The 72089-nt window shown below is 41.6% G+C and overlaps 2 protein-coding genes across 6 annotated transcripts; both read left to right on the top strand.

The window, feature by feature from the left end:
- Positions 1–14677: 14677 nt before the first annotated feature.
- On the top strand, positions 14678–15936 carry LOC133768032 (poly(A) RNA polymerase, mitochondrial-like). Its single transcript, XM_062202459.1, has one exon. The coding sequence runs from the start codon at positions 14678–14680 to the stop codon at positions 15545–15547; it is 870 nt and encodes a 289-aa protein (XP_062058443.1). The 3' UTR covers positions 15548–15936.
- Positions 15937–35992: 20056 nt separating this feature from the next.
- On the top strand, positions 35993–70359 carry CPSF6 (cleavage and polyadenylation specific factor 6). 5 transcript variants are annotated; one of them, XM_062203259.1, is made up of 11 exons: positions 35993–36115; positions 44636–44845; positions 47982–48085; positions 52380–52525; positions 53417–53590; positions 53720–53830; positions 54292–54796; positions 54987–55102; positions 55912–56065; positions 58702–58891; positions 65500–70359. In XM_062203259.1, the coding sequence occupies exons 1-10, from the start codon at positions 36056–36058 to the stop codon at positions 58886–58888; spliced, it is 1767 nt and encodes a 588-aa protein (XP_062059243.1). In that variant the 5' UTR covers positions 35993–36055; the 3' UTR covers positions 58889–58891; positions 65500–70359. The 5 variants fall into 5 exon arrangements, with proteins under 5 accessions (XP_062059243.1, XP_062059241.1, XP_062059242.1 ...); XM_062203257.1 differs by having other exon boundaries at positions 58699–58891; XM_062203258.1 differs by lacking the exon at positions 65500–70359 and adding an exon at positions 58973–59275 and having other exon boundaries at positions 58699–58891.
- The last annotated feature ends 1730 nt before the right edge of the window (positions 70360–72089 follow it).

Below are 72089 nucleotides of genomic sequence, written 5' to 3'. Positions count from 1 at the left end.
CTACTGTCTCTGTTGGATAATGGGACCCATGGCATATACCTCATACTTCACCGTGCCAGAATTTCTTAGGGGAGAATCTTCTCACCAACAGATGAGAAAGACCCTGACACAAGGCTAGTGTTCCATCAGTGTGTACCACAGTGCTCAGTGCAATGCTGATCATACACACACATTCACATTTTTGGTCGTGGACTCACACAACACTAGCACCTCCACATGGATTTAATAAAACCTGGAAAATCCATTCTTTTGTTGGAGCCACAACGCACATCAGAAGTCAAGTGTTAAAATCTTTCTTAGAATTCAATGATCAAATCACAGAAACACCATTTTTAAGCACTGTAAGTGTCCGACAGAGTCATCTAAACATAAAGTCATCCACCTCCTTTATATCGCAGTTGAGAAAATAGAAACACAGAGATTAAATGATTTTTAACCAACCAGTTCATATGAGATCCAAAAGGGAGGCTTGGGTTTCTGCTTTCCAGGGTTGATGTGAGCATAAGAAATACCAAGACTTCCTAGCACGGAGACATACACACAATCATATGAGTGCTCAACAGTTGGTGGGGGGAGGGAGGGTTGTTGGCTTTTTTCACAGTCCTATAGAGAATTGGCACCTGACTTATGCATCCCAATACCCTGAAATCATGCCGCTGTGCTTATTAATATATCTGAAAGTAATAAGCCATGTAGGTTCTTGCCACATATTCAGAGAAGAATTCTGAATACTGGCACAAGTAAACCAGGCAGCATGGTAAGTTTTTTAAGCTTTTTATTCAGTGAGAGAAATGCATAGGAGAGTGAGGGCTCTATCTAAACGAGAGAGGGAAATCTGGATTCGTACTGAGCATCAGGAGCCAGCCATTTGGAGGAGCACGCAGGCTGAAAAGCATGAGCAGGTGGCCTGAAGGCCATGCGCCCCTAGGTATGGGGCAGCAACAGGACCAAGGACCAAGGAGGAAAAAAAGGGCATAGGGAAAAAAGGGCCAGGCCCACCATGCTCCAGGCCTTTAATCCACCTCCAAAGGGGAGTGGTTAATTAGTCTGATTGGCAGGTGGGCACACAGGTGTGGTCAGGCAGGGGCATGAGATCACACCAGGGTCATGGTGGAGGGTGTGGTCTCCAGCTTACAGACCTGATAGATTTTGTTCTAACTGCCTGCCTATATCAAAGTCTGATTCCGTCTTACCATGTGCTCTCCCGGGAGCCTAGGAGTCTGAGCCCGTCCCTGTAAAACAGCTAACGAACATGGAACTTGACCCCCACACCCTGCTTGGCACAAGGCCTCAGCCAGCCTCCACAAAGAGGACATGATGGCGCTTTCACGCATGCAAATTCTTATTAAGGTGTTGTCAGCTTTCCTGATCACTTTGCCAATGTCACAGGAGGGCCACACTCAACTGCAGTAGCTCCACAGGCCAGCATCTATAGCAGACAACTTAAAAAACATTGGATACTTCACTGAGGAAGGATTTCATAGAATAAATGTGGTTGCTTCGAATTATGCAACAATTGGTGTCCTTTAATTCTTAATAAATATCAGATGTGTGGGGCTAAAAGCTATATACTGGTAGCTTGCTTGCTCCATCTGTTTTCTTCTAGCTGGAACACCCTGAAACCACTTAGTATCTTAAAATTAATAAATAAATGAGAATTCAGAGCTTCTTGCCTACAGTAGAATTCTTTTATCCAGGGAGCAAAGTATTTAGAAATATTTGGGATATTTGATTAACCGCATAGGTAAGCTTTTAGAAAGGCTGACAGTAAGTCTTCTGCAAGGGTGTGTTATTTTCAAAGGATATTTCTGTCGCAATTGTTTTTGATCCAGTTGATGATACCTTAGGACATTTCCAAATGGTTAAATTTTTTTAGGAAAAAGATATGATGGGAGGATTTCAAAGTCAAACAACTCGTTTGTCGAATCCCAAGAATACTGAGGGTCACAGCGCCGTATTGGCCTAATGAGGGTCTATAACTTGGTGAACGCAGCCCAGGGAGAGAGCCCCAGGTTGAAGTCAGGATTCTTGGAAGGGTGGGTTAAGATCACCAGCATCTGCAGGTTCTAATAGTTGATAGCTTCCCAACTGTAGACAATCCAGACTTGGCTGGAGTATTTATCTGCTGTCAGTAATTACCAAGGAGTTAGGAATTCCATGCATCACGTGGCAGGAAAGAGGTCCACTGCACGAGAAATGGGGGAATGGACCCTGACCTGGGAAGAAGAACACGTGACTCTCAAGTCTGGCTACAAATTAGAATTGCCTGGGAGATTTTTGCAATCATGATATCGGGTCCTCAAAGACTGGTTTATTAACTGTGTGTGTGTGTTACTATGTTTTAAAGTTTCCTAGGTTTCTTACTGTGTAGCATGGTCCCTTTTCTAGACCAATCTCGTTTCTTGACACTTAATCTAAGTCAGTCAGTCAATATACAGGTGCTGTTGATTCCACTCGGACCTAAGGTTAAGTTCCACCCTAAAACCTGGGCAGTCAGGGCCCTAAAGCTGGGCCCCACATTTCTTCTGTCTTGGCAGCATCTTCCTCAGAATTCTTTAGTTCCTGTTTGGTGCTTCGTATCCAAGTCTGGATCAGGATCTGCATGGGCCTGACCCCTGTTCTTTCTCGTCTTTGGGGGTACTGTCCAATACTGTGCCAGCCCTCTCCCCACCACCACCGACTCAACTGGTAGGAGTCAGCCAGATGCCCCAGAAAGCTCTGCACCTTGCAGCTCTGAAGGCATTGTCATGGATAGCTCCAGTTCCACAGGGGGAGAACAGTGAGCAGTTGGCTTCACTGGTCGCAGGCGCTTTTTCCTCTCATGGGATCCTGTGAGACTGAGCTAACAGAATGTTCCTGGCACACAGATTTGGGATGACTCATTTATATGGACAAGTGCCATAAACCCAAGGAGTGGTCTTCCCCAGGCAAAATTACTCTTAAGATACAATCTTGTTGGCCAGCACCGCAGCTCACTTGGCTAATCCTCCACCTGCAGCACCGGCACCCTGGGTTCTAGCCCCAGTCGGAGCGCCGGATTCTGTCCTGGTTGCTCCTCTTCCAGTCCAGCTCTCTGCTGTGGCCCGGGAGTGCAGTGGAGGATGGCCCAAGTCCTTGGGCCCTGCACCTGCATGGAAGATCAGGAGAGGCACCTGGCTCCTGGCTTCGGATTGGCACAGCGCTGGCTGTAGCAGCCATTTGGGGAGTGAACCAACGGAAGGAAGACCTTTCTCTCTCTCTCTTTCTCTCTCTCTCTCTCTCTCACTAACTCTGCCTGTCCCAAAAAAAGAAAAAAAAAAAATACACTCTTGCATTTCCCAAATTCCCCTTTAGTTTCTCCTTTCCCTGACTTCCTCCAAACCAAATTCCTTCTGGAACCTCCCTTTCTGCAGTCTGGATTTCTCATCTCTAAATCCCAGCTCCTCATGGTTGAGCACTGATGACTGTCTGGAATGTTAGGTGCGTGCAAAAACGCCTTCCATTTAAGTTACTTAAGTCGCATTGATTGCCTATCTTGAGTCCTAACTACTCAGATACAGCGTAAACATTTGGATAACGCCATTTCCATAGTTTTCCTTCCTTTCCCTTCCCTTCAACTTCCTTCTCCCATGTAAACTTATATCCCAGATTCAGGTTTAAATACATATCCCTGCCCTTGTTTCCATGTCCAGACCTGCAGGTTTAATCATGAATCCGCTTATGTTCTGCCTTCTCCAGTCTGCACTGTCTGTCCCCATTAAAGACAGTTAATTATGACAGGTGCTATAAAACTCTTGCTATGGCAAGAACAAGCACCAGAATGTGAATAGTCCTGGGTTTGAAGATGCAGGCAAGAAGAAGAGCTATAGCTGGCTGAACATGAAATAGCTGATATTTGTTGAAGATATGGCCCCATATGAAGACCATGGCAGCTAACATTTACTAGGTATTTTCTCAAAAATTATTTCTAACACTTTAAAAATCAATTAGTACACACCAAGTGCTTACCAAAATCCGAGTAAAAGCACATTATGAATTGTGCATTTAATTGTAATGTAGTAGATTTCCCCCTAACTGCAGGGGACATGTTCCAAGAGCCCCAGCGGATTCGTGACTCATCAGGTAGTACAGAATCCTGTGTATGTTGTGGTCATATATCTTAATTTTTATTACAAGTTCTTGTCCCCACAGAGACATAAATACAGTGCATGTGTGAGAGCAGGATTTATTCGAGAGCGAGTGAGAGAGTGTGGGCAACCCCATACAAAGAGACACCCATCACGAGGGGGCCAGAGTTGCCTAGGAGGAGAGGGAGTGGAACGAGGCCAGAGAAGGACCCAAAAGCAAGGTCCAGAAGCCAAAAAGCAAAAGGGATACTCCCACGTGCATTAGCCCCTTTTATGAGGTAGGGGGTTATACCCTAATTGAATATACCAAGAAGGTGGACTTTGGGTGGCGTTTAGTGTGCCTGAAGCTTGTCGGGAGTTTCATGGCCCCTCCACGTGGAGTTTGACTTCCACGTTGTCATCAAGGCATTTCTGCCTTCCTGGTCCCAGATGAGACACAGGTGCATTATGGGAAAGTAGATGTAGTGAATTGACAGGGAGTGCAGTTACAATACAATGCTACATAGAAATTATGAAAAAATTCTTCCAGCTTCATTTCTTCTTACCTATCTCCCTACTTAGCTCTCTCATATACACTACAGTTTTTTTCTCATAATACATATATATGATTGAGTTTAGCTTATAAATCAGGCACAGTAAGATATTAACAAGAACTAATGATAAAACAGAGCAATTATTTAAAATACTGTAGTACAGCATCACTACTCTTGTGTTTGGGTCCATTATTAAGTAAGCTGAGCGTTACTTGTATACAAGCATTGTGTTACCATGACAACTAATCTGCTCATCAGACCAACAGGCAGCTAGTATTTACAGCACAGATACGCTGGACAGAGGGTGATTCACTTCTCAGGCTCATGGAACGAAATAGCACAAGATTTAACCACCCTACCTAGAAAGGGATACCATTTAAAACTTACGAACAGTTTACTTCTAGAATTTTCCATGTAATATTTTGGTTAATGGTGAGTTTGAAATTGTGGAAAGCAAAACCATAGATAAGGGAGGACTACCATATCCATTCTTCAGATGAGGTAACTAAGGTACAGAGAGGCCAAAAAGCTTGTCCACAAACACACAGCTAGTCAGTAGTAGAGCTGAAGATGGAGACTAGGGCTGTCCAGCACAGAGCCCTGGGTGTTAATCATCTTTCAATAAAACACTGCCTCCTGGGGCAGATGGTTACCCTAGGGATTAAGACTCCAAAGTCCCACATCAGAGTGTCTGGGTTTGATTCCTGGCTCTAGCTCCTTATTCCACCTTCCAGCTAATGCAGACCCTAGAAAGCAGCAGTCATGGCTCAAGTAGTTGGGTTCCTGCCACTCATTTGGGAGATCTGGATGGAGTGTTCAGCTCCTGGCTTTGGCATCTGGAGAGATACAGCTGGTGGGAGCACTCTGTCTCTCTGCCACTCAAATAAATAAATAGAGGGATTTTTAAAAAAAATTATTTGTGAATTTTGCCTAAAATAGAAACTTGTCCCCCATCCCTCCAGTAATTTTACCAAGAAGGTCCAGAATTGTGTTCTGGTATATTCCTACCTTCCCCTTTTCTTTACATCACACCCCCAACATTACCCATTTATCTGAACCTGGAATTAATCAAAATTTTATCTAAATTCTTTTTTTTTTAATTTTTTTTTTGACAGGCAGAGTGGACAGTGAGAGAGAAAGATAGAGAGAAAGGTCTTCCTTTGCCGTTAGTTCACCCTCCAATGGCTGCTGCGGCCAGCGCACCGCGCTGATCTGAGGCCAGGAGCCAGGTGCTTCTCCTGGTCTCCCATGCGGGTGCAGGGCCCAAGCACTTGGGCCATCCTCCACTGCCTTCCCGGGCCACAGCAGAGAGCTGGACTGGAAGAGGGGCAACCGGGACAGAATCCGGCGCCCCAACGGGGACTAGAACCTGGTGTGCCGGCGCTGCAAGGTGGAGGATTAGCCTGTTGAGCCACGGCGCCGGCCAAAATTTTATCTAAATTCTAAAATCAAGTAGTAATGGTAAAAGTGATTATTCCAAATCTGAAAACCCGGCACCTATCTTTTGACCTGTGGTAGCACATCCAGTCTAGGGCAGGCTCCCTCCGTAGAATCTAAGGATTCATGGAGATTGCCATTATTGAGTACTTAGAAGTTTCTCCTATTTTTTTTTTCTGTCTAAAAAATTCCATGATGGAACATTTAATCAGGAGTTTCCCTAAAGAACACTTGATGATAGATTTTTAGATGGTGTCACTCGTTTAGTAATATGAATCAGCACAAGAATCGATTTGGGCATTGTACAGAGAACACAAAAACGAGTTATACAGGAATGCTGTGCTCATGGCTGACCCCTGATGGTTGAGCAAAGTATCTCTAGGACAGCCTGATTATTTCTAAGTTAATTTGGAATTTATATTATTTTGTGCCAAAGAATCTCGTGGATTTTTTTAAAAGTTGCATTGAGTTGATCTATCATTTGAAGACAATTTTTATACATTTCTGGGCTTCCTGCCAATATTTTGATAAGCTTACAACAACTCGAATTTCCCTTTGGCATAGTTACTGAGCAAGATTTCCCTCGCTCTAAAAAGTGAATGCACTCTGTGTCTCTCACTGCCCTCTATTGGTTGGTGCAAGAAGTGCTGGCTCCTGTGAAATTGCCTAAGGGAGGTCACCTAAGATCTGTTTCTAGGAACAGATGTTCAAGATGCTCCACTTCATACAGGTTACCCTCCAGTATAGGTTGACCTAAGTAACAATTTTAATCTCCATACAGAAGATTAATTGGTACTCATCATACAGTGTGGCGGTGTGTGAAGACTATAGACTTTGTAGACCTACATTCTGCTACTCTATGACCTTGGGCAAGTTTTAAAACAGCCCTCACTCTTCCCTATCTCACTGGTCTGGGTTATTGCAGAGAGAAATACAATGGTGTTTACAAAGCACCTAACACAGTTTCTAGAAGAGAAAAAGTGCTAATAAATGTGCCAATAAAGTATTTCATACATCTTCTTCTCTTGTTTCTCCATGCAAGCCTGCAAATATTTCTAGGGATGAACTTACAGCAAAACCCTCCCAGATGCATTATTTCTTCTGACATGAATCTCCTAACCTTGCAGCTAAGCTAAACTCCACACAAATTTGATTCCAAATTCTGTTACTCCCACATCCCGCTGTTTCTCTTTCATACAATTATGAAGTGTGATTTCCTTCTACCACCACCTTTATTACCCTGCTAATACTCTTCCTCACTTTCCTAGGTGCAAGTGAGTGAATACTTTTTTCTCCCTCCAAAAATTCGCGCATTGAGATCCTGTCCCCCAGTGCAATAGCATTGGGGGTGGGGCCTTTGGAGATAATTGATTCATGGAATTGGAGCATTCACAAATGGAACCAGTGCGTTTACGACAGGGTCCCAAGACTCATCTTTCACCCTCTGCCCACCATGTGAGGACACAGGAAAAAAATGACCACCTACGAACCATCACCAGACAATAAATGAATCTTCCAGCACCTTGGTTCTGGACTTCCCATCTCAAGATCCATGAAAAACAGGTGTTTATTGTTTAAACCACCTAGTATGACATTCTTACAGTTCTCAGGGTGAGCTAAGACACTAGGTTAAAATCTTTAGTATCTGGGGTGAGCATTGTGGCGTAGCAGATTAAGCCACCGCCTGTGACACCAGCATCCCATATGAGCACCACTTCAAGTCCTGCTGCTCCACTTCCAATCCAGCTCCCTGCTAATAGCCTGGGAAAAGCAGCAGAGGATGGCCCAGGTGTTTGGGCCCCTGCCATCCACAGTGGAGATCCAGATGAAACTCCTGCCTTTGACCTAGTCTATTGCCAGCTGTTGTGGCCATCTGGAAAGAGAACCAGCAAATGGAAGATCGATCTCTTTCTGGTTCTCTCCTTCTCTCTATGTAACTCTGACTTTCAGAATAAATAAATAAACAATAAATAAAATATGTATGTAAATAAAAATAAATAAATCTTTAAAATCTGTTTTTTAAAATCTATTTGAACTGGCATCCATATTAGATGCTGACACTGAAGGCACTGGCTTAACCTGCTGCACCACAGAACTGAATTTCTATACCCATAAGACACTAATTCTTCCTCCCCCAATCACCACCCCCTGCTTCTTACAGACCTTGGTAACCACCTTTCCACTTTTTTTTCCAAGATTTATTTAATATTTATTTGAAAGACAGAATGAGAGAGAGAGAGAGGTTGAAGGAGAGACAACAGACAGAGAGATTGCATCCCAAATGACCACAATGTCTGGGGCTAGTCCAGGGCAAAGCCTGGAGCCTGGAACTCAAGGACTTGAGCCATCTTCCACTTCCTTCCCAGGCACATTAGCAGGAAGCTGAATCAGAAGCAGAGCAGCAGGAACTCGAACTGGTGCTGTAATAGGGATGCCAGGTCACAAACAGAAGCTTAACTTGCTGCACCACTACACTAATCCTGTTTATATGCTTTTAACTGCCTTCAGTATTTTGTATGAATGAAGTCATGTAGTACTTTTTAAAAAATATTTACTTGAAACTCAGAGTTACACAGAGAGAGAAGGAGAGGCAGAGAAAGAGAGAGGTCTTCCATCTGCTGGTTCACTCCCCAGTTGGCTGCAACAGCTGGAGCTGCGCCGATCAAAAGCCAGGAGCCAAGAGCTTCCTCCGTGTCTTCCCACGCAGGTGCAAGGGCCCAAGGACTTGGGCCATCTTCTATTGCTTTCCCAGGTCATAGCAGAGAACTGAATCGGAAGTGGGGCAGCCAGGACTTGAACTGGCACCTATATGGGATGCCAGTGCTGCAGGCGGCAGCGTTATCTGTTACACCACAGCACCGGCCCCTCATGTAGTACTTTTGTGATCAGCTTATTTTCCTTAGCCTAATGTCCTTGAGGTCCACCCGTGTTCCTATACTCTCTTTTTTTGTTTTTTGTTTTGTTGTTGTTGTTGTTTTTAGTTTTTAATTTGTTCATTTGAGAGATAGAGACAGAGAGAGGGAGAAACAGAGAGAAATGTCTTCCATCCTCTGGTTCACTCCCCAAATGGCTGCAGCAGCCAGAGCTGTGCCAATCCAAAGCCAGGAGCCAGGAGCTTCTTCCAAGTCTCCCACGTGGGTTCAGAAACCCAAGCACTTGGGGCGTCCTGAACTGCTTTCCCAAGCCATAGCAGAGAGCTGGATTGGAAGAGGAGCAGCCAGGACACGAACCGGTGCCCATATGGGATGCCAGCACCACAGGGGGAAGCTTAGCCTATTATGCCCACCCCATACTTTCTTTTTAACCACTGTTTAAATGGAAGAAAACCATTGGATGACCTAGGTACATTCCCCTGTGCCAGAGCCTTGAAGTAGGAATGGCTTTAATGCTGCTCAATCGACTTTTCTTGGGAGCATTACGTGGCGTTTTCAATGGCTGTTTAAGTGATTGGTAAAATCACCTTTGAAAATCTTTTATGTTAAGTCATCTTGTCCTTGCTCCAGATAGACTAACCTTGGGGGACTTGTATTTGTTAAGTTATCAAAGGCCCAGAATAGGCCCTTGGGAACTATTCTTTTGGGTCTGGCACTTGGTGCAGTGGTTAAAACATACTTTGGACATGCAAGTGCCTGCTCTAACAGTTTCCTGCTAATATGTGACCTGGGAGATAGCAGGTAATGGCTCACATACTTGGGTCCCTGCCACCTAAGTGGGAGATCCTGATCAAGTTCCTGTCTTTTGGCTTTAGCCTGATGCAGGCAGCCCTGGCTGTTGCAGGCATTTGGGGAGTGAACCACTAGATGCGACATCTCTGTCTCTCCTCTATGTCACTGCCTTTCAAGTAAATAAAAATAAATAAAACTTTAAAAAGAACCATCTTGCTTTAATTATAGATATTCCCTCTGTGTACTTTTGAAATGAAGATGTGGCAGATGATATGTTACAATATTCCTGATCCCACATACTCTTCCAAATTGTCACTTCCCCATCACCATCTAGAGTTTATATCTCCTCCCCTTGAACTGAGCAAACTTCAGTGCATGCCTCAATGAATAGAATGTAGTAGAATTGACAATGAATGCCTTCCTGGGATAAGTAATAAAAAATAATGACTTCCATCTGGCCATCTCTCTCACTCTCTGTCTCTCCCAAGACATGTGCCTTTAGAGTCCTGAGCCACCTTGTTAGAAGCCTAGCTGTCCTGAGGCTAGGCTGTTGGACAGATGATATGCAAACACTACATAGAGAAACAAAATTATTCCAGCCCTACCTGCATGCCCACCCCAACCCCAGCTTGCTGAGTCTTCCCAGCATGGCAGCAGACACGTGAGGGAACAAATTTCCTGATAATTTCAGCTCTAGCCACTGTCTGATTAACTGCATAAGGAAAACTGAGCAAGAACTGCCTAGGTGAGCTCAGTGAATCCCCCATAACCTTTTTTAAAAATTATGTACTTATTTGACAGAGAGAGAAAGAGAGAGCACTCCCATCTGCTAGTTCACTCCCTAAATGTCCACAATGGTTAGGGCTGGCCTGAGGCCAAAGATGAGAGCCAGGAACTCAATCCAGGTCTCCCACGTGGGTGACAGGAGCCCAATTACTTGAGTGGTCACCATGGCAGTTCATAGTCTATGTTAACAGGAAGGTGGAGTCAAGAGTTGAAGCTGGGTGTTGAACCCAAGGACTCCAATAAGGGATGTGGGCTTCTAACTCAGCATCTTAACTGTTAGACCAAAACATCCTCCCACCATGTTACTTTAAGCCACAGATTTTGGGATCGGTTTATTAAGCAGCAATAGATAATATGAACAGAGGGCTGCTCGTTCATCTTAAAGTAGGTTTTGCGTCATAAAAGCTTGGAAAAAAATCTCATTTGGTAACTAAGGCCACGTGGCCACATAAAGCAACAAAATAGAACAATCACCCTCTAGGCTTTGGCAGAGACTGTAATCTCCAGTGGGCTGCTGTCTGGCTCAGAGTGGTAATCTCATTGGAGAACGGTTTGAAGACCTGGATTCCTCTGGATTTTTTTTAGATGCATTATTGGTTAAGTTAAACTTCTAGGAAGTTGTTCTCAAATCTTATTTCTTTGGTCTCTAATAAAATTGCTTTCAATGAGTTGTGCCATAGTTCATGTTGTAAGTTTCGTGCTAGAAACACACCTCTAGGATGCTCAGTTTTATTTATTGTAAGAGTGGTGTTGAGAAAACTGTTTATCACCTCTCTGAATGTCCCAGATATAAGGCCCCATATCAGAGATTTTTTTTTTAGAGTGAAGACAACTAAGATGTCAATTTGGACACCCATGTCCCATTTCCCAGTTTCTGGATTCAAATTCTACCTTGGCTCCCGACCCCAGCTTTTGGCTGATGCAGACCCTGGGATGCAGCAGTGACGGCTCAAATTATTGGGATCCTGCCACTCACATGGAACACCTGGATTGGGTTTCCAGCTTCTGGCCCCAGCTATTATAGATATTTGGGGAGTGAACCAGTAAAGGGGAACATTCCCTAGTTCTCTCTTCCTCTCTCTTTTCCTCCTTCTCAAATGAATAAATAGTTTAAAAAGGGGGGGGGGGGGCTAAAAAACTAGAAAAGTTTGCCTTAGTAGTCAAGATAATCAGGGGCCAGCAGTGGCGTAGCAGGTAAAGCCACCAACTGCAGTGCCAGCATCCTATGTGGGCACCGGTTTGAGTCTCAGCTGCTCCACTTTCAATCTAGCTCTCTGCTATGCCCTGGAAAGCAGTGGAAGATGGTCCAAGTCCTTGGGTCCCTTCACCCACATGGGAGACCAAAGGAAGCTCCTGGCTTCAGATTGGTGCAGCTCCAGCAGTTGCAGCCATCTGGGCAGTGAACCAGCAGATGGAAGACCTCTCTCTCTCTCTCTCTCTCTGTCTCTCTGTCTCTGTCTCTCTCTCTCTCTCTCTGCCTCTCTGTAACTCTGCCTTCCAAGTAAATAAATAAATCTTTAAACAAAGAAAAAGTAATCATAGTTGGCCTTCATTTTTCTTTTAGCAGAAAACTCAATTCAAATCTGTGCCTCAGCTTAGCTAATTAGTTGGAGCCCTATTGTGTTATTTCTCACTCCACTCCGCTGACTTGTTTTTTGCTAACATGTTTCTTATGATGCTGAGTTGATTTATTATTTATACTTTCTGTCTGATTGTCTGTATCAGTGTAAGCTTTTTCAAATTTCCTGTAGAAGAGGACATTATAATAATTATAAAGGAGAGGTAGATGAATATGTAAATAAATTACCCTTCTAAGACCTCACCAAATTATAGACCTTCTACATAGGTCTGGTTTAATGATTCATTCAGTTACTCCCAAATATGGATTAAGCATCTACTTTGAGCCAAGCATTGTATTTGAAAGGGTCAGAACAGCAAAATGTTTTTTACAACCCACAGGGAAACAGAATTCCTGAGCAGGAGGTGATTTTTTAAAAATATTTATTTATTTGAGAGGCAGAGTTAGAGACAGAGAGGGAGAAAGAGAGGTTTTCCATCCACTGGTTCACTCCCCAGATGGCAACAGCAGCTGGAGCTGGGGTGAGGGTGATCTGGAGCCAGGAGCCAGGAGCTTCTTCGGGATCTCCCATGTGGGTGCAGGGGCCCAAGGACTTGGGTATTTTCCATTGCTTTCCCAGGCCATTATCAGGGAGCTGGATTGGAAGAGGAGCAGCTGGGACTTGAACCTAACTGGCATCCCACACCCACAGGAGAAGGCTTAACCTAATATGCCACAGCGCCAGCCCCCATGTGATGATCTTTGATAGTGACATCTTTGAGGCTCCATAATTGTCACAAATCTATATCTCTTGATCTTTCTCATAAATAAGCCAGAGGGGCTAGATACTAGATAAATACGGTCTTTAGGTTCCTGGCTAGAAAGTTCTACAGCCTACCATCTCAAAAATGTCCTCCGGTTCTGGAGGAAATGTATAAAATTGCTCCTGACACTTGGATTGCCACTTCTATGCTGAGCAATTCATTTATCTTCTGCAAGAGACTCGGCTGCTAGTTCTGTTTCCATGTTGATTCTTTGACTCCTACTGGAGTCTCCCACAGTCTTCATTTGTACCAGTTGGCTAAGCTTTTACATCCATCTCTCAGGACAGCTCAAGGTCTTGCAACTCTGAAAACTCAGCTTCTCCTTCTGCCAAGGAGGAAGATCAATCTAATCTGCCTTGTCAGCCTTAAACCTTCGCGATCTAACCCAACCCGTTGTATCTGGCAGCTTTTCTGTGGGTGTTTCTTTGTCCTTCTTTGCTAGTCTTTGCCAGCAGGGGGCTCTGCACTCTTGCTTCCAAGAGTTCCGCCTTGGGTCTCTACTAAGTACCACTTGGATAGTTTGCTGTCTTTTTCCAAAAAGGCTTCCCCTCCTCGCCCTTGACTTTCCTCTCAAATGTGTTACTAATCCTATTACCCTAGAATCTGGATTCGGCAAGACAGGCTTGATTTGCTAATGCAAGTGTTCATAAATACTTTGTAATTAAATAATAAATGCCCTCTGGCTTTCCTAAGTACTTATAACAAAAATGCAAATAAGCCTAGGCCCATGTCTATGGGGTTTTAACAAACTGCTGTACTTAGAGCTAAATTTGCACAGGTGTAAATTGCTTTTTTGAAATATTTGTATGCTGTCTTCCATTTACCTAATTAGAGATAGGTGACCTCAACTAATTTCCCTGGCAAATCACTTGTCAAAAAGTGTGGAAAATGATCCTCCAGGCTGCCTCTTTTCTAAATGGAATGTAAAAGGAGAAAGAGATTCCCTTTTTTGTGTATAGAAAAACCATTAAGGGGTGGCTTTAGTAAGCATCTTTGGACAGACCATGTCACTATCCTGATTGCTCCAAGTGTCAGAGCTGCAGAATGAAACCACATACAGGTGATTATAGCCCTATGACCTCAGCACAACCCTGAAGGTTGAGGTCATCCTGTTCCAGTATGGACCCTTTCTTCTATCCTAGGTCTCTATTTTTTTTAAAAAAAGATTTTATTTATTTGATAGGTAGAGTTATAGACAGTGAGAGAGAGACAGAGAGAAAGGTCTTCCTTCCATTGGTTCAATCCCCAAATGGCCACTACGGCCGGCGCTGCGCCAATCCAAAGCCAGGAGCAGGGTGTTTCCTCCCAGTCTCCCATGTGGGTGCAGAGGCCCAAGCACTTGGCCATCCTCCACTGCCTTCCCGGGCCACAGCAGAGAGCTGGACTGGAAGAGGAGCAACCGGGACTAGAACTGGCGCCCATAGGGGATGCCGACACCGCAGGCGGAGGATTAACCTAGTGCACCATGGCGTCGACCCCTCTAGGTCTCTATTAACACCTTTCATCCTCCTGACTCCCAACATTTTATAAAAGAAATATTCAGGGCCGACACTGTGGCACAGCAGGTTAAAGCCCCAGCCTGAAGTGCCAGCATCCTGTAGGGGCGCTGGTTCTAGTCCCAGCTGCTCCATTTCCAATCTAGCTCTCTGCTATGGCCTGGGAAAGCAACAGAAGATGGCCCAAATGCTTGGGCCACTGCACCTGCATGGGAGACCCGGAAGAAGCTCCTGGCGCCTGACTTTGAATAGGCTCATCTCTGACCTTTTTCATGTATATCCCCTTCTGCGTGGGGGTGCAGAAGATCCTCAATGCTCGCTGCCCACTCGTGCGCTTCTCCCACCAGGCGTCTGGCTTCCAGTGTGACCTGACCACCAATAACAGGATTGCCTTGAAAAGTTCGGAGCTCCTCTATCTGTATGGCGCCCTGGACTCCCGGGTGAGAGCCCTGGTGTTCAGCGTGCGGTGCTGGGCTCGCGCACACTCCCTGACGAGCAGCATTCCTGGCGCCTGGATCACGAATTTCTCCCTCACCATGATGGTCATCTTCTTTCTCCAGAGGAGGTCGCCTCCTATTCTGCCGACGCTGGAGTCCCTGAAAGCCCTAGCCAGTGCAGAAGACAAATGTGTAATAGAAGGCAACAACTGTACGTTCGTGCGTGACTTGAACAAGATTCAGCCGTCAAGAAACACAGAACCACTAGAATTACTGCTGAAGGAATTTTTTGAATATTTCGGCAATTTCGCTTTCAATAAAAACTCCATAAATATTCGGCAGGGAAGGGAGCAGAACAAGCCCGACTCCTCTCCGCTGCACATTCAGAATCCTTTCGAAACCTCTCTCAACATAAGCAGAAACGTGAGCCAGAGCCAGCTGCAGAAGTTTGTGGACCTGGCCCAAGAGAGCGCCTGGCTGCTGCAGCAGGATGGGGAGGGCGGCCCAGCCCCGGCCCCGCGGCAGCCCTGGGGGCTGGCAGCCCTGCTGCTGCCCTCCGTCAGGGACAGCAGGTCTCTCTCCAAGAAGCAGAACAGGCGGCCTGCGAGCGAGAGGATAAAAAGCTTGCTGGAATCCATCAAAGAGCACAGCCCGGACAGCCCCACGGCCACCGACGGGAAAAGGACAATGAGCACTCACACATGACCGCCGGCCGCCCCCTCCTTGAACTGGTTGTCCTGTGACGTTGTCTGTACCACGGAGGAACCGGGGAACTCCACCAGCCACACTTCCACACCAGACCATCTCCTGGCCTTCCCGGCGGCTCCCTCTGCCTGCTCTGCAGCCTGGGGCGTTGCGGCCCCCACCTGCCGGCTGCCCCCAGTCCCAGCCACAGCCACAGCCACGGAGCAGGGGCCAGAAGGTGGAGACTCCTCGCAGAATACACCGTACGGAGGGAACGGGAAGAATGGTTTTAGGATCAAACTGGTGTTGGTCTCCCCGGCAGGCCCTGTGGGGACGCATTTAAAAGGACATGCCCAGTTGTGCGCAGGCGTGAGCAGAGATTGCGTAATAAAACTGCCAGGTGTGGTGGTGGTCCTGTTAACACACCTGGCCACTCCCTACAGGCCACCAGCAGATGGAAGACACCTCTCTCTCTCTCTCTCTCTCTCTGTAACTCTTTCAAATAAATAAATCTTTTTTTAAAAAAAGAAATATTCATTTCAAAACCTCAAGATCTTGAGGTCATAAAGTCAAGATCTTTGACTTTATGACCTGCGCTATCAGCCAGAACTCTGCATTACAAGTGACACAAAATCTATCTTAAATGATGTAAAAAACAAAGGCAAATTGTTGGCTTATGGCTCATGTAACTTGAAGGTCTTTGACTTTGAGAGAGGCTGGAACCTGCAGCACAAACCAAGTCAAAAAGGACCAGGTTTCTTCTACCCCTCCACTCAGTCTCCACTCCAAGAGGAGTTACTAGAATTCTCTCATGATAACAACATGGCTACAGCAGTTCTGCGTATTCCATCACATCGCACCATCCGGCTGGATGCAAGTAGTTCCTGAAGAGCTGGGAAGCATTTCTAAAAGCTTTTCTCAAAAGCATTTCAAAATATTATGTTTTTTTAAAGATTTATTTTATTTATTTAAAAGACAGAAAGAGAGGTAGAGACAGAAAGAGAGGTCTTCCATCCAATGGCTCACTCCCTCATTGGCCACAGCTGAGCTGATCTGAAGCCAGGAGCCAGAAGCCTCCTCTGGGTCTCCCACATGGGTGCAGGGCCCAAGCACTTGGGCCATCCTCCACTACCCTCCAGGGCCACAGCAGAGAGCTGGACTGGAAGAAGAGCAGCCGGGACTAGAACCGGTGGCCATATGGGAGAGAGAGTGCCCAGTCACTTGGACTGGGGGAGAACAAGGTTACATGGTTGAGTGGAGAGAATACACCTGGGCAAGCCAGGCGGGTGGCTCAGCAGAGAGCAGAGAGCTGAGCAGGCAGTCCATTTGGACTCCCTAGGTTTCCAAGGGAGTCTGTTTAACAACCTCCCCCTCTCCTTCAGGACAAAGGATGGGAGAGTCTTGGATGAAGGGTTTGTTGGGTGAAAATTAGCAAACTCCTCCCCAGATTTGCTGGTAACCAGGCCGGGGGGGGGGGGGGGGGCTTCCCTTCAGGCATGTCTGAGAAAGTTTTATGACCCCATGTTATCAGGTAACCCCTTTAGTCCTGAGGAGAGAGAATTCACCGGCTATGCCACAGCTATGCCACAGCGTCAGCCCCTGATTGACACTTTTTTAAAGGCACCTCAACTTTAACATGTTTGTTAAAGTTAGGATGTAGACTCAGCCACAGAAAGAGAGATGTAGGGCCAGTGCTGTGGCTCACTTGGTTAATCCTCCGCCTGCGGCGCTGGCATCCCATATAGACGCCAGTTCTAGTCCCGGTTGCTCCTCCTCCAGCACACTGCTGTGGCCTGGGAAGGCAGTGGAGGATGGCCTGAGTGCTTGGGCTCCTGCAACCGCATAGGAGACCAGGAAGAAGCACCTGGCTCCTGGCTTCAGATCGGCACAGCGCTGGCCATAGCGGCCATTTAGGGGTGAACCAATGGAAGGAAGACCTTTCTCTCTGTCTCTCTCTCTGTGTCTATATCTCTACCTGTCAAATAAAAAAAAGAGAGAGAGAGAGATGTAAAATAATACTAATTTAATAGGAGCAAAGATATAATAATGGAGTTCCTGCCACCTGTGTGGGAGACTCAGACTGACCCAGTCTGAGTTCAGCCAGACCCAGTCCTGCACAGTGAGCATTTGGTGGAGTGAACCAGCAACAGACAGGAGATTTCTCTCTCCATCTGGTTGTCTCTCTGCTTCTCAAGTAAGTAAAATGTCAAAGGGAAGGGTGGGCCTGCCATAGCATTCCAGAGCCACAGGCCCAAGCTCCCTCTCTCTAGTTGCTCCACTATTCCTATGGTGTTTGCTTGGTCGTCTTAGTCCCAGGTGGCTCACTATCATGTCCTATTTTTACCAGTAAGAGGGAAAAGAGGAGGGGGCTGTGCTACTTCTTCACTTTTGGAGTGCAACCAGGAAGTCACAAACGTCACATCCATGCCGATGCCTTTGCCTGGGACTTAACAGTGTGCATAACCCAGCCCAGGCAAGGCTGGGAAATGTATTGTTTTTCTGCATAGCCAGGTGCAAGCTGATGACTTCTAACACCAAGAAAGAAGAGATACTGAAAGACCATTAACAGCTTCTGACCCCTCTTGTTCCACTCACCCAAATATCCTTGCGTATCTTTATCCCTGTATATTTGTTTCCCCTCTGGGGGCAGAAACCACCCTAATTCTATGCAGTTTTTGCATCTAGTTCAAGGTTCACAGCCTCTGGTTAATTCTGTCTTCTTTGTAATGTCCACATGTGCTCGCTGAAGGTCATCAGGTAGCCTAGAAACTAAAAGATGAGTTGCCTGCCTCTTACCTTTCTTAGACAGATTGTGGAAGCAGAATGGGATAGCCACTATTTTCGTTCCTCTATTTGAAAAGAGAAGAATGGGAGACACATCGAGGCCTCTAATTCAAAGAAATCATCAAATGCTGCAGAGCGGTTATTGAGAAGACTCCCTGCCTTAGTGGGATAAGTTCCCAGTTATCCCATCTAATGGGCGCTGGTTCTGCCCCCTGGGGAGTGAGCAAGTGCGGGAGGGGGAGATCTCTCCCTTCAACCCTTCTTCTCCATGGCCCCAGGATTTCTTCTATGGAAAGTTCTTCCTGTGCATTCTACTCCATGACCCACATCTGAAATAGGCTTTTTAGAATCTGCTCTAAGTCTTGTGCAAGGAATTGCAGGGCCAAATGTTTCCTATAGACATTCTTTAAATCCAAAGACGGATCCTGTGTGGGAAAGGCATGGAAACTTATGTTCCCCTTAAAGCCTTTGCCAAAGCCCTGCCAACACTTTGATTTTAGCACACTGAGACCCATTTCAGACTTCTGACCTTGGAACTATAAAACCATAAATCTGTGGGTTTTTAAACATTTATTTATTCTTTTGAAAGGCAGGAGATATCTTCTTTCTGCTGGTTCACATCACAAATTCCTGCAACAGCCAGGGCTGGGCCAGGCTCAATCAATCCAGGTCTCCCAGTGGGTGACCCAAGCATACGAGACATCACCCGCTGCCACCCACGGTGCACATCAGCAGGCACCTGGAATGTAAAGCAAAGTAAAGCTGGGACTCACCCCCAGGTGCTCCAATACGGCATGCAGGTGTCCCAAGTGGCATCTTTTTTTTTTTTTAAGATTTATTTATTTATTTATTCGAAAGAGTTACACAGAGAGAAGAGAGGCAGAGAGAGAGAGAGAGAGAGAGAGAGAGAGAGAGAGAGAGAGGTCTTCCATCCAATGGTTCACTCCCCAATTGGCCGCAACAGCCAGAGCTGTGCCAATCCAAAGCCAGGAGCCAAGAGCTTCTTCCAGGTCTCCCACGCAGGTGCAGGGGCCCAAACACTTGGGCCATCTTCTACTGCTATCCCAGGTCATAGCACAGAGCTGGATGGGAAGAGGAGCAGCCAGAACTAGAACCAATGGCCATATGGGATGCCAGTGCTTCAGGCCAGGGATTTAACCTGCTGCGCCACAGCATCAGCCCCCCAAGTGGCATCTTAACTGCTTCACCAAGTACCCCCCACTGTGTGTTTTAAGCCACTAGGTTTGTGTTACTTTGTCACAACAGTAATAGCCAACTATTACAATAAGGGCCCTCTCTGGTTATAGCAGGGAGGCTGGGATACTACAGATCACAAAGAAAGAGATAAGCTGGAGAGATGAGAGCTGTATTGGTGACAGCTCTGCCCTGACTGTTTGAGCACAGCTTTTTGTGTCCTATGGAGGTAGCACAGTAAAGTCAGCAGTAGCACTTCCAACCAGGTGTTTGAGCACGTCCAGATTCTGGACTTTTCATCAAATCTCTCTCTCTCTTTTTTCCCCTCCACTTTTATGTCCCTGGCTTTTCAATTCTTGGCACAACTCTCTGGCTTCCTACTATCTGTCCCTGCCTCCGGCCCTCAGCCCATAGAGGTAGAATTCGCTTCTGTAGCTCACTGAGCCTTCTCCACAGAGCTCTGTGCTTGGCCTGCTCCCTGCTTCCTGTGACTCTTACAGCTGCACACAGCAGACCTTCTTTGTCATGGGTCCTGCTGTCACAGAACTCCCAAGAGGCTGGCTGGTTCCAACAAAGGGCTAAAGGAAACGGATATTAAGGGGAGAACGAGGGACTGTATGATCAAGGAGTTTGTAGCAAGTAAATCACATGCAGTCCAGGAAATATCCAAAAGGCAACAAACTATAAAATCTTTAGTAACTAAAAATTGTAATAAGCTCACCAGGCCAAATAAAGTAGAAATAAATGTCTTTTTTTATTTTCATTTATTTGAGAGGCAAAGAGACAGAAACATAGAGAAAAGAAAGAGAACTGTCGGCCAGCGCCGCGGCTCACTAGGCTAATCCTCTGCCTTGCAGCGCCAGCACACCGTGTTCTAGTCTCGGTCGGGGTGCCGGTTCTGTCCTGGCTGCCCCTCTTCCAACCAGCTCTCTGCTGTGGCCACCAGGGAGTGCAGTGGAGGATGGCCCAAGTGCTTGGGCCCTGCACCCCATGGGAGACCAGGTTAGGTACCTGGCTCCTGCCATCGGATCAGCGCGGTGTGCTGGCCGCAGCGCACCAGCTGCGGCGGCCATTGGAGGGTGAACCAATGGCAAAGGAAGACCTTTCTCTCTGTCTCTCTCTCTCACTGTCCACTCTGCCTGTCAAAAAAGAAAAAGAAAAAAGAAAAAAGAAAAAAAAGAACTGTCATCAGCTAGTTCCCTTCCCGAGTGCCCAGGAACCAAGAACTCAATCCAGATCTCCCCGGGGTGGCAGGGACCCAGCAACTTGAGTGATCACCTGCTACCTTCCAAGATGCCATCAGTAGGAAGAGGAGCTGGGACTCAAACCAGGGCATTCCAATGTGAGATGTGGGCATCCCAAGTGGCATCTTAACTCCTGTGACAAACTCCCACCCTTTGTCTTTTTAGTGATATGAAATAAATGTGTTGTGGCATAGCGGCTAAAGCCAATACCTATGGCACCAGCATCCCACAAGGGCCCCTGTTCTAGTACCAGCTGCTCCACTTCTAATCCAGCTCCTGCTAATGTGTCTGGGGAAGCAGCAGAAGATGGCCCAAGTATTTGGGCCCCTGCACCTACATGGGAGACCCAGAAGAAACTCCTGGCCCCTGGCTTCAGATTGGCCCAGCTCTGGCCATGGCATACATTTGGGGAGTGAACCAGCAGATGGACAATCTCTCTCTTTATCTGTCACCCCCCCCTCTGTAACTGCCTTTCAAATAAATAAATAAGTCTTAAAGAAAGAAATGTCTAATTTTAAATCTCCTAACAAGGTCAACTGTATTATGAAGAATATAATCAGCATATTAGATTTAACATTATTAAACAAATTTTACATACCCAAGGCAAATATGTTAATCATTTAAATACTAATTACTAATTATACATTCAATTAATGCTTCTCTGGAAACTTCCTTGTATGAATACTTAGAATAACTTTGATGAAAATCCAGGAAACCCCAGATTCACTAACAAGCTATTCTGGAGGCCGGCACTGTGGCATAGTGGGTAAAGCTGCTGCCTGCAGTGCTGGCATCCTCTATGGGTGCCAGTTCAAGACCCAGCTGCTCCACTTCTGATCCAGCTCTCTGCTGTGGCCTGGGAAAGCAGTAGAAGATGGCCCAAGTCCTTGGGCCCCTGTACCCACTTAGCAGACCCAGAAGAAGCTCTTGGCTCCTGGCTTTGGATCAGCGCAGCTCCAGCCATTGTGGCCAACTGGGGAGTGAACCAACAGATAGAAGACCTCTCTCTCTGACTCTACCTCTCTCTGTGTAGCTCTGATTTTCAAATAAATAAATCTTTAAAAAGAAGTTATTTTGAAAAATGGTTATTGTCATAAATCTATAAGTGAAAAATTGTTGAATAGAGCAACAGCTAAGTATGAATAAAGTTTATTTGATCATTCAAATTTATCTTCAGAGTTTTCTTAATAACAGATCTTAATAACATGAGAAATTGCTTATTTTATAGTCAGTGAAAAATGTAAAATGGAAAATGACACACAATATTATTTCAACTTTGTGAAGATGGGCATTGAGAAATATTAAGATAAAGCACAGAGTAGATATATATATATGCATTGAAGCGTAATAAATAATGTTTATTAATATTAAAAGACGGCCGGCGCCGCGGCTCACTATGCTAATCCTCCGCCTTGCGGCGCCGGCACACCGGGTTCTAAGCCCGGTCGGGGCACCGATCCTGTCCCGGTTGCCCCTCTTCCAGGCCAGCTCTCTGCTGTGGCCAGGGAGTGCAGTGGAGGATGGCCCAAGTGCTTGGGCCCTGCACCCCATGGGAGACCAGGAGAAGCACCTGGCTCCTGCCATCGGATCAGCGCGGTGCACCGGCCTCAGTGCGCCTACTGCAGCGGCCATTGGAGGGTGAACCAACAGCAAAAGGAAGACCTTTCTCTCTGTCTCTCTCTCACTGTCCACTCTGCCTGTCAAAAATAAAAAAAAATTTAAAAAAAATATTAAAATACACATAGCTTTGGCTGGAAAAGGAATGTATGTTATGATGACATTTTTAAAATATATATATATATTTATTTATTTATACACTTCCATTAAAGAAGGATAGAGACAAATGTTAGTAGAATTATCTCTAGGTATAAAGTTAATTTTTATTTTTCCCTTTTTGCTTTCCATACTGTCTAAAGTTCTCATAATTGTTATATATGAGCATTTTCAATGGCATATTTAAAAATATATAGTTTTCTTCAGTTGGGGGAAAAGCAAAAGAAAATACCTGGATACCCCACATGTTAACAGTTTTTCTCTGTGCAGTCATGTCTTGTGTATTACTTTATACATTCCAACTTTTTTTAATATTTATTTATTTGTTTGTTTATTTTTTGACAGGCAGAGTGGATAGTGAGAGAGAGAGAGACAGAGTGAAAGGTCTTCCTTTTTGCCGTTGGTTCACCCTCCAATGGCCACTGCGGTCGGCGCACCGCGCTGATCCGAAGCCAGGAGCCAGGAGCTTCTCCTGGTCTCCCATGCGGGTGCAGGGCCCAAGCACTTGGGCCATCCTCCACTGCCTTCCCGGGCCATAGCAGAGAGCTGGCCTGGAGGAGGGGCAACCAGGACAGAATCCGGTGCCCCAACCGGGACTAGAACCCGGTGTGCCGGCGCTGCAAGGCAGAGGATTAGCCTGTTAAGCCACGGCACCGGCCTGAAGATTTATTTATTTGAAAGGCAGAATTACAGACAGAGAGAGAGGCAGAGAGATAAATCTTCCATCTGCTGGTTCACTTCCCAGATGGCCCCATGGCCAGAGCTGCACCTATCCAAATCCAGGAGCCAGGAGCTTCTTCCATGTCTCTCATGCAGGTGCAGGGGCCCAAGCACTTGGACCATCTTCTACATTCCCAGGCCATTAGCAGAGCTGGATCAGAAGTGAAGCAGCCAGGACTTGAACCAGCATCCATATGGGATGCCAGAGTTATAGGCAGAAGCTTAACCTACTATACCATAGCACCAACTCTGTAACATTTCTTTCTTTTTTTTTTTTTTTTTTATTTTTGACAGGCAGAGTGGACAGTGAGAGAGAGACAGAGAGAAAGGTCTTCCTTTTGCCGTTGGTTCACCCTCCAATGGCCGCCACGGTAGCGCGCTGCGGCCGGCGCACCGCGCTGTTCCGATGGCAGGAGCCAGGTGCTTATCCTGGTCTCCCGTGGGGTGCAGAGCCCAAACACTTGGGCCATCCTCCACTGCACTCCCTGGCCACAGCAGAGAGCTGGCCTGGAAGAGGGGCAACCGGGACAGGATCGGTGCCCCGACCGGGACTAGAACCTGGTGTGCCGGCGCCGCAAGGCGGAGGATTAGCCTGTTGAGCCACGGCGCCGGCCTAACATTTCTTTTAAAAAGACATATTTTACCTTTATTTTTATTAATATTTATTAATAATAAGCATATTAATAAATATTTTATTAATATCTGTATTTATCATTAATTCCCTTGAATTCCTTTTCATGGCTGGTGTTTGCTATACGTTTTTGTATCTCTATTTTTAGCCCAGTGTGAGCATGCGTTTAGGTAGGTTTCTCAAATACGTTCAAGATTATACTGTTTCTGATCATTTCTGTCTTTTCATTGGTGAGTTCAGTCTGATACAAATTCATTGTGTCCTGGTATTTTTAGACCTAAATCATCATCTTATTTTGCGTTTCCTACTTATATTTCTGTTTTTCTTTCTGGCTTCATTTCCCAAAATGTTAGCAAAACATCCTATCTTTTTTACCCTTAATGTGAAGGCTACATATTATGCCTCCCTGATTTTGTAGGCCGCCTTTAATTTTTGAATAACATATTTAACTATGTTTTTTTCTAACAAGATCTGAAACTATTCAACAATTCTACCATACTCTAGTTAGTACCGTATTTCTACCTATTCCACTATCCTTAGCATGCTAGCTTTTGCCTAAGTGTTTATTGCCTCATGGCTGCAACATGGTAGCCACAACTTCATTAGGTATCACATTTACATCCAAAGCAGGAAAAATGGGGTACAAGGATAAAAGTTATATCTGTCCTATTTATTGAGAAAACAAAAAATGTTCCCATATGATACCAGCAGAATTTCAACGATGCTGCATTGACCAGAACCAATTACATGGCTACCCAACTGCAAAGGAGGCTGGGAAAGGGGAGGCAGTAATGGTGTTTGTTTGCCAATGGATTAAAACTCCATTCCTCCTTTGGGCAAAACTTGAAAATAACTCATAAAGAGGGAACAAAATGCATCCTTCTAAGATCTGGAGCAATTCACTTTCCTCCATTGTAAGATTAACGTGTAAGATTAGGTGACCTCTGTTGATAACATATGGTGATGAAGGGCCTGGAACATATAAAATACAGCAGAATTAAAAAGTACCTGCAGAATATTTAAAGGAAAACCCCACAGGTTTGAGACTGAATGAGCCTCAACTTTTCAACAATTTACATTTTTCCCTTTTCTTTCTTTTTTTCAACATTATGTAGTAAACACCTATATCTTGGTTCCAATTGCTTGGATCTGTTTATTCCAAGGTTTAAGTAACGAGACCAGCAATGTTCTACCAGCATCCACTTTAGGGTTCAGCTTCCTCTTCTGTGGAAAAAAAGGAACTTGGATTCACAAGTCCTTTATAGCTCTGAAGTTTGTTGATTCTTTTTAATAATTCAATTCAGCCAAAAGTGATTAAATATTCCATATAGCTCAGGCAATCTTCCAGATGTTATGGGAATGTAAAAATAAATAAAATGTTTCCTGACTTCAAGGAGTTTATAATATAGTAAATGTGGTATTTATCATCGTTGTCGTCATCAAATCTTCATCACCATCATCCAAATTCTTTTCTTCAGGCCCACTTGCTTCCAATGCACCGATATTAACATCGCTGGAGCCAAGTTCAGAGGTTTTTAACTTCACCCTAGCCATCTCCATGCCTGGTACCATGTAATTGGGAGACAGCGTACAGAAAAAGAAATGAACCTGACAATGTTAAATTAAATTAAAAGATTTATTTATTTATTTGAAAGGCAGAGTTACAGAATGGCAGAGGCAGTAAGAGAGAGGGAGAGGGGGGAGAGAGAGAGAGAGAGAGAGAGAGAGAGAGAGAGAGAATCCTCCATTCACTGGTTCATTCCCCAGGTGGCCACAACGAGCAGAGCAACTGGGATCAAAACTGGGGCCCATATGGGATGCCAGTACTGCAGGCAGTGGCTTTTACCTGCTACACCATAGCACCCAATTTCTATGATTTTTTTAAGAAAGATTTATTTATTTATTTGAAAGGTAGAGCTACAGAGAGGTGGAGAGAGAGAGAGAGAGGTCTTCCATCTGCTGGTTCACTCCCCAGGTGGCCACACCGACCAGACCTATTTCCTACCCTTCTCCATCGTGCTCTCTGCTGTGTGTGTGTGTGTGTGTGTGTGACAGAGAGAGAGAGAGAGAGAGAGAGAGAGAGAGAGAGAGCTTTATAGACTGTCTTGTTGCTACTTATTTCCCTCTGACTTCCAGCTGGGTTCAACCTCTGGGAGGCCCTTCCAGGACAGGTAAGGCCAGGAAGAGAGTAGTAACAGATATTTATTCTTGGGGCTCTCTGGGCACTGCATGCCTCTACTGCAGGCTCCAGGGAAGGCCAGTGGCCCTCTCCTACAGTTACAGATCTCAGGGTTTAATAATGATCACTTCCTCTGTCCCTTCAGGCTTCCCGCTGTTGCATGCCCTACGGAGCTTTAACATCCTCGTTAGTTTCTCTCAATCTTACCCACACCCTCAGACATGGATACACCATTAAACTCTCCCCCACTTCTCCTTTCCAGAGTGCCATCTGCTTCCTGTCAGGTTCTAACTGAGAGATCTACCCCGGGAATTTCAAATTAATACATGTGCTTCTAAGGAAGCCTGGCTCCGAGACCTCCTACATTGCACAGAGTTTGCAATTTGAGTTGGTGCGTGCCAAGCAGCTGTCCATATGTACCGAGACCGGTACCTATTATTATGTCCTCAGTAATTGTTGGCTTCTTTTCAATCCTCTCATCCCCAACCCAATAATCCATTTGTGGTAGGTATTATTTTCCCTATTTTTTTAAAACGGTTCACACTGAGGTTAAGTTACTCTTGCCCAAAATGTCACAGTAAGGAAGTTGACAGATCTGGATCTCAAACCAAGATCTATCACATTGCACCTTACAGAACTGCCCCTCCTTACATCACGGCAAGAGCTTATTTACATTTGTGTTCCTCCTCATCGCTTTCTTTTTTATATTTTTAAAGACTTATTTATTTATTTGAAGTCAGAGTTACACAGAGAGCAAAGGAGAGGCAGAGAGAGAGAGAGAGAGGGAGAGGTTTTCCATCTGATGGTTGACTCCCCATTTGGCCACAACAGCTGGAGTTATGCCCATCCTAAGCCAGGAGCCAGGAGCTTCTTCCTGGTCTCCCGTGCAGGTGCAGGGACCCAAGGACTTGAGCCATCTTCCACTGCTTTCCCAGGCCATAGCAGAGAGCTGCATTGGAAGTGGAGCAGCCAGGACTCAAACCAGTGCCCATATGGGACGCTGGCATGGCAGGCAGTGACTTCACCCACTATGCCACAGAGCCAGCCCCCCACATTGCTTTCTATAGTTGGCCCACACAGAGTAGTTGCATTAATAATATCTATTGAGTAGTGCAACAAATAAATTCTGTTATCAACTATACATTTATGTGATTTCTTTTTCTTTTTTTTTTTTTAAAGATTTATTTAATTTATTTGAAAGAGTTACAGAGAGAGGTAGAGACAGAGAGAGATGTCTTCCATCCACTGATTCACTCCCCAGATGGCCACAATGGCTGGAGCTGCACTAATCTGAAGCCAGGAGCCAGAAACTTCTTCCAGGTCTCCCACGCGGGTGCAGGGGCCCAAGGACTTGGGCCGTCTTCTACTGCTATCCCAGGCCATAGCAGAGAGCTGCATCAGAAGAAGAGCAGCTGGGACTAGAACCAGCACCCATATGGGATACTGGCACTGCAGGCCAGGGCTTTAACTCACTGCGCCACAGCACTGGCTCCTATTTATGTGATTTCTATACATGTTGAAGGAAAAAGGAAAGTGTTTGATTACTAATTTTGAGTCCCATTAGCTCGTAAAAGGTAATGGCTGATGTTGAGTACTATTTTCACTCATATTAATGTTATTGTATTCTGCTGCTATCCATCTAGCCTTTCACTTGGACTTTGTATTTCAACTTCACTTGTAGTAATTTCCAGAAATAGATCATTAAAAACACAAAGACAAATACATTTTATAAAGCTCCAAATAAGACCACTTATAACAACACACTCCAAAATCATGGTGAGAAGTGTTTATTTTCAAACACTTTTTCATACAAGTGCTGAGAAATGGTTTATGGCAAATTACAGTGTGCCCTTTAGATGTTTTTATTTTGTTGTTGTTGTTGTTGTTATTTATTTGTTTGAAAGTCAGAGTTACACAGAGAGAGAAGGAGAGGCAGAGAGAAAAAGAGAGAGAGAGAGAGAGAGAGAGAGAGAGAGAGAGAGAGAGAGAAAGGTCTTCCATCAGATGGTTTACCCCTCAATTGGCCGCAACAGTTGGAGTTGTGCCAGTCTGAAACCAGGAGCTTCCTCTGGGTCTCCCACACAGGTGCAGGGGCTCAAGGACTGGGGCCATCTTCTACTGCTTTCCCAGGCCATAGCAGAGAGCTGGATTGGAAGTGGAGCAGCCAGGTCTCGAACTGGCACCCATATGGATGCTGGTGCTTCAGGCCAGGGTGTTAACCTGCTGTGCTATCGCACTAGCCCCTAGATTGTTTTATTTTTTAATCAGGTGTGTGACTCATTATAATTACAGGTATCTAAATGCCAAGTTCCATTTTGAGCCCAACTATATGGCTATAATGCATAATAAAATATTAAGCCTATGGTTTTGTATTTTTAGAAACCTATGGTTTTCTATTTTTAGAAATAAAGTTGAAATTTTTTTCTTGATTCTGAAGTCAACCAATAGATGTTGTGACTATGTTGAAAACACAGAAATGTGTAAATGAGTGAGAAAATAGAATGTCCATAGTCACAGCATCCAAAAACAATATCAACATTAGCATGTAGATGAAACTTTTGTGGGGGGTGGGGAACATTATCTGATCACTCTGGTAGTGTCTACATGGGCATGTGATCAACCTCAATGGTGAATTTTTTTTAAAAAAATATTTAATTTGTTTACTTGAAAGTCAGAGTTACAGAGAGGCAGAGGCAGAGAAGGAGAGAGAGAGAGGTCTTTTATCTGCTGGTTCACTCCCCAAATGGCCACAAGGGCTAGACCTGAGCAGATCCAAAACCAAGAGCCAGGAGCTTATTCCGGATTTCCCATGAGGGTGCAGGGGCCCCAAGCTCCTGGGCCAACTTCCACTGCTTTCCCAGGCCTTAGCAGAGAGCTGGATCAGAACTGGAGTAGCTGGGACTAAAAACTGGCACCCACATGGGATGCTGGCACTGCAGGGGGCGGCTTTACCTGCTATGCCACAGTGCGGGCCTCTCAATGTTGAATCTTAAGGAAGTGTCCAAAGAAACAGAACTTAGTCTGTACCAGGTGGCTGCCACTGTCACAGGTGCAGCAGCCCAGCAATGAGTGACCGCTAGCCAGAGAAGAGTGGAGGGACATCAAGTGTCTGGTGGCAATGACGGTGATGGTTTCCTAAACCTTTTATCCCCCGTGGCATGATCTGCACTGTAGCTTGCCTCCTTTGGTTTCTGCTGATTTTCCAAACTTGGTTCTCAGGCTGTCCAGTCCATTTCTGAGCTCACTGATGGCCTAACAGTTAAGTTTCCTAAGTTTTTTTTCTGTCAATTTGAGCCTTGTTTCTCTTACTTGCAGCCAGATGTATGCTAGCTGGTGTACCAGCACAAACCTCTGAATTTACCAATGGGAGACCATCTTGACCGACAAAAACTGCAGTTTCATATGATTCAAACCTAACTGAATCTGGCACCAGGAAGTGTGGTGCTTGAAATGTGGGATTGACTGATTGAAGGGAGGACAGCAGAGGGTGTGATGTACCACTTGGCTTGAGCTAAGTCTTTTCCATGTAGTCATATCAAATAGTTTGCTTAACCAATTGTCTTTGGAGTCGGGTATACAATTCTATCCATTGGCATATGGAAAAACATTAAACTGTGTATTTTTTATCTTTTTATTTTGAAAATTGAAGAGTTTAAGGGTGGTGTTTGGCATAGCTGTTAAGCCACTGCTTGGAATGACCACACCCCATTACAGAGAGCCTGGGTTCGAGTTCCGGCTCTGCTCTCCATTCCAGCTTCCTGCTAATGTGCCTGGGAGGCAGCAGGTGATGGCTCAAGTAGTGGAGTCTCTAACACACACAGGAGAGGCCTGCATTGAGTTCTAGGCTCCTGTCTTTAGCCTGTGTGGGGATTTGGGAAGTGAAACAACTGTTAAGAAATTTCAGTGTGTTTCTTGCTGTCTCTCTGCCTTTCAAAAAAAAAAATAAAGTAAATAAAACTATTTAAAAATGCTAGTTAAGCTTAATTTTTCCATTTAAAATTTTTATTTATTTATTTACTTAATTTATTTAAAAGGCAGAGAGACCAACATAGAGAGACACAGAGGGAGCTCCCATCTGCTGTTTCACTCTGAGAATGTCCACAATGGGCAGGCTCAACTAGCCTGAAGCTGGGAGCTGGAAACCTAATTCAGGTCTCTCATGTGGGTGGCAGAGGACCAAATACTTGAGCCACCAACTGCTACCTCCCAGGGTGTGAATTAGCAGGAAGCTCGAATTGGAAGTGAAGCTGGGACTTGAACCCAGGTCCGAATATGGAATGCAGGTGTCCCAGTGGGTGGCTTGGTCACAGGTCAAATGCCCACCCCCTAATTTTTGATTGATTGATGCTGGTGTCCTTGCTCAGTCCATGTCAGATAGTTTCATGTCAATCTAGGTTTTGTGGGGTCTGATGATTCTTTTGGGAGGCTTTCTTAAGGAAAAAGAAAAATTATGAAGACAAAATAAGGTATGAAAATTTCAGTCTATAATGGACCACAAATATGATGATGCCCCTTAAGATTATAACTGAGCCGAAAGCTTCCTATCACCTGGTGTTTTATGGTGCCTTTTCTATGTTTAGACACACAAACGCTGCTGTGTTATAATTGCCTTCAGTATTCAGCACAGTAACACGTGGTACAGTTTGGTAGCCTATGAGAAACAGGCTATAACCATATACCCCAGGTAGGTAATAGGTTTTATCACCTAGGTTTGTGTAAGGACACCCGAGGATGTTTACTCAATGACAAAACTTTTTTTTTTAAGATTTATTTATTTATTTGAAAGAGTTTCAGAGAGAGAGTGAGTGAGAGAGAGAGAGAGAGAGAGAGAGAGAGAGAAATCTTTCATCTGCTGATTTACTCCCTAGATGATCACAACAGCCATGTCTGTACCAGGCAGGAGCCAGGAGCCAGGAGCCAGGAGCTTCTTCTGGGTCACCCTGTGGGTGGCAGGGGCCCAAACACTTGCATATTCCTATCACAGAAGTTATGTGAGTTGGCCCAGTTAAAACATTCCTGAAAATATTCCTATATTGGCTAGCAATAGCTCTCTTACAAATACTTTCCAGTAAATCCAAGCTACATGTATCCCTCATTCAGATTCCCCTTAGATCCAAAAAGATGCCCACTTACACTCCAATCCCACCGTAGATGAACAGACATACAGTAGAGGGGAAGCGGATTCAAAGAAATTGCAGAAGGGACTCAGGAAAGTGAATTTTTTATAATCACTAACTTCTTTTAAAAAATTATTATTGGGGTCGGCGCCATGGCTCACTTGATTAATCCTCTGCCTGTGGTGCTGGCATACCATATGGGCGCTGGGTTCTAGTCCCAGCTGCTCCTTTTCCAGTCTAGCTCTCTGCTGTGGCCCTGGAGGGCAGTGGAGGATGGCCCAAGTGCTTGGTCCCCTGCATGGGAAGACCAAGAGAAAGCGCCTGGCTCCTGGCTTCGGATCGGCACAGTGCCAGCCATAGCGGCCATTTGGGGAGTGAACCAGCAGAAGGAAGACCTTTCTCTCTGTCTCTCTCTCTCACTGTCTATAACTCTAACATTTTTTTTATTTGACAGGTAAAAAATTATAATTTGTTTAAATGACTATTTTGTTATTTTCAGCAATCTTTTTATTTAGTTAATTTTTATTTATTTGAAAGGCAAAGACACACACACACACATACACACAGATAGAGACAGACAGAGGGTGATCCTCCATCTACTGATTTACTCCACAAATGCTCATAACAGCCAAAGCTGAGCGGGGTAGAAGTCAGGAACCTGAAACAATTCAGGGCTCCCCTGTGAGCTGCAAGGACACAGGCACTTGAGCCACCCGTGCTGCCTCCCATGGTGTGCATTAGCAGGAGGCTGGAACCAGAAGTGGACCCGAGCACAGCACTGCAGTATGGGACGCAGGTGTCCCAAGCTGCAATCTCATTGCTGTGCCAAAAGCCTACCCCGCACCGTTAGCTTCCTGAACTTCCCAGCAATCTCTTCTCTGGTATGTGGCACTTCTGAGGGAAGAGAGGAAGGTCTACAATGCAGATGAGTCCCTAACATAGGCACATAACACACCTCACTAGCAGTGTGCTATGACACATGCTAGTTAATGAGAGCCCAGACACACAGACTTAACACAGGTTACATTTTCTAGCTTAGACTGAGCTAGCCATTCCTTATATGCTGCAGTGTCTTAAGAAGATGCCTAAGAAATAATGGTTCATAGCTAATATTAATAATACAAGCACAAACCAAAGAAGAAAATGACAGAGTCAATATCTGAGCTACATCCAGGATTAATTTTTGTCAGCCACACAATGAGATGAAGATGATGATGTAATCATATTTGACATGAGTTGTCCCCAAGACTTGCAAGATTTCAAAAAGACTATTTCAAATATGACTTACATCCATATTACATGATAATATGAAGCCACTATTACTGGCAAGACTTTATAAAATCTTACTTCATCCTTTAACATTTTATATTTGTATTGCGTTCATGGTGCAAAACTGTTACTATAAAATGCCTTAATAAAATGTTTAGATTTAGGAGCTGGCATTGTGGCACAGAGAGTTAAGCTGTGGGGAGGCAAAAGGATGGGAAATAATAATAATGATAATAAAGAGGGTAAGAGAAATAGTGCCTAGCCATAGGCTCTAATATTTAACTGGAGTCACAGAAGGAAAGAAGAAAGTGGAGGCAGAAGTAACAGTTGAAGAAGTGAAACTGACAAGTCTCTAGAACTTACAAAACATGTCAGAATATTCAAGAGGCTTAGTGAATCCCACACCTGGTAAATAGAAGACACACTTCTAAACACAAAGTAAAAGAGCAGAAAATCAGAATCCAAGAGAAAACTTGTGAAAGCAGCCCTCAAAGAAGCAGTAGGTCCCCTAAGATCTGACTTTTCTTTAAAAAAAAAAAATATTTATTTGATAGAGTTAGAGAGAGAAGGAGAGGCAGAGAGAGAGAGAGAGAGAGCGAGAAGTCTTCCATCCGCTGGTTCACTGCCCAGATGGCTGCAACGGCTGGAGCTGCGCCGATCAGAAGCCAGGAGCCAGGAGCTCCTTCCAGGTCTCCCACGCAGGTGCAGGAGCCCAAGGAATTGGGCCATCTTCCATTGTTTTCCCAGGCCAAAGCAGAGAGCTGGATCAGAAGTGGAGCAGCTGGAACTTGAACTGGTGCCCATATGGGATGCCGGCGCTGCAGGTGGCAGCTTTACCTGCTATGCCACAGCGCCAGCCCTAAGATCTGACTTTTCATAAGCAAAAGCAGAAGTAAGAACTTTGGACTAATTTCTAAGTGCACTGAAAGAACGGAAACTATATTGTTCCATCTTCTCCGATTATACTCTTCCCTCTTTCACTCACCAGATCCTTGTGATTACTTTGGGCACATCAAACAGTTAAGGATTATTGGCCTATGTCAAGATCCTTAACTTAATCACACCTGCAAACTCCCTTTCGCCAGGCATATTCACAGGTTCCCAGATCAAGACCTGAACATTTATGGTGGATCATTATCCTGCCTATCTATAGGCATTATTCTGCCTAGCTTCAATCTGAAAAATGCTCTCAACCTTTTAGTGATCCTTCTCTTTGACAGTGTCGCATTAGAAGAGAACAAAATCGGGCCGGCGCCGTGGCTCAACAGGCTAATCCTCCGCCTTGCGGCGCCGGCACACCGGGTTCTAGTCCCGGTCGGGGCACCGATCCTGTCCCAGTTGCCCCTCTTCCAGGCCAGCTCTCTGCTGTGGCCAGGGAGTGCAGTGGAGGATGGCCCAAGTGCTTGGGCCCTGCACCCCAAGGGAGACCAGGAGAAACACCTGGCTCCTGCCATCGGATCAGCGTGGTGCGCCGGCCGCAGCACGCCAGCCGCGACGGCCATTGGAGGGTGAACCAACGGCAAAGGAAGACCTTTCTCTCTGTCTCTCTCTCACTGTCCACTCTGCCTGTCAAAAATTTAAAAAAAAAAAAAAAGAGAGAACAAAATCAGTATTTCCAAGTAGAACAGGATAAGATCTTTGCATATTATCTCATTTAACCTACCAACAACCTTCAACCCTGATGAGGCAGCTATTACAACTTTGATTTTTTTTTCAAAGAACATTTCTTTTTTGAAAAAAAAGACTGATTTTATTTATTTGACAGGCAGAGTTAGAGGGAGCAGGAGAGAGAGATCTTCCATCTGCTGGTTCACTCCCCAGATAGCCTCAACAGGCAGGGCTGGGCCAGGAACTCCACCTGGGTCTCCCACGTGGGTGGCAGGGACCCAGACACTTTGGCCACCTTTTGCTGCTTTTCCAGATACATTAACAGGGAGCTGGACATACGGGAAGCCGGCATTGCAGGTGGTAGCTGAACCTGCTGTACCTCAACACTAACCCCATGCATTTTAAAAAGTTTGAGATTGGGGCCAGCACCGCAGCGCAGAAAGGGTTGTGGCACAGTGGTTCAGTCACCGCCTGCGACGCAGGCCTCCCAGCAGCCCCCATTTCCACTCCAGCTCTCTGCTAAAGGCCTGGGAAAACAGAGAAGGACCCTAGTGCTTGGGCCCCTGCCTTCTTGTGTGAGACCGGGAGTCATCTCCTATTAGATTCTGTTGTGGCGATCTGGGGAGTAAGCCAGAGGATGCAATCTCTCTGTCTCTCCCTCTCTGGGACTCTATCTTTAAAATAAATTTTTTAAAAAGTCTGAGATTGAAGATGAGAGCAGATACCTCGACTGAGGTCATCTAGCTGGTAAAACATTTCAGTAGAAATTTGCACCCATATCCCCAGATGGGTCTCCCTGAATGCAACCAAGCTTTCCCCGCCACAGTATGTACAAATGTCCCCTGGCTTATATATTTATTGTGTGGATGATTTCTGGCCATTCTGTACCTCTGGAAACATTCTAACCTGATGAGATTTTAAATGAGTGAAAAAGACGAAGCGCCGGCCGCAGCAGCCATTGGAGGGTGAACCAATGGCAAAAAGGGAAGACCTTTCTCTCTCTCTCTCTCTCACTATCCACTCTACCTGTCAAAAAAAAAAAAAAAAAAAAGAGTGAAAAAGAAAGAAGGGTGGGTAGGTGTTCCAAATTGGAGAGGCATTTTGAATAAATCATTGATGGCAACAGGCTCTCACGGAACCCCGGTTGAATCGCTGAGGTTCTCCTGGACCTGTTTCTCACCTGTAAACGAGCTATTTGGGCCTAATGACACTCTCCCCAGTTCCCTTCTGGCTGGGGCATTCTATAATTCTGAGAAAGAAGGCCCCGGCCTCCAGCCACCTTGACTTTGCTGGGTGGGCTCCCAGGTGATTGCATTCAAGTGAGAAGCAGCTGAACTACGCCAGCCAGCGAAAACCTACTGCAGAGCTAAGCAGGGAAAAAATGAAGGAGGGAGAGGGGACAGCGGCCAACGATGCCTGGCGAGGGAGACAGGACACAAACTGTATGCAAATGGCTCAGACCACCAACGGGTCCGTAGCGTGCACCAGGCAGAGCCCAGCGCTGCCCCGGCAGGGTGCAGGAGGACATCGCTCCTGGTCTCTCGGCGCTCCCAGTGCCCGGAGGGTACGGCTTCGTATTTGCGCGTGGAATGCGAACTTCCACCACCGCTAGAAGCCCTGAATGTGAGAAACGTAGGAAAAACGGAGAAACGAAAAAAATTTTTTTTCTTTTTGGGAAACCATTCGACCGCGAAAAGGCGGTCTCTGGAAACCAGCGGTATAGGCCGGCAGCGGAGGGACACAACCTGTCCACGCCGCGCCCCCTCCCCAGCCCAAGCCCCACGCACAAAACAAACGGCCGCAGCCGTCGGGAGGAGGCGCCGCTCCGCCTCCCAGCCAGCACAGCGGCCCCGCTGCAGCGCCCTCGCCGCCCGCCGCCCCCGCCGCGGTCCCTCGGGCCTCGGAAGTGACGCAGCGCGCCCCGCCCCCGCCGCCAGATCCGCTGCTGCTGCCGCGGCGGGCGGATCTGCAGGAGGCGGCGGCGGCGGCGGCGGCCGAGGCCGAGGGAAGATGGCGGACGGCGTGGACCACATAGACATTTACGCGGATGTGGGCGAAGAGTTCAACCAGGTACGTGTGGGCCTGGGCCCGCGCCGCCGACGCGGGCGACGCTGCGGCCTGGACGCCGCGCCGGGGGCCCGCCGCGGGCCGCGAGCCGACGCAGCTGCAGACCGTGCGCCCTTGCCGCCTCTCGGCCGCGGCGCCCCCCTCGCCCCCTCGTTCTACCGCGTCGTTTCGCGGGCCGCGGGCGCTGCGAGCCGCCGCGGGGCCTGGAGCGCGGCCGCGGGCCGCCGTGCAGGCGCCGCCGGCCCCTCCCTCGCCGCCGCGGCCTCGGGGCTCCCCATTGTTGGCGGCGGCCGGCGAGCGCTTTCCCGCCGCGCTAGGCCCGGGCGGCGGGGAGAACGGGCCGCCGCGCCCCCTCCCCCGCCGCCGCCGCCGGCTGGAAGAGGAAGCCCCGGCGGGGCGCGCGCCCGCCGCCCCCGCCGCCCCTTCCCCGGCCGGGCCGCTCGGGCTCCGATTGCTCCCGTCGCTCCATTTTGTCTCGCTGTCCGCGCACGGCCGCCGCATGGAAGGCCGCGTTCACGACCCTTTGTATTCCGCGCGCCCGGTCTCCGGGGCGCTCCCGGCCGCTTTCGGCCGTGGCGCCCTCCTCCTCGTGTCCGTCCCACTTGGTGCAGGCGCCGTCGGTGCGAGCACGTTTGCAACAAGTCCTTGGGTTTGGGGGCGCCCGCTGCTCGCGTGCAAAAGCCCGTGCCCTGTTAATAACGGGGGAGCTTGCAGTGCATCGTAGTCTCAGCCATTCTGGGCCTTTGTGTTGAAAGTAGCCGCGGAGATAAGCGGCTGGGGCCGCGACGAGGAATTGGAGGCGCACAGTGGGGCTTGGATGGAACAAAAAGATGGTTGCTCACGCCCAGATGAGCGTGATGAAGACGTAGACAAGGTGTAGTTTCAAAATACGGAGTGCGAGGTGGGACCCTGTTTTCGGAGGCTCGTCGTTGATCCCCCACCCTCCCCAGCCCGGGCTCTGCTTAGGGTTTGAGAGGTTGCAGGAGGAGCCGGCCAGGATTTCCCAGTGTCCCATCGGACGCGGTTGCCCGCGAGAACCAACTGGCCAAGCATCCTGGGAAAGGAACTCGTCTGTTGCTGGAGTAGTGACGTTTGAGCTCCGAGCCTGCGTTTTCTCTAGTCCCACTTTTTAAAAAAAAATTCATGTATAGTGACCAACTGCAGTGCACCCTAAAAGCTTTTTTTTTTATGTCTTCCAGGTCCGCATACGAAGTTTTAATATCCCCATGGTTAAATGTTTTTTTTGTTTTGTTTTGTTTTCTGTTTCCCTCCATTACGACTTTTACAAATATGCAGACTCAGAATTACTGTTCTGTGTCTTGGGAATGACTGTGTCTCTGGTTTAAGTATTAGAAAAGATATTTCCAAGTGGCTTTAAGTGTTTCCTATGCTGTTAAAGACTGGATGTGTTTAAATGTAACCCTTTGTCAAATGTGAAGTTTGAAAATGTGGTTTTTGAAAACTGCTTACGGTTTGAATACATGATACCAATTACAGGTTAGAAAATTTCCTTGGGCTACACAGATTCCAGTGTTTTAAAGTTGGTAGACCAAGACCTCTAGGAAGTGTCATTTATTTATTTGCATCCAAAAGAGGGCCTGTAACTGCAAGCAAAGGAGCAGTTAAGTTCAAGACTATCTTGGTTGAAGAAAATACATTGCTTCACCTTGCTAGGCACAGTGAAGGAAGAATTGCATGATTTAGAAGCTAAGTTTCTTCAATGCCTCTTCATGAAATATTTTTAGACTTTTGCATACTTAATTTATGAGGGACTTCTCGCTTATCCAGATAACTGGATGGAGTGATACTTTCTTATCCTTGTGCAGTAACTAGTGTTGACTAAGCAGGAGGTAAGAGATTAAAATTTTGTGGACCCACTTTATAGATAGGCTTCTGATCTGCCTGTTGTGGTAATTCTGGTGCATAAAATGACCACAGAAGGGTTGTTGGTCATTTCCAAGGGAAAAAAAAAATCATCAAAATAATTTTTTGAAATCTTATTAAAATTAAAGGTAACCACAACAGTTTTTGTGATGGGTTTATTTCATCTGTACTCCGTTATGAACCAGTGACCTTGTTTCTACTAATGGCTTGTAGTAAACTATGACATTTGATTGATAGAATGTTGTACAGTACTCTTTTAACCAGTCTTCATTTTGGCTCCTAGATTGCTGTAAACATTTATAAAAATCTTTGTTTTTCCATTGTGAACTGCAGTTTTAATGGCATTTGTATAGTTTGGGATTATGTGTAGTCTGTATACTTTGCATCTTCTTGTTTTAACTGGTCATAGCTTTTATGAAATTTGTTGTCGTTTTTATGTTGCTAATGTTACTTTCACACAGTGAGACTTTCAGCAACCCTAGAAGAAACTATTTTGTTTGGGGATGGGGTGAAAATAAGTTAGTGAAACTGTAGTAGCGTTCCTTTCTTCTCCAGATGAACTTAAGACTAGAGAATGAAGAGGAGAAGGCACAAGGGACCCGGCTATTTTTCATGGGTGCTCTGCAGTTCTTAAATTGAAGGTCTTTGGATGTCACAATATTGAGAGCATTTACTTCAGTCGAAGGAGAATTTGAATTACTTTCCTTTTTTAAAAAAGATTATTTATTTGAAAGAGTTACACAGAGAGGAGGAGAGGCAGAGAGGGGTCTTTCATCCACTGTTGACTTCCCAGTTGGCCACAACTGCCAGAGCTGCGCCGATCAGGAGCCAGGAGCTTCTTCCTGGTCTCCCACGCGGGTGCAGGGGCCCAAGGACTTGGGCCACCTGCTGCTGCTTTCCCAGGCCATAGCAGAGAGCTGGATAAGAAGTAGAGCAGCGGGATCTCAACCAGTGCTCATATGGGAAGCCGGTACTGCAGGCAGTGGCTTCACCCTCTATGCCACAGTGCCGGCCCCATGAACTACACTTCTAAACTATACTTCTGTGTTACCTGAATTTGGAGTTGGATAGAAAGCAGTCCTGTGTATCAGTTTAGTTTGAAAGAGGATTTGTACTCAAATGTAGTATTTACTAATTTTTTAAATCCCTTTTTTCACAAGTTACTCAATTTGGGAGGGGGGACTCAATGATAATTTTAAAAATTCAGCTGCTTTCTGAGTATCTATTACGTACCCACGTGAAGTACAGAGTTAGCTGGTTTCTGCCATTGGGGCACACTGTAGTGGGTAGGGAGGATGAGAGGCACCTACATGATTAGATCACACTAACAAGTCCTGTGTTGTAGATACTACTCCTTAATGTATAAAATTGTTGGCAGGGGAAAGGAAAGTCAAGAAAAATTCCGTGAACTTAAGTAGATTGAGTATCCTGTATCTGAAATGCTTGAAACCACAAGTATTTTGAGATTTTGGGTTCTCAGATTGAAGATGTTCAACTCTCCTGTGTACATTCAAGTAGTGTGCATTTGTGCGTTTTGTACATCACTAATGAGCAGAAGCAGTGTAGGAGTTTGCCCAACTTTAAAAGTATTTAGAAGTGGTGGCCAGAGGAAAATTGATTTTAGAAGTTACTGACCTAGACGTCATAATAAGTCAACTTTTATTTAGTGAATGATTTTGCTTTATATTTAACATTATGCATTTACTCTGGCCAGTTTGGACAGTTATGAAAAGTAGCTTTACTTGACAAGGCCAATGCAGCCTTATTTTACTAAGTTTACATTAAATAGAAAACTATCTTAAGACTGTTAAGATCCAAAATAAAGCAGGTAGTGGTTCTTTGAGAAATATGGATAGTCATGTTTGGGGCAACTGAAAGTCTTTTCACTTGATTTTATTTATGAGCTCAGTTAATTTATCTATATCTGTTGAGAAATGCAAAGCCCCTATCCACTTGTCCATTCCCCAATTGCTCACAAAGTTGGACCTGGCCAGAAACTGGGAGTTGAGTACTCAATCCAGGGATCCCACGTGTGTGGCAGGAACCCAGTCATTGGTGCTATCACCCTGCCTTCCGGGGTCCTCATAGGCCAAAGAATAAACCCATAACATGAAGTATTTTCTTTAAAAATAAGTGCAGTCAGCCTTCTGTATTCAAGGATTCTGCATCCACAGATTGAACGACTGGATTGAAAATAGTCTTAAATTTGTGTCTGTACTGAACATGTACAAACTTTTTTTCCTTGTCATGCTTCTTTAAATATTATAGTATAACAGCCATTTACATTGCACCTAGAGTTGTTTAAAGTATATGAGAGCATGTGTACAGGTCACATACAAATACTATGCCCTTTTCTATAAGGGAAGTGCCAATAGGTAAGAGGGTCTCTGGAACCAGATACTGAGGGGTGGTTGTATGTATTAGATTATCTGCTGTTGGATTTTATGTACTATTATGTTACTCCCTTGGTGTAGAGTATGTTTTATAGCTGCAAAATAAAAATTTTCCCGTTTATATTCTCAATTACATCCCATTTAAAAAACAAATAGGAGGGACATTGGTGCGGCGTTGTGACATAGCAGGTTAAGCTGCTGCCTGTAATGCCGTCATCCTATATGAGTGCCAGTTTGAGTTCCAGCTGCTCCACTTCACGTCCAGCTAGCTCCCTGCTGATGTGCCTGGGAGAGCAGCAGAAGATGGCCCAAGTGTGGGATCCTACCACCCACTTGGGAGACCCTGTCAGAGTTCCTGTCTTGTGGCTTTGACCTGGCCCAGCCCTAGCCATTGCAGCCATGTGGGGAGTGAACCAGCAGGTGGAAAATCTCTTTGTTCTCTTTCTCTCTGTAACTGTCTCTTTCAAATACATAAATAAATCTTTTATTTTATTTTTTTAGATTTAATTATGTATTTCAAAGTCATTAGAGGAAGAGGCAGAGCGAGCGAGAGAGGTCTTCCATCCGCTGGTTCACTCTACAGATGGCCGCAATAGTTGGAGCTGCTACTATCCGAAGCCAGGAGCTTCCTCCGGGTCTCCCATGTGGGTGCAGGGTCCCAAGGACTTGGGCCATCTTCTGCTTTCCCAGGCCATAGCAGAGAGCTGGATCAGGAGTGGAGCAGCCAGGACTGGAATTGGCACCCTTATGGGATGCTGGCACTGTGGGTGGCAGCTTTACCTGCTATGCCACAGCGCCAGCCCCAGTAAATAAATCTTTAAAAAGAAACATACAGGGATTTTTAATAAAGTGGTCTTTACCATGTGTTATAGTAGTATTATACCATGCATGCATCATACTGCTATAATTTTAGGACTACAAAAGCAGTGTTGGTGAGGCCCACATTGTGGTATAGCAGGTGAGGCAGCCACGTCGAACACCAGCATCCCATATGGGTGCCAATCCATGTCCTGGCTGTTCACTTCTAATCCAGCTCCCTGTAAATGTGCCTGGGAAAGCAGCAGAAGATGGCCCAAGTTCTTGGGCCTCTTGCTACCCACGGAGGAGGTCCAGAGGAAGCTCATTGCTCTTGGCTTCAGACCAACCCAGTTCTGGCCATTGTGGCCATTTGGGGAGTGAACCAGTGGATGGAAGATGTCTGTCTGTCTCTGTCTCTCAACTCTGCCTTTCAAATAATAATTAAATTTTTTTTAAAAAAAGCATTGTTGGGCCTGTCAGGGAGAATGAAGAAAACTTTGATTGCTATAACAAGGTAATCCTAATAATGTCTTAAAGTATATCTGTGATATTAAATTTTTACGGGGATGGGTGTTTGGAGAAAATATCTGAAATAGTTCTTTGGAGGAAAAGAGTGCTAATTATAAGAAGACTGAAAAACATTTCCTTAAGAGCCCTCATAAGATTTTGGTCATTTTTGCTATCTTATTTTTAGATGCTTTCCTTAATTTGACAAAAGCTATTTGTATGCCATGTAAAACACAATCTTGTAGTGCAAAGTCTTGAGTGGATACCTTACCTTTACAATGGCTGTAGTGATTTAGAATGGGAGGCATTGAAAAAGACAAGTGAATTTTACAACAAACTGTAAGAGCTATTGCTAACTGGAAGTTAGGTATAATGCTCTACTTTATTGGATATAAGCTAGCAAAAAGTAGGTAAGATTGGGCTGCATTGGGTGTCTAATTAAAGGGGTGATGTTGATATTTTCTTATTTCTGAATGTTTTTAAGAGTAGTAATTGAAAAGCCCCTTTACGTAGTAGGCTTTGATGCTATTGACTGTTTTTTCTCTTTGACAAAGTATGAACTGTTATTTTTAGTGTGTTCTGTGAGCTTTCTGTGATACACATTTTGCATAATATCAGAATACGCATGTTTTCTCAACATCAGTGAAGTAGCAACAAAGTAAGGATGTGTTCTGTATTTTTTTTTTAATGTAGAGGATAAGCATGATAATGAACCTGAAAAAGGAAGATTACTGATACTACCAAAGAGTGTGTGCTTTGAGTTGCATTTTTAGTAATGGTGACAAATGTATTCAGATTCATTAATATTTTCCACCAAGTCCAAATGTATTCCATTGGGGTTAGTATTGGAGTACAGGCTCTGGCCTTGGAACAGAGTGAAGCTAACTAGTCCACATGGAAATCAAACTCCAGGACCATGGTCTCAATTAACATCGTACTTCAACAAATTGGAAGCAATACAACATCCGAGCAGATTGGCTGATTCTAAATATTAGTAGAATCATATCAATATGGAAAATTGGTTGATGTCAACCTAGGAATTCCTGGACTTAAAAAATAGTAAGTGATTGTTATGCACCAGGTTAGTGTAGCTGCAGTTAATGCTTGTAAATTATTGTCTGGTTGTGTAAACATTGCACAGATTTAAAACTAATGAAACAAATGTCAAGCAATGCCTTAATCCAGTTTACATAAGTAAAAGTTTAAATTTCAATACTTTTCATCATGCTATTAATAACCCTTGAATTCTTTTTTGCTCTCCCTCAGACTGTATTTTGTGATTGTAATCTCTGCTGAGGAGGATGGAAACACAACTCCCTTTGAATAGTAATAATAATTCTCCTTGAAGTACAGATCTGGATTGCAAGAGAGTTTAAAAGTGCCCACTACTCTTTGTGGAAAGCCTTTTGTTTTTTAAGTGTATGGAGCCCCTGCTGCAGCTACACCATCTGAAGCTTCAGCTACACTGAAACTTCATAACAGAACTCATCTTCCTTTATCTGAATTTTTACTGTCACTGCAATTTGAGCATGTTACTTTGTTTAATAGAAACTCGTGTCTTAGAGATTATTTTGGTGTTTCTGTATAAACAAAATAAAACTATGGCTTTATTCAGTGTGGTCTTAGTTTCTGCCCATTGCTAAAGATGGCTTTATTCTCTGATTACCTTGAGGTCTTGGGCCCCTTAATGACATAAATCTTATAGACATTCTACCTCATAACAAATAAAATGGTTATACAAAGATTCTGTTACATAAAGTAAATTTGGTTACTCATTTATGTATAAGATGAGCTGAAAATGACTTTATATACTGTTACCCTTAGACTTTGTGTATGAATGGTATTTGCCCTTAACAACTCTCTTCTGAATAACAAAACAGTATCCATGCTCCTTGGGGCCCATAGTAATTCCTTGTTGATCTGTTTCCATCATATAACAAATGCTTTCTGTGGTCATTTTCTATCCTTGTACTGGCCCCTAAAACAAGTAGCAGCTTGTTATGTGCCATTTATGTAACAGTTCCTTAATTGTGTCAATGGGAGAGTATATTAATTATCTGACCTCTTGTAATTGTCTCTTTTTTCTTTAATATCTCAATTATTTTACCTCTATGAACAAAATAGTTCACACTGATTTGAGTACTTAGTCTTGAAGAGGGAAGAAGATGAAACTGGAGTTTTCTCCTCTGTTGTAAGCTAATGACCCAGAAAGGATTACCAGAGTCAGTTAATTGGTGTTGAGTGTATTCTGCTAATACCTACATTTTATTTTGTTTTTTGTACTTATTTACAAGTTGAGCCCCGTCTTCCATTTTTTTCTCTTGCTCAGGTATCTATTTCTTTTATTTTCCTCTTCTTGCTTATCACTTAGGTATATAAGTGATATCCACTAGCATTGCTTTAATTCTGCTGGTGACACTCAGTGGCACAGTTTTACTAAATCCTTATTCTTTTCACTCTTTTGCTAATTTACTTGACTAGATATCTAGAAAGTCAGGTAAGCATCAGCTCTTTGTTGACTGAGAATAATAATTACAAGACACTAATTTGCATACATTTTTTCCTTGTTCGTTTGTTAATAACATTTTGAGTCATTTCCATACCTACGTTACTTTATCTCCTTCCTATGGCCAGTTCGCTGTCCTTTTCTGTAAAATATAGCTTTCTCAAGGTTGGGAAACAAAATCTGAATACTATAGAAAATTATAGTTGTATTTTTCTCTGATCAGATATTAAGGACCCATCATGGCTCTGGGATTTTTTGTGTGTGATATTTTTATATCACATTTTCTTTAAAAGCTCATCTATTTATAGTTATTTATTTTTACTTGAGTATTTTACTTCTATCAGATTTTTTAAACAGTTGAATGAATTTATGTTCAAATTTATTTAATGGTAATATGACTATTGTATAATTTAGAGCATTCTTTCTGTACCTCAGGAAGCAGAATATGGTGGACATGATCAGATAGATTTGTATGATGATGTCATCTCTCCATCTGCAAATAATGGCGATGCCCCAGAAGATCGAGATTACATGGATACTCTCCCTCCAACCGTTGGTGATGATGTGGGGAAAGGAGCAGCACCAAATGTTGTCTATACATATACTGGAAAGAGAATTGCATTGTATATTGGAAACTTAACATGGGTAAGTAAAGTTCATACAAGAATTATTGGTAATTTATTTTCAACTATTTTAGTAGTAATGTTTTTGTCCAAATTTTTTTAAAAATATTTATTTATTTATTTATTTATTTATTTTGACAGGCAGAGTGGACAGTGAGAGAGAGAGACAGAGAGAAAGGTCTTCCTTTTGCCGTTGGTTCACCCTCCAATGGCCGCCGCGGTTGGCGCGCTGCGGCCGGTGCACCGCGCTGATCCGATGGCAGGAGCCAGGTGCTTCTCCTGGTCTCCCATGGGGTGCAGGGCCCAAGCACTTGGGCCATCCTCCACTGCACTCCCTGGCCACAGCAGAGAGCTGGCCTGGAAGAGGGGCAACCGGGATAGAATCCGGTGCTCCGACCGGGACTAGAACCTGGTGTGCCGGCGCCGCAAGGCGGAGGATTAGCCTAGTGAGCCGTGGCGCCGGCCAGATTTATTTATTTTAAAGTTAGGTGGAGAGACTGGAATCTTCTGTCCACCGGTTCACTCTCCAAATGGCTACAATAGCCAGGGCTGGGTCAGATAGAAGCCAGGAGCTTCAACTTCATCTCCTTCATGGGTGGCCCATAGCATTTGTGCCATCTTCTGATTTCCCAGGTGCATTAGCAGGGAGCTGGATCAAAAGTGGAGTAGCTGAAACTCAAATCAGCATCCACATGGGATACTGTGAAGACTTAACCTTGCCAAAGCACTGACCCCATTTGTCCAGATTTTTAAGCTAAAAATTTGAAATTATCATATTTGTTTTTCTGTATGTTTGCTTGTGCAGTGAGGGGAATAGCAAGTACCTTTAAGACATTAATTCCAGTTCTTCTAGTTTTGAATTTTGTGGTCATTCAATTTAATAGACATATCAGTTAAGTAGAGTTAAATTATTTATTTAAGAGGTGAGAGGAAGACAGAGAAATGGTCTTCCATCTGCTGGTTCACTCCAAATGGCCGCAACGGCAGGGTCTGAGCTGATCTGGAGCCAGGAACTTCTCCTGGGTCTCCCACACGGGTGCAGGGGCCCAAGCACTTGTGCCATCTTCTACTGCTTTCCCAGGCCATAGCAGAGAGCTGAATCGGAAGAGGAACAGCCAGGACTCGAACTGGCACCCATATGGGATGCCAGCACCACAGGTGGAGGATTAACCTGTGCGCCATAGTGCCAGCCCCAAGTTTAAATTATTTTTATTCTCAATTATCTTTTTGATGTTACTGCTCCTCTCAACTTCAGATATCCCAGTTTACTATGAAAAATGCTGCATAAGGATCTCAAACAAGGAATCAGAAATGTCAGGTAGATGACAGTATTACTCTTGTTTTTAAGATTGCAAATATTTTCTAATTCATATTACAGTTTCAATTCTCTTAATTTTGAAATCTGATTTATAGAAACACTGCCATATATATTTTCATTAGCTGCATGTCCAGCATAGACAAGGGCACTTTAAAAAGTTTGTGAAAAATGGAATTAACAGTATGGTTGGTAGCAAATAGTTAAGATGCCTTCATCCTACATCACAGTACTTGGCTTTGATCCTCAGCTTGAGCTCCTGAGTCCAGCTTCCTGCTGATACTGACCATGGGAAGCAGCAGTGATGGCTCAAGTTAATTAGCTTCCTGTCACCCATGTAGGAGTCCTAGGTTGGTTCCTGGCTTCTGCCCCAGCCATTGTGGACATTTGGGGAGTGAACCAGCTAACAGGCATTCTGTCATTGTTTCTCTCTGTTCTCAGTTTTTAAAAATTTAAAGGTAGGCGCCGGCACTATGGGTTAATTCTCTGCCCTCAGTGCCGTCATCCTATAGGGGCGCTGGTTTGAGTCCCAGCCGCTGCTTTTCCAGTCTAGCTCTCTGCAGTGGCCTGGGAAAGCAGTAGAAGATGGCTCAAGTGCTTGGGCCCCTGCACCTGCGTGGGAGACCGGGAAGAAGCTCCTGGCTCTAGGCTTCAGATCAGCTCAGCTCCTGCTGTTGCAGCCATTTGGGGAGTGAGTCAGTGGATGGAAGGCCCTTCTCTCTGTCTCCTCCTCTCACTGTCTGTAACTCTACCTCTCAAATAAATAAATAAAATCTTAAAAAAAGAAATAATTTAAAGGTAAGTGTTTTGGCACAAAACAGTTTTGGGATCCATGCATACACGGAGTCTTCAAGTTCATAAGAGATGTTTGTCATGAAAAACAATGCATGGACTTAAAATCTTTTTGTACCACCAACTTACCTTTACGTTCCATTTTCTAAAATCTTTTTGATGTGTGTACCCTCCTATTTTTACTGGTATAGAATTTTAAACATATGCACTGAAATACTCATAGAATATTTACAGCTCTACTTAGTTTTTCCATATACTTTAAAAAATCACACTTCAGAAAGTCAAATAAACTTTATACCTTGACATTTTATTAATACCTTTTAAAAAAGGTTTACTTATCTATTTGAAAGAGAGTGAGAGAGCGCACTCATCCTTTCTGCTGGTTCACTCCCCAAATGTCTGCAATGGCCTGGCTGGGCCAGGCTGAAGCCAGGAGCCAGGAGCTTCATCTGGGTCTCCCACAAGGGTGCAGGGACCCAAGCACTTGGCGGTCTTCTGCTGCTTTCCCAGGCACATTAGCAGGGAGCTGGATCAGAAGTGGAGCAGCCAGGTTTTGAACCAGCACCCATACGGGATTCTGGTGTCACTGGTGGCGGTCCCAATAACATTTTAAACTGTTTTATTTACATTTCTTTTAAAATTAAGTGTGAGTAACTTCCCAACCATCAGTCTCTGCCGTCTTGACAATATTGAAACAGTAGCAGTGTAGATAACAGTGTGGTTGTTGAGTAAAAATTTGGATCTTGGTTTTACCCTCTTAGTTTTGTGTAAAGGGCAAGCTCTTTAACCTCTCTGTTGCATCATTAAAATGGGAATTATAGAATTTATGGGATTGCTTTAAGAGAACAAATCTATCTTATCTCTGAGGGCATATATCTTTTAATTTCCGTGCTGTTTAAAATTGGAAATTGACTGGCAGTAGCTGTACTTTGATTATCAGCATTGAATATCCATTTTCTCTTGTTTTTTTCCTAAGTTTACCTTTAAAAACTAAATTCAAAGAATAAAAATCTTAATGTCTTAATGGTTGATGAGGTAAAATGTCTTGCAGTGGACAACAGATGAAGACTTGACCGAAGCAGTCCATTCTTTGGGAGTAAATGATATTTTGGAGATAAAATTTTTCGAGAATCGGGCAAATGGCCAGTCAAAGGGGTAAGATCTTGCTTTCTTTATTTCCTAATATAAGTAGCTGGTGATTGCAGTTTATAAGTTAACTTTCCTTAAAGTTAATGCTGATTACACATGTGTGAAACAAATGATTGTCTACATTGGAAGGAGGATCATGGGCCAAGAGTCATACTCAAAACCAATGGAGTTGATTATGTGGACAGATTAGGCCTATATTCCTTTCTAATTATCCTGAGTTTTCTTCATCTACGGTTGAAATGAAATGACAGTTTTAAGAAGCATTACTGCCTGTGGTTAAGAGATGGGGGAAGATGGGCAGCTGGAGAATACTGTGAGTAACATGAATGTTTTGCTTTGTTTTTTGTTTTTTGGTTTTTTTTTTTTTTTACTACTAAACTATACAAGTGAAGTAGGATCATTATGTAAAAAATTACAAACTACAAGGTATCCAAAGTAGAAATGCAATGCCATAATCTCATTATCCATAGATAGTCAGTCTTAACATTTTACTGAATATACTTTTAGGTTTTTACTTTAAAAATAGTATGACAATACACATGTTTCATAGCAAATATTTGTCAGTAAATAGACATCCTCTCTAATAATGTCTAAATCTTTTCCATTGTATCTTGTATGTTACTGTAATTTACTTTGCCTTTTTGGTTATCTTGATTGTTTCTACTTTTGCCTGTTAACAAATACTGTAACAGGCATTATTTTATAAACATTTTCAGGTGTAGATTTTAGTTTTTTGTTTTTTTTTTTAAGGATAAATTGCCAGATGCAGAATGATAAGGAATGTTTATATTGTTTATCATATCAGTTTATATTAAATTAAGAATATTTTCAAAATATACGCAGAATCAAACAAGTTCTAACCAACTTCACTTCTACAACTTGCTACAAACCACTGTTACTTCTCAGTTGAACTTTTGCAAGAGCTTCCTCACTGGTGTCCTTGCTTTACCCTAATTCTTTCCATTCTTTTAAATTGCATGGGTAATGTTTGACCTGAAGGCCATAGAAGGCCTGCAAAACCAATTGGTCTGGCTCTGCTGAGGCAATCTCAGGCAGGATTCAAAATTCAATAATTCTGTAATAAGCTAATATTTTAAGGTTATAATTTTATATGGCCCACAAATGATATTATTAATGTCCAAATGACCCTTGACAGAAAAATGGTTCCCTGCCCCTGCTTTAAGACATAGAAGGTTAGGGCCGGCACTGTGACATAGTAGCCTAAGCGTGCACCTGTGGTGCTGGGATCTGATATGGGTGCCGGTTGTAGTTCCGGCCGCTCCTCTTCTGATCCAGCTTTCTGCTATAGCCTTGGAAAGCAGTAGAAGATGGCACAAGTGCTTGGGCCCCTGCACCCACGTGGGAGACTTGGAAGAAGCTCCTGGCTCCTGGCTTCGGATCGGCACAGCTCCGGCCATTGCGGCCGTTTGGGGAGTGAACCAGCGGATGGGAGACTTTTCTCTCCGTCCGTCCCTCCCTCCCTCTCTCTCTCTCTCTCTCTCCCTCTTTTATTGTCTCTCAAATAAATAAAATCCTTTAAAAAAAAGTTTAAAAAATAGTGACCTCAGCACTTGCCTTGCTCAGGAATCTTTGAATGACTTCCTTTCTCAGTCATTACCATGTCATTGCCAAGATGATGTGTGATTTGTGTTTTTCTGTCCCTCTCTAACCTTATTCCTTATCACTCCTTTTTCAGCCACATTAGACTCTTTAAGACTTTCTCTGTGCAGAACAATACCTTCTTGTCCTCTCTCTATTTGCTTTTAGTTTTTGTTTATATGTATTTCGCTTCTGGGTTTATCTTTTCCCAGCAGATTGTAAGCTTCACAGGGGCGGAGATACTGTTTTTTGCACTGTTATGTCTGCAGCCTAGGATGGTACCTTGCATGTAGGAAGTGGTGCTGAATAATTATTCAGTAAATTAAGTAGTTTCTTAAGTGTTATGGCTCAAGAAAACTCTAGATCATGTAGCAAAATTTGTTGAGTAGAATAAAGGATCTATTAAAGGGCTATATTAGGGAGAGAAAAATCATCCCCCATTAATCTATGCTATCTGGTAATTGTACGAATTGATAATCTTTCAGTTTTTTTAAATGTATGTATCTCTGAGATAAGGTTTTCACATACTAAAATTTCACTCTTTTAAAGTGTACAATTCAGTGATTTTTAAAATATATTTATAAAGCTAACCACCATTGCCACTAATTCCAGATCATCTCGTCTTAGAAATTCCACACCCAAATGCAATCATATAATATGTTATCCTGTGTGTCTGGCTGCTTTTACTTAGTATGTTTTCAAAGGTTTAACCGTGTTGCGGCATATGTCAGCATTTCTTTCTATGGATGAGTACTTTTCCATTATTGTGGATATAGCACTTTATCTGTTTGAGAAGCAGAGAGAGAGAGAGAGAGCGCGCGAGCGAGCTCCTTTCTGCTAGCTTACTCCCCAGATGCCTGCAGCAGCCTGGGGGCTGAGGCTTGGAGCCAGAAGCTCATTCCAGGTTTCCTGTGTGGGTGGCAGGAACATAACTACTTGAGCCATCACCACTGCCCCTCAAGGTCTGCATTAGCAGAAAACTGGAATCAAGATTAGGAGCCTGGAGGTGAGCCTAGGCAGATGGAGCAGTTTAAAAAAAAAAACAAAAACAAAAACAAAAAACTCCGCTTGTTTATGGACATTTGGGCTGTTTGACTTTTGGTGATTAAGTAAAATACCGCTGTGAATATTTGTGTTCCAGCTTTGACCATATTTTTATTCTGTTGAGCATGTACCTGGGAATAGAATTACTGGATTGTATGATGATGTGTAGCATCTTTCCATTGTGGCAAAAAATGGAAACACTCCAGATGCCCATGAATTGATAGATGGGTTTTTTTAATCTTGTAGCTCTGCCATGAAATTTTACTCTGTCAGAAGGAATGCAGTGATAACAACATGGATAGTACGTGAATACATGCTAAGTGAAAGAAACTGGTCATAAAGGACCACATAGTGTGTAATTCTGTTCATATGCAATGTATGGAACAGGCAAATCCAGAGAGAAAGACTGAGGGAGCTCCCATCCACTTGTTCATTCCACAAATGCACAGTGGCCCTCTTCTGAGGCTGAGACTGGAAACCGAATTCAGGTCTCCCATTTGCATGGTAGGAACTCAGTCACTTAGGTCATCATCACTGCCTTCCAGGATCTGTTTACATGAGCAGGAAGCTGGAGTCAGGAACTAGAGATGGGTCTCAAACGCAAGTACTCTGATAAGGAATGTGGGCATCTTGACCACTATGCTAAACACTCGTCCCAAATTAGACATTCTGACTGACTTTTATAATTTATGAAAATGTTTTAGAGAAAATGAAGTGAATTCATATAGCTTTAAGAAATATTTTCAGGAGCTGGTATTGTGGTACAGTGGGTTAAGCATCCACTTGAGATGCGGGCATTTGTAATAAGTACTAGTTTGAGTCCCAGCTGCTCTGCTTCCCACCCAGCCCCATGCTAATGCACCTGGGAAAACAGCAGAAGATGGCCTGAGTACCTGGGCCCCTGCCACCCACATGGGAGAGCTGGATGGAATTCTAGGCTTCTGGCTTGAGTCTGCCCCAGCCCTAGCCATTGCAATCATTTGGGGGAGTGAAACAGTGGATGGAAAATATTTCTCTCCTCTCCCTTTCTTTCTTTCTCTCTCTCTCTCTCTCTCTGTATAGATATATATATATAATATATGCACATATATATACAGAATATATATATATTCCCCCTTCTCCCTCCCTCTCACACTCCCTCCATAACTCTCTTTATCTGTAACTCTGCATTTCTAATAAATGTTAAAAATTTTTTTTCAGGTTTTTATTTGAAATTAGGTAAAAGTAAATTCAGACCATTTCCTTTTCAATAAATGTAATATGTAATATTGGGCCAGTGTTGTGGCTCAACAGGTTAAGCCACTGCTAGTGACCGCTGCATCTGTTATGAGTGTCAGTTTGAGTCCCAGCTACTCTGCTTCCAATCCAGCTTCTTTGCCAGTGTGTCTGGAAAGGCAGTGGAAGATGGCCCAAGTACTTGGGTCCTTACAACCCATGTACAAGACCATGATGGAGTTCGTGGCTCCTAACTTCAACCAGGCCCAACCTTGCTTTAGGGATCATTTGGGGAGTAAACCAGCAGATGAAAGCTCTGTCTCCATATGCCTTTCCTTCTTATCTGTCACTCTGCTTTTCAAATAAATAAGTCCTTTTTAAAGATAGCTGTAGTATTAATCTCTCCTCACTTTCTGCCCTCATCCCTTTAAACATCTTTTAGGTTTGCCCTCGTTGGTGTTGGATCTGAAGCATCTTCAAAAAAGTTAATGGATTTGTTGCCTAAAAGAGAACTTCATGGTCAGAATCCTGTTGTAACTCCATGCAATAAACAGTTCCTGAGTCAATTTGAAATGCAGTCCAGGAAAAGTAAGCAATTCCCCCCAGAGGCTTTTATTCAAATATGTTCATTTTAACCAGTTGGTAGCATGTATTAGGTGTTATATTAGGGAAATCATTGTAATATTCAGTTCATTGGGGAATCCATCCCAGAAAAATTCCCATTTTAATTTAATCACTGATTATGGTTGTGGGCCCATGTATAGGGAACCAGCTCCCGTTCCATTTTTCTCCTGATGTCACAGACCTGCTACTATACAACAGAGTTCATATTCAATAGTGCTGCCATTCTTGTCCTATCATTCTCATCTTAGAGAAAAGATCTAGATTCAAATTCTTAGATTGGAAGAAAGCTATATGGATGTGTGTTATGGTGTGGGAGAGACCACTGATAACCAGAAAATATTTGTTGATTTTCTGCTTGGCACCAAGACCTTTCACCACTTGGTAAAGTGATTGTAGAGAAGACTTGCCATTGCACACACCAAATGTTATCATTGAAAGCAATAATATGGATGACCATGCAATTCACAAAGATTCAAGTGGTTGTTTTTCTTTTAATGTTTTAGCACTTAAGACATAACTGAAGAATATGTTACAAAATTTAAATGATCTCTTTGCTACTGAAATTAAGATTTCTGTTGAAGAATTTCAGTCTTGGCTGCTGCAGAGTACTGGTATTTTGAAAGTGATTCATTTAATCATTGGAAATATATTTAAACTGGTATTTTGAGACTTAAATAGATGTGATTGTTTTCCTAACCAATACTTTTCATGTAGCTTGCACAGACCCAAGGCATCTGAAAGTTAATATATAGCATAAATGGACTTTGAGGTAGAATTATTGTTTCTAGTAACAGTGGTTACATTTCAGAAAGCTGTTCTAATAAGTGCTATTTATGAGTATTTGGATATTTGCAGCTACACAATCAGGACAAATGTCTGGGGAAGGTAAAGCTGGTCCTCCAGGAGGCAGTTCACGTGCAGCATTTCCACAAGGTGGTAGAGGACGGGGCCGTTTTCCAGGGGCTGTTCCCGGTGGGGACAGATTTCCTGGGCCAGCAGGACCAGGAGGGCCACCCCCTCCTTTTCCAGGTAAAATTTTACTTAAATTACCATGGATAAAACATGTCTACCTAATACCTCTTTTCCTTTTCTCTCTTTTTCAAGTAATGCATTATTAATGTGACTTACTCTCCTTGTTATGCTATTTTTGGAATCCAGGAAATTTGATCAAGCATCTTGTTAAAGGAACTCGGCCTTTGTTCCTGGAAACTAGGATTCCATGGCATATGGGGCACAGCATAGAGGAAATACCCATTTTTGGCCTAAAAGGTCTTTATTTTTCTCCAAACTTGCTTGACTTATATATAGAATATTTACATCAGTCTTATTTTCTTACCTCTTAAAAATCCTTTCAAGACCATTTTTCCTTGTTTCACTTTCTAGCTTGGCATCAGAGTAGAATATAAGGTGGGTGATTTCACTGTAAGAAGTGTGTGTACACTGAAAGATGGAAAATATTTCTAAGCACTGTAATCTTTTTTAGTAGTTTTTGTTACGTAATTTTTGCTAAGCATAAATTGAGCTAGTTAAATTTGTAAGGATATCCTTCACCTTTGTAGTTGTTAGCGTAGCATTTACCTTATGGGTTTTGTATAAAGAGAATTTTGGTCTGTGAGTTATGCTTTAAAAGTATAATAATCTTGGCATATAAATGTTAAAAGTATCTTTGTTATTAAAATATTTTCTCTCTCTCTCTCTCTCTCTCTCTCTCTGTCTCGTTTATTCTATAGCTGGACAGACTCCGCCACGTCCACCCTTGGGTCCTCCAGGCCCACCTGGCCCACCAGGTCCTCCACCTCCTGGTCAGGTTCTGCCACCTCCTCTAGCCGGGCCTCCTAATCGAGGAGATCGCCCTCCACCACCAGTTCTGTTTCCTGGACAACCTTTTGGGCAGCCTCCACTGGGTCCACTTCCTCCTGGCCCTCCACCTCCAGTTCCAGGCTACGGCCCCCCTCCTGGTCCACCACCTCCACAACAGGGACCACCTCCACCACCAGGCCCTTTTCCACCTCGCCCACCTGGTCCACTTGGACCACCCCTTACACTCGCTCCTCCTCCGCATCTTCCGGGACCACCGCCAGGTGCCCCGCCGCCAGCTCCACATGTGAACCCGGCTTTCTTTCCTCCGCCAACTAACAGTGGCATGCCTACATCCGATAGCCGAGGTCCACCACCTACAGACCCATATGGCCGACCGCCACCGTATGATAGGGGTGACTATGGCCCTCCGGGAAGGTACGTTAATTTGCAGCAATGAAAGTGTTTCATTGGTAAAAGATGGTGGTTTTGTAGGAAAATAACATGGAAATGTAACTGCTATCTCTAAGATATACATCAAAAACAGCTAGTGTAAAGTGCATTACACTGTTAACACTAACTTAGAAAATCTGTTGGGTTTGACTTACAGTTTCTTTCTATTTTAAAGGGAAATGGATACTGCAAGAACACCATTGAGTGAAGCTGAATTTGAAGAAATCATGAATAGGAACAGGGCAATCTCAAGCAGTGCTATTTCAAGAGCTGTGTCTGATGCCAGTGCTGGTGTGTATATTTCTCCCTAAGTTCATAATTCTTATGTGAAATGATCTAAACTTAAAAGCAGTCCGAAAGATATGTCATTTATGTTTAATAGTTCTTTTTGTATTCTCAAATTGTTACCAGTTTCTTATAAAGCATTGGAGGAAGCAGTACTGTCGCAGTATAGCAGAAAGACCTCACATTTTAAGTTATCAAGTGTTAATTTAAGTGTTGGCCTTGACATTTAATGGTTTCAGAGACCTTCAGACAGCTTATTCAGTCTCATAATTACAAAATGATCAACTGTTTGACACAGCTGTGGTGATACCAGATTTTGTTAATTTGATTAATTTTAGTTTTTGCAAGTTTTGAAACCAAAAAAACACTGTTTTCTGTGATTGTTTTGAGGTGCTCTACTTGAGTAAAATACTTTTCCACTCTTATCCCTACGTGGCTTGGCAGTGTTTCCCATCAAAAGTTATTGTTTTTAAGGTTTATTTATTCATTTGGTTGAAAACCAGAGGGACAGAGGCATGGAGAGATATCTTGTATCTACTGGAATACTCAAGTGCCTGCAACAGCCAATGTTGGACTAGGCTGAAGCCAGGGGCCCAGAACTCCACTAGGGTCACCTGTGTGGGTGGCAGGGATCCAAGCAACTATTGCATTCCCAAGCACATTAGTAGGAAGCTGGATTAAAAGTGGAGTCTCTGGGACATTAACTTGCATTCTAATATGGATGTGGGTACTCCAAGTAGTGGCTTAACTTGCTGAGCCACACCAGCCCTCCCCAAAATTTACTTGACTTCAGTGCCCTTTTTTTTCCCCTACAGGTGATTATGGGAGTGCTATTGAGACTTTGGTAACTGCAATTTCTTTAATTAAACAATCCAAAGTATCTGCTGATGATCGTTGCAAAGTTCTTATTAGTTCTTTGCAAGATTGCCTTCATGGAATTGAGTCCAAGTCCTATGGTTCTGGATCAAGGTAAAACTTTCCTGTCTCCTGTTGAAACCTGCTAGTTTACAAAAGGAAAAAATACTGTGTTTGGGACTTTAAAACAAAAGTTTGATGTACTTACTGTTTACTCAGCAGCTGGAATGATTTTTTTAAACTCTAAGTCAGATGTTAGGCGTTTGCTTAAAACCTGTCAAAGGCTTCCACTTAGGCTTAGGGTAGGATTATAAACATTGAGGCACTGTGTGTTGTAGTCTCTTTTAGCCTCATCTTGTACTTCTCCCCATACTCACTCTCTAGCCATATTGATCTATCTCTTCCTCTGGGCACATCAAGTGTTTGACCATCTTACTTTGTACTTGATATTCCTTCTCCTAGGAACCCTTTTCCCTGGCTCTTCACATTCCTTGGCCCCTTATCCTTCTCCTTGTCTCAATCTAATTTCTTAAGAGGGTCTTCTCCCAGATCAGTGTGTCATATCCTTCTCTTACTTGCCATAACCTATTCTTATTTGTTACTTGTATTTCATCTCATTAGAACATACTGAATGATAGCAGGGATTCCATCTAACTTACCTGTATTTCTAATGCTGAAATTTTGCCTGGTACAGTGTGGTGCTGAGTGAGTGAGTGAGTGAATGAATTAATGAATGTAGTTGCTTGCTTTCAGAATTCCTGCCAACTGCCCTGGAAACATTATATGTTTTTGAAAGGTGTCTTTAATCTTCACATAATCTTCCTTTAGTATATGTTATCTGGTAGTAGAGTCGTCTTTATTATTAAGTTAAGGGAAAGGAGTTTGTCTTTGGCAGTTCCAACTTTATAATTACTGCCTTTTGACCTAGTTTACCTTTTATCTGAACGAGTTGGTCAGAACTAACAGCATATTAAATATCATCATGTTAAATTTTCTAGTCTAAGTAAGAACTTCTTTGATAAAGGAGCTTAGCCCCTAGTAATGTTTGATAAAATCTGTCTGGTGCAGAAATATAAGATTAAAATATTCTTATTTAAACTTATAGACAATTGTTATTTCCTTATTGTGAATTTAGCAGAATTTCTAAAAGTCTTACAGGCAGTAAACTTTGAATTTTTTTTTTTTGTAAACTGCTTGTGAAACATTTCTACTTGATAAATACAGTGTAGATGCTGTACTAATCTTTGCTCTCCCTTCTCCCCTAAAAACTGTCAGTGTGTATTAGAAAGTTTCCTAGTGGAGTACATGTGCTCCTGGTAAATCATACTTTGTTAGAAAGGTAAAATTGATAATTATGTGCTGTTGTCCCTCAGTATCCATGGTTCCCAGGATTCCTGTGGATATCAGAATCTGTTGTTACTCAAAAGTCCTTTATGTAAATGGCCCAGGGTCATTTGCATATGACCTGCCAGCATTTTCCCATATGCTTTTAATCATCTATAGCTTACTCATAATACATAGTACAATGTAATTACTATATCAACAGTTGTTATTTGTATTGTATAGGAATAATAACAGGAAAAAAGTTGTTTTATATGTGTTCAGTACAATCACAATTTTTTCCCTCAAATATTTCCAATCTGCTGTGGCTTGAATCCAGAGATACAGAATCTGCTGATAGGACTGTGTAGGTTTAGCTCTCACCTATGTTGATAGGCACTCATTTTTTTTAAAGTATTTTAGCCGCATTGTATGAATGATTTTTGTGAGTTTTATATCTTTAAAAACTGTTCTAGATATTCTTAAACTTGAAATGCAAGTGCTTTGAAATTTTCCCTCTTCTATGTTTCTGTTCTTTCAGGCTCCTTCTTTAAATGTTGTTATATGTTTCTGATTTCCATATTTTTCGCAAATATTTTTAAAAATGAAATTTCTGGTACATCCCTGTTGGTTATTTGGAAAATCATTGGCAGTTCATAGTAAGCCTGGATTTATAAAAAAATTTCAAACACCAGAATACAGGGGATATGTTCTAGGAATGTCATTGGGTGTCTGAAACCATGATTTTAGTACTGAACCCTAAAACAATAATAACCTTTTCCATCTTAACTAAGCACATATTACATATTATTATTATTATTATTATTATTATTATTATAACTTTTGCGGCTTGAGGTACAATAGCAAGACTAGTACAAATTTCCCTTCATGATTTCATAGACACAGGATTTGCTCTTATAGATCCTAGCAACCTGAGCATATGATTATTTTTTCCTTTCCTTATTGAGTTGAGAACTTTCATCTTTTCACTTGAAGGGCGTACTTTAACATAAAGTTAAATATTCCAAATTGACAGCATCAGTAACTACTTTTGTACTTTGAGGTCCAGTAAGTAAAATAAGGGTTACTTGAATTCAGGCACTATGATCCCTTGAAAGTCAATCTAATAAGCAAGAGAGCTGCTCATTGGCTAAGGGCTGGTTTGATGTATAACAAATATATTGAACAAAGTATGGTTTATATCCAATCTGAACACAAAGGAATAGGGTGGCATGAGATTTCATAACCAGCATGTAATTTAAAACTTAAGAATTATCTACTTTGGGGATTTTTCCATTTAATATTTTCAGACCACTGTTGACCACAGGTAGCTGAAATCACAGAAAGTGAAACCCATGTTTTAGAGGGGATGTACCTTTTTTAAACTCTCCAGTTATGGAGAGCATTAATTCAGTAATTTCTTTTAGAAGACGTGAACGATCAAGAGAGAGGGACCATAGCAGATCACGAGAAAAGAGTCGGCGTCATAAATCCCGTAGTAGAGATCGCCATGATGATTACTATAGAGAGAGAAGCAGAGAACGAGAAAGACATCGGGATCGGGACCGAGATCGGGACCGAGAACGTGACCGAGAGCGAGAGTATCGTCATCGTTAGAAGGTGGGTGTTCCTTGTTCCTATTATGTGTTCCTATTATATGTGTTATTAGCAGCAGTTATAACTCCAAGGCTGTTCATACAGTATATATCTACATTTTAAGTGATCCAACTACTTGTTCTGAATTTAATCTTCTGAAAACATCTGAGACAAATAATAGGTAAGTGAATGACAGGTAAAAATTTTGACTTTTTATCCTGGAAATTGTATTGCTGAATTGTCACTTTCAGGCTTCAGATTGTTTTGATCTTAACAAAGCAAGAAAAATAATCAAGAGGACTCATTGTGTACTTCTAAAACCTAAAATTTGAAATTCTCATAATCACATAATTTGTATGTGACTTAGAGTATTTAAAATACAAAGTGCAGGAAGTTATTTCAGATACAAATATTATGTGCTTAGACTCTTAAAAATTAAAGTTTTTATCCTTGAATTAACTTCATTTGTCCCTAAAACAAGAAAATCTGCCATTGTAATAGTTGATTACACAGGAAAATGTTTACTCAGCATTGAAAATATTTTTCTTTTAAAAAGCAAAACAAAACAGTATATTAGGAAAATTACCGTTGCCCTGGCATCTGGTTTTTGTTTTTTTTTTTTTTAAAGAGAAGAAGCAGTATAAAATTTGCAAAGAAGAAATAAGTTTCTTGATTAAAATGGGTTCAACTTAAAAATTTTAAATTATGTCAAAGACATACATCCTAGATTAGAATAATCTTGAAATAATTTTATTTGATGTTTCATTCATAAATCATAATCATTGTGTTTTTTTCTGTATTTTAAAACTATTTCTTGTGTGCATTTTTCATAAAGTGGGAAGAGTTGTCTGTTTATGGTTCATTTTCACATGTAATTTTATTTTTATATTTGTGAACAGCATTTACTCATGTAAACAGTTGGGGAAAGCACTATAAGGCTATGCATGTAACACAAAGGTTACTCTGTAAACAAAATTATTTTTTTCTTATTTGTTGCTGGTATAGCCAAATTAAATTAGGCTAAAGCAAAACCCTCCTAGGTAAATACTCTTTATGTGGTTATTTTTCATAATACTGGAAAACTTGCTGAAAATTCAGTCCTGGTAATTGCTAGTGCTTAAATTGTAATGGGCAAAATCAAAGACTTTATCAAGTGTATGTAACTCTGTGACAGAATAGTATTTTCTTTAACCATAACAGATGTATTAGCAAATGAAATCCTCTTTGAATAAAACTAAGAAAATAAGCATGAAAATCTTATATTTTTTGGAACACTGATTATCTTTATACTGTTTAAAATGTTAGGAGCAAGACCAGTTTTCATACTTTTCCTTGCATTTTGAGTATGTAGCTTGAAAACTTAAATTTCATTACAGTTCTCCATATATTGTATTACAAAATTTAATACAATTCTTAAAAGCATTCCTTTAATATGAGATAGGACATCTTTCAGTTTTAAAAGGAAGTTTACTGAAACTGATGCTATGTTTGAATGTTAAGAATTGGATGTTGTATCATGTAAATCTAAACACTTAATTTTAAAGATGTAACTTCCCCTCCGCCCCTCTGAGTTGAATATATCTGACCCCATCTTACGAAAAAATTTTCAGTGTCCCATCTGTTTAAGGAGATGTGGCCAGGTTGTTTCTTCAAATGTTTAACTCTGTCGTTTCATTTGTAGATGGGTGCAAGTTATACAGGGTATATAAATTTCTCAGAAACTATATTAGCAAGCTTCTAGTTAGTTACTGAAGATACAATGAAATGAATACTTTCAGTCATCTCCAAAATTATGTGTGCCCGTGAAGGTGCCTCTAAACCAGTATAAACCCAAAGTTAATTGATGACAATCTTATTTCTGATTTTAGTAAGCTAGTATAGTCAAACAAGTAAACTTCTGAAAAGCCCATTGTTAATTTTAAATACATGATTTAATAACTAGCATCCCAGTAATGGTACACTTACGTATGTCATGACTTGAGTTTCATTACATTCAGACATCAACTATGAATTCCTAACGTGCAAACTATTGTTGACATTTTTCTTAATCACTGATGTACCATACCAAAATTCCCATGTTTTGTTTGTACATTAATCAGAATTAAGTTGTAATATTGTTATGTGCCTTCATCCAAGCAAAATTTTATAAAGCATTTCCAGCAAAAAATAATTGTTATCCTGGATTATTGTATCTTTGCTATACCAAACAGTATTTATTGTGGAAGTAGACATGATTAAAGAGATGGGATTGGGATTAAGGATACTAAAGTGAAAACCTTGTTTAAACAAACAAAAAAAAATCTGCAAATTGCATTAACTATATATCAGGTCTGTTGTTGACCACTTTAGAAGTTTTAAAATATGAGTCCTTTTGAGCTTTCATGCAAATCTTAAATGGACTAAATGGATTAAGAGTGACTTCAAAGCCAAAGTGAATGTCAGGAGTAAGTCTGTATACAAATAAAATAATAATGTAATCTATTACTAAAATGATGATGAATGGCTTAAAGGGCAAGTTATTAACTGAAAACTTAATGATGTCAGCAAGTTGTCGATGTCTGTCCACTTTCCTTTTTTTGTTTCAACTGTTGGTAATGTTAATTGCATTCTCATATTTAAGATGTATTAGTTTTTCTAAAAGCATTCAGTATCTAAGTTCAAATAGGTTACACCCAGTAAGAAAATATCAGTATTGTAAATTTCAGTATGTAAATACATTGTGCTTCATATTCTGTAACTTCTGCCTCTATTCTCAGACCACTCTGAGCAAAATAAAAATTCTTTAAGATTGTATGCTTCTCACAAAAACAATTTTACTTTCATAGTTGAGTTACTTTCTTTGAGGTTGTATTCCTCTTAGTATTTAGAATAGCCCTAATCAGATTTCTATTTACAGTTCAGTTTTTCTTTGTGTACTAAATAGTAGTGAAGCCAAATTATTTTTTAAAGCACTCTTTATTTAGCCTTTTCCTCTCCCTGATTTGTAAGATTTTGCATATTCTGAAACCATTCTCTTTTTCTTTTGGTAATATTTTTAAACATCGTGTATGGGGGCTGGATTAAATACCTATTCTTTCCTTGACTGTATGGTTACTTATACGGTAAATATTTTTGTCATTGCAAAAGATTTGGGATGCTTTGAGTTGTTAATCAGCTGATTAGCTTTGTATTAATTTTGGTACAAAACAAAGCCAGAAGAGTAAGATTCTTTCTTCAGTGTTGTTTCATCTCCTTAAGAGTTAGTTGTTGCATTGAGGCTTGTGTGAAAATTAAATTCTTTCGATAACTTGTGGGATGATACTGATTGTAAAAAAGATAAGGTCATCTAAGCTCTGAGTAATATTTCTGTTACCCTCTGTTTCTCCATGTGTCCTGACTGCTTTATCTGAATGTGCTAGCTCTTGTTTCTTTGGCTTTTAATTTCCCTCATTTTTAGTATTTATAAAATGTGTCTGCACAGCTGTCTTAATTAAAGTGATAAAAGAGTAGGAAGTGATCCCTGGATGGATATATAGTGTTTTGCTCACTGTGGTTTAAGAATATGAGTATAGTTTTGTTTATAAATAATTATCTCTGTTTAAAAAAGCCAGTGAATCACCTTGCTCTCTTCACCTCATCTCAGTGTGAAATTTACTACCATTGTTTTAGTTTGTAAATGAGATTGTTTTGAGTAAATAATGTTGGACGTTTAGTTAACATTGCTTACTGAAAGCCTAATAGCCAACAATGGGGAAGGTGCCATTTATGTTCTCCCAGTTTATGAATTCGCCTTCTTTGGTGCCATCTTTGAGTCTCACAGTGAATTTTGAATAACAAACAGCACATTTGAAATGTTCATTTTGTGAATCTTTTTGGGGCAAAGCTGATTTTTCTTTTGACTGTGATGAAGTTCATTTCTGCTATTTAGTAGACTGCCTAGAGCAACAGTCATGTTATAGAGTAGTAAAATACCCTTGTTAGAATGAGGTAAGTACTTTTGTTCAGAGATAGGTAAAAATTAGAATGCTTTGATAGTAGGCAACTTTTTGTAAACATCTACGATAAACAGTTTTTATGTAGTATGTTCTGGCCAACAGAAGGAATTTTGATTTGAAAAACAGTTAACATGTTTTTAGACACTTATTTCATTTGCCCACATCATCTCCATTCCTCTCATTAAGGAGAACTTTTCAGATAGAGAAAAGTGAATTTCATTTAAATGAGTTAATAAAATTTTATGATAATCCTCTTTTAATCCAGGTTACTAATATGATAAACCTATAAAAGAGCCCTATATATAATGTTTTACTTAAAAGATGATTTTACTATGAGTTTAAAATACAGATATTAGCAAATTTATTTAGATACATTTCTAACAGAAACGATCATAATGTTATAAATAATTGCTTGATCTTACATTATCTTAAAATGGAAGCCCTTCTCTGTGTTGAAATTTTACTTGCAGATCACTGTAGTTTACAGACTTGGCTAAAAAGCTGAGAATTCCATTTGTTTCCTAGTTGTTTTAACAACTGTTTATGTAGGCCTTCCTTTTATAACTGATGGCTAAGCAAGTAACTGTGTGGCTTTGACAATATAGATTTGACCAAATGCTATTCTGAAAATATGGGCATTGAATGTATTTGTCACTTTGAAGCTTCTTTTTGATACATTTGTTTTTGTAGATGTCTTCTTAGATATTTGAGACTAGTATGGATTGGATTATTGAAAATGGGTTGTAAATTGCCTTCAAGTTTGCTTATGTTTGAGATTGTAAATTTGTATTTTCAAGTGGATAAATGTAAAGTGTCTAGAATTAGAAATAAAAATTGCCAGACCATCCCACAGGTTTTATGTCTATATGGTAAAAATGATGAGATTTACTAATAATTAAGACATACCTATAAAGTATAGTCATGATAAGTGCATTAGTCCTGGGTAAAGATGTATATTGTAATTTCACAAACAAAATTCTCTATAAAAAATAGCGAAGTTCTCCATGGGAGTGATAATAAAAAGATTGAAGTATATGCTGCATATGTTTTGAAAGGGTTGAATATTACAGTCTTGTTCACTGTATTTTCCCCATTTAACCCATTGTGTTTCATTGTCCTATACATAGGACGTCTATACCACTTAATGATCAACAAACATACCACTTCTGATAACCTTGCACCTATGACAGTTTTTTTGAAATATTTGCAGAATTGAAAACTTGGGACATAATGGGTTAACAGTCCCTCTCATGTCCATCCCTTCCAACACTACACAGTATACAGGGAGAAGGCATTCTGTTGTGAAATTTATGAATTTCCCAGTAATCCTTTTTTCAGATTAGAAAATATGCCTTCTCTCTTTTAATAATTTACCAGTTTTTTTAAGTTTGTCGCAAAAAATAAAACATTTAAAATCTGCCATTTTTGGAGTTTTTACTATTAAATAATTACACTAAATAGCATTACCACCATAAAGTAAGATGAAGGTACAATAAAAGGTAACATTAGTAATGGTTTAAGTATCTCTTTGAAAAATATGGGCATATTTTTAGAGAGTTTCAGAATTAACCTTTGTTTTTTCCTTTTGCAGTTGTAAAACTTAAGTTTTTACTGCTAGATAGTGAATACATATGTGTGCTGATGCTCACAGCATAGTTGGAATAAAAGGACATAAAGGATAAAATTTATAGTTGTAAGAAATTACTCAATTGTGAAGCAAAACTATTTTTAAATTATTTTTTATGGTAGAATATGATGAAAATTGTGCCCTTAAATCACTATTGAAATGGTGTCTTGGAATTTATATTTTAAGTATCTGGTGTTTCAGTAACTTACATCCAAGTTAACTGAATGTTTCTTTTGTGAACCTCTGCCTGAAGTTTGGATATATATGTATTCTTGAAATTTTAGTTCATGAACTTAATTCTGTTTATTTTCGTTATGTGAGTTTTCAATGAAATTTTTCAATGTAGATTCTCATTTAGCTTGTTTTTGGTTCTTTAATATAACAGTAGATGGTTTTATATAGATGGAAGAGAATGAGAGGAGAAGAAATGTTTAAAATTTGTATTATGTCTAATGATTTGTATGTGAATGTCATATTTAAATGTCCATCTTGAGCTATATATATATTTTGTAACATGGAGCACCATTTGATTTACAACAATTGCAGAAATACCTGTATGCTGTCAAATAGATTTATCTGTAAAATAATATATTGAATTTTATAATTCAGTTCAGCATTTGTTAAATGAGTTAGTGTAGAATGGATACATGGATGAATGAAAGTATTTACATTAAAATCAGGCATTTTTTCCATTTATTTTTGTAGTATGCATATTTTAGAAAATGACTTAATGATGTTTCCATCATTACAGAAACAGTAGCTGCTGTATTTTCATTTATATTTCAGTCACTAAATTTCAAAGGCAGTAATATCTAAGAAGAATGAAATCAGCGTCTCAGTTTTAAATCATTAGATAAATTGGGAGCCTTTCTCCACCACAAAGGCAGCTACTGTTTCAATGAGTTCTTACTTTGTGTTAGTACGTAACAGTGAAGTAGATGCACGACTTGTGTATGTATAGTTAAGCCAGCGTTTTTCTGTGTATTTTGGGGAATAGCAAAATCTACATCACAAATTTTGACACATTACAGCTGAAGGAAGAGGAACACCTTCCAAGACAAAGCAGCCTTCATGGGGGAAAATGATGCTTGTCCAGCAGTTTGCTTCTTGTGATTGAACTGAACGTGTAAGGATTCATGGATAAAATGAACAGGAATAGATCTGAATAAAGCAAATCTGCATAAATGGTAACCAGTAGCTCTACTTTTATTTTTTATGTTGCTTAACTGTTTTATTTGAAGGAAACCTGTGTGATTTAAAAAGTTATAGCTTTTGCAACTTTATTACTGGTTATATACATTTGGCCATTATAATGTGCAAGCAATTGGAAAAAGTCAAGTATTTGCTTGTTTTTATAGTAGTTTGTTCTTGTTAAAAATGTTCATATGATAATGTCTGTAAACAGCACCACTTTGATTACAATAGATGTAGTGTTGTAATAAACTGTTTAATGGGGCTGATGTGTAAAGCTGTTCAAGTTATTTGATGTTTACACCTCAGGGAAAGTCTTGTGTTCAGCAATATCTAAAGATAATGTTACTATGACAACATTTTTACTGTCCTTTAAAAAAGCATTGCAATAGCGTTTTGGATATGCATCAATCTAATCTTGCGTTCAGTGAATTAAACATACTAATTAAGTGTCTCTTGCCCTTGGTTTTGATATTAGAATAGGTGATCACATGGAAATTTAATATTTCTATATTCTGCTTTTCTAGCTGTTTTTACCTAGTTAGCTTGTGATTTTGCTGAATGGTATGTAAACTTGTAAAAACTGAAATTTGACAGATGTAGCAATCCAGTCAATGTGTTAGGGATCAAGAAAATTTGAGATTTTAACATTTTAGTAAAAAAATACCATACATGTTTGCTGTAGTAATGCAGCTTAATTACAACACAGATGTACTGAAACACTTCATTGTGAACTGCTAGCATTGAAGAGATTTTGACAGTTCTGATTTGATGCTGCAGTTATTTGCTGTGTTTTTTATTGATGGTGCTTATGGTTTAGCTTTGAAACCATGGGCAGTATAAATACAGCCATGCAGCAGATAAATCTGAGTAAAGAGACCCTCAGTTTTATTTTCAGTTTGCATAGATTTCTGAAGATTGTGATACTTACTAACATTGGGCTGTATTCTCCAGTGAGAGTCATGGAAGGTTATAGGCATACCCTGTCTCCATAGTTCAAGGAAGTCTGTGTATATTCATGTAACCTGTTGATTCATGCTAGAGTTATTTAATCAAAGATGTTCTTTCAAACCTATTGTACATGTAGGCCCACTGTAGGAGCACCTGGCTGGTGTGTGTTCTTAATTGCAGAATTTAGCAGAGGCAGAATGTTGACTTGATCAGATATTTTTATAGGAAGGTAATTCTGAATCACTACTTCAGAAATTTGAGTAAAATCCTTCAGCCAGTTAATATGTTTTTAAATATAGTTTTAAGATCTGATTATCTTTTTGAGAGATCTTTTGGTGATACACATTGTTTTTTAAAGTGTAGCCAAATTTTAGAATAATGCTTAAAGTATTAGGTGTACCATAGATGTTAGACAGTGTGCAGCTGTAGAAACCTTCAGAGATTTGCACTGCCATTCTTCAGTCTCTTCTTGTCTGCTGTCCAGTTACTTCTCACAAAATTAGCTGTTTCAGGTTCTCCATAGTACTGCCAGTTTTATTTTAAAACATTATGTGCTTGGAGTATTTGTGCATGGAATCATTGGTGTTTATGGAACTGTTTGCTCTCAGAAATGATACTTTGTTTTAATCTCGTTGAAATGCAGTTGCCTTTTAAACATTATTTGAGTTGTATCAAAATCTATTTTCTGTTTTTGTGAATAGGTGTTGTAAGTTTTTGTTATTTCTTAGCTTTTTTATATTTTAATTACAATGTGAAGAAGTATGGGCATAAATATATAACAGGAGAAATTAGTTAATAGTAAGATTAAAAGGTAAGTAAAATGTCCATGAGGAAAAGTTTCTCTGAAAAACTTTAAAGTGGAATCACAAACTCTTAACTGCACTTGAACTTGAAACAAAACTGGAAATTTTGTACTAATTGCATCCTTTGTTTGCCTTTTTTTTTGTATTAGTGAAACGTTTTAATTGCTCCTTCTGTATCATTCTCCCCTGCTGGCAGATCACATTCCATGCTTTTTATTGCAGACAGTGTCAGTGGACTAGAATTACCGCTGCTAGGCCGTTATTTTTAAGTGTTGTCAGAAGGACTTCACTTTTTGGTTTGACCAAGTAATCTGGCAGAGTCCTTCTCTACCTGATAATACATGAATGTGTAGCAGTAAAGGTAAACATTACAAACCTTGTTGTATTCCTCATACCCCTCTTGTTGCTTATGGGCTGATAATTTTTTTTAATTTGTAAGAAAATTCCAAAGAGATAAATCCTTGTATTGACACCAAAAAGGAAAAAAAAAAAAAAGAAGAAGAAAACAGTGTCTCAGACACCTTTTCATTTTTTTCTTAACTGTAGTTGAGAAGAAAACACTTCAGTTGTATTTTGAACCATAGCATTTATTGGTGCTATGCAGTCACATTCCTTTCAGCCAGTAGTAAAGTGATGGGTGAGTGTTAAACAGCACCTGAATGGTACTGCTTCCAAAAGCAGCACTTTGAACTGAATGTGCTGATTTGGTTCAAGGAAGTATGTTGTGGGAAGGATATTTCTGTGTAAATTTGCAAATTTATTTTGTCAAGTTTCATAAGCAAGATTTAGAATAAGTTCTGGCTGTTGATCATAATTTAGCCCATTTAATGGCCCCCTTTACTCAAAAGGTTCTTAAGCAGTTAACTGCAATTTAGAGTTTGCAAATAACTTGTAGCTTAAGGTGTTAATTTCATTTAATTCTCCTGTGGAGAATATTGCTTTATTTTTTACTAGTTAAAGGTCAGTTCTTAAAACAAATATGGAGGTTTTAATGAATGTTGTATAATATTTTATAGTGAAACGGGAAAATAGTTGAAAGGGTAAAGACTTTATCTTTCCCTTGTATATTTAAATGTGCCAATCACCTAAATACATGCTGTTTTTATATGATGAGATGCTACTACAAAATTTTTCTGTTGGAGTGCTCTCTACATTTTGGTTTTCATATCTGAATGATCATTGCATTTTCTGTATCTTAAAAAATGGCTCCAGTTTTGTGTTTGAAGCTTCAGCTTAAGTTATCTTAAGAGGAAGTTTATGTTCTAATTCTTTACTGAGAATACAGTATTGAGATTCTCACTGTTTTGTAGATAACTGCTTTTTAAATTTTTATTCATTAAGTTCATTTACATCCCACAGCCCTCTGTAAATGTTTCCCCCAGTTGTATGTACCTAAATGCACGCTTATCCATTGTACATATTAGACATTTTTGTGCTAAAATATATTAAGTGGGATTTTTGTAGCAAAGCATTCTATTTTTCTGTTCTTACAGTGTGTGTATGTGTGTTTTTTTTTAACATTAACCTTCAGTTTAAACACTGGTGTATTTTTTTTAAGCAACTTGACTCTTAGAAGCCTTAGACTAATTTTTAAAATAAATATTCAACCAAAAATTATAAATATATTAAGATGTGGCCTTACGTATGGCATTCCTTGTGTTTGTAATATGAGATTTTTAATCTAGAGAAATCAAGGTTGAAGGTTAAAGTTTTGTCGTAGGTTTAACCATAAAATGTGTTAAAAAGTGTCTAGGCTTCTGGGAAAAAGTTCTTATACTCTTCTTTCTTGACATTAGAAAGAAGCAATATGAGTATGAATATTCAAAATATTCAGGCAGTTGTATCTTCAGATTGAGTCAGGTTTGTTTTAACTAATGTTTCTTTAAAATTTCAGGTTTTTGGCATTCACTCTCTTGAGAGTGCAGCTACTGTGTTTTTTTTCTTCATGAGTTGTGTAAACCTTGGTTACATACAGATGTTAATGTTTTTGAAGACTTCCTGTTACATTAATTAACATCTCTTGTTATGGAAGTCTTAAAATATTAGGTAGAATTTAATTGAAGTCACACAGATCTTGAAATGGTGTTTGTGGATAGTAAATACTACCAAGAATTTTTCATGTGGGAGTATCCTAAAACTTCACTCACCATGGGTGTAAATGTTTTACATTAATTTCATAATTGGATGGACCCTGCATTTAGTGAAAGCATTTCATTTTGAAGGTGTGTTCTTTTTGTCCCACGGTTACTGCGTAACACTTCTCAGCATTTTGTAAGTTATTTTCAAATATTATGGCAAACTCATGTTTATTTTCTTACTTTGAAAATTGTAGTACTCAGGTGGTATTTAATGGGAAAGGATCCTTTGGGTAAATCATAATGTATTCTAAGGAATGCATCTATAAAGCATTGTTGACTTAGCCTTAAAAAAAGGTCTATTTATTCTTCTTCCTCTCCATCCCATGGTATATTATAGCTAACTAGTTTACAGCCCTGTGCAGCCTTACAAAAATTGTTTTACAATTTTTAATGGAAAGCCCTTAACAAACAAAATGTATATTACCAATATCCATGAATTACTGAATCAGTTTGTAAATAATTTGTGTAATATCAGAAGGCCAAAGAAAGTCTTAAAATTTTAGCTATTGACTCGTGACTTCACAATAAGATTTCTGTGCAAAAGGTAAGGTATTTGATCAAATAGACATCTTTTTGATGTCCATAAGAACTAGACTTCCATATTAGCTTCTATTAAAAAGCTTATTACATTTTATTAAAATGTTTGTAATTATGTTTTTGTTTTAATGTTTACTTTGTCTTTTCTTTCTTTAGCATTTAGGTGACTGTTCAGCAGTTTGCTAGGTGACCATTGTTGGCCCTAAACTGCACTAGTAACAAGCATGGTATTTATCTTGTATTGAAAATAAATAAAAGAGTTTTGATAATACTTTGTAGTTTGTCTCTTTTGTTTCACTTCTATGTTAACTATTGTAAATGATTTTGAATAATTTCTATGGCAATATGCCATACAACAGAAATTGGGCTGTTGTCTGCATTTTGTCTTTGAGCATCCTGCTAGGTAGTGATAATTATCTTTTCTTTTTATTTCAAGGTTATTTATTTGAAATGCAGAGTGATAGAAGAGAGGGAAGACAGACCTTCCATCTGCTGGTTCATTCCCCACATGCCCACAATAGCTGGGACTGGGCCAGGCCAAAGTCAGAGAGCTCCCATTTGAGTTTTCCATGTACCAAGTACCAAGTACTTGAGCCATTATCTGCTGTCTTCTCAGTCACATTAGCGGAAATTGGGTTGAAAGCAGAGTAGCTGGGATTCAAACCCACACCCTGATCAGACTGTGTGTGTCCCAAGCAGCAGCTTAACCTTTTGTACCACAACACCTGCCTCTATAGGATACTTTTGAAATAGTAACAAATTTGTTTCAACACATATTTTTGTGCATGTATTACATCATGCCCCAGATTTCTTGCAAGCTTTAAACTTTGTTGGCAGTGACAGTTGTAAATGATTGAATTTATGAGAAGTAGGAAGCTTCCATGACTGGAATTGCTTTCCATACTTCAAAAAAAAAAATTATTTATTTATTTGAAAGAGAAAAATCTTCTATCTGCTGGTTCACTCCCTAATTGGCCGCAACAGCTGGAGCTGTGCTGATTTGGAGCCAGGAGTTACTTCCAGGTCTTCCCATTAGGATGCAGGGGCTCAAGGACTTGGGCCATCTTCTGCTGTTTTTCCAGGCCACAGCAGAGAGCTGGATCAGAAGAGGAGCAGACAGGACTCAAACCGGTGCCCATATGGGATGTCAGCACCACAGGCCGCAGCTTTACCTGCTATGCCACAGTGCTGGCCCCTGCCCTCCCTTTCCATACTGTAATCAAAATGGTAGTTGAGGTTTTATTAATGTCCATGTTACTCTTGTGTTATGTGTCTATATTTTGAATATTGCATTCAGTGATCCACACATGTCAAATTAATTGTCTTTGGCTATAGAGACAGTACATTTAACTGTCAGAAAAGACAATTAGGGATACATTTTTTTCCTAGATTGCATGCCAGCCGCGGAGGAGTTGGTGAAAACTCAGTGGAGGAAGGAGATGCTTTTTACAGAGGGAAGTTTTTCCAGTCTTCCTAGTATGGTTTCCATTGCTGTTTTAAGTCTTTGTCTCCCTTTTCTGTTTGATTAGTATTTTCGTATGGTGCATCAATGGCTATCAGTTATTGTCAGTTCCAGGTAAAAGATACACATTCTATACCTCAAAAGAAAACCCACCACATTTATTTGTAGGAAAACATCAGAAAATACAATTTGCTTACTGAAATGAGTAGTTGAGACACTAGCTTTGGGTGCAAAGAGAGACAGCTCTTCCCCAGGATAGAAGAAAAGGATTGGTACGAATACATGGAATGTTGTGGACTCTAGGTAGGTGGTAGAAATGCTGATACAGTCATACTTAATTTTCTTTGGGATAGAAATTAGTAAAGTTGCAAGAAATAATGATGTTGACGTGTCAGATTGCAGAAGGTGGTGAGACTGTCCAAGGTTAGGCTCCACTTCTGTAATGACAGGATGATTAGTGACACAGTCGGTGTCCCAGAGAAGGTAAATGAATCAAGCAATGGGAAAGGGAAGGTGGTAATTATCTTCATCACTTTCCA

This window comes from Lepus europaeus, chromosome 10 (genome assembly GCF_033115175.1).
Source record: "Lepus europaeus isolate LE1 chromosome 10, mLepTim1.pri, whole genome shotgun sequence".
Lineage (NCBI taxonomy): Eukaryota > Metazoa > Chordata > Mammalia > Lagomorpha > Leporidae > Lepus > Lepus europaeus.
This window is presented reverse-complemented; position numbering and strand designations above follow the sequence as displayed.

Excerpts from the sequence above, each read along its gene's own strand:
- LOC133768032 (XM_062202459.1), top strand. The coding sequence starts at position 14,678 with ATGTATATCCCCTTCTGCGTGGGGGTGCAGAAGATCCTCAATGCTCGC.
- CPSF6 (XM_062203257.1), top strand. The coding sequence starts at position 36,056 with ATGGCGGACGGCGTGGACCACATAGACATTTACGCGGATGTGGGCGAA. Across the intron at positions 36,116-44,635 it reads TGGGCGAAGAGTTCAACCAG|GAAGCAGAATATGGTGGACA; the intron begins GTACGTGTGGGC and ends TCTGTACCTCAG. Across the intron at positions 52,526-53,416 it reads TGAAATGCAGTCCAGGAAAA|CTACACAATCAGGACAAATG; the intron begins GTAAGCAATTCC and ends GGATATTTGCAG.